The sequence below is a fragment of the Phaethon aethereus genome, assembly GCF_964289735.1.
Source record: "Phaethon aethereus genome assembly, chromosome: 2".
Taxonomy (NCBI): Eukaryota; Metazoa; Chordata; class Aves; order Phaethontiformes; family Phaethontidae; genus Phaethon; species Phaethon aethereus.
The window spans coordinates 27,556,790-27,628,878 of NC_138582.1; the positions used below are offsets into that span (position 1 = coordinate 27,556,790).

Consider the following 72,089-nt stretch of genomic DNA (forward strand, 5'->3'; position numbering starts at 1 on the left):
TGCCTGCCTTTCCCCCTAAAACCCAGACTTGAGCCAGCCCCAAGTTAGCTTAAAAATCGTGTCTGTAGCCGTTGGCCCCGGAAGAGCAGCAGCGGGTGCAACCACCTCCCGGGTGCCTGGGGCACCCACCGGCTCCGGCCAGACAGCTCTGGGCCCCACCGGGCCTGCCTTCATTCCTGCTCATCTTCCTCCTCGGCTGGGGAAGCACTGGGACTAATAGAAATGAGAGACTGAAAACAACGCTTAACACGCCAAAGCAACGGTGATCTGAGTGACGCTGTCCGCTGTATAAACCGTGGTTTTATATGGATGCTCTAGGGATTGCCACCGGGCCAAAAGCGCATGCGCAACAGCTGCAGCCCGGCGCCCCTCATCGCCGCAAGCACTGACCCACTCCCCGCGCCAAAGGGGCGCGCATGCGTATTGAAACGATCCGCTTGTGAGACTGCGCAGGTCTCACAGAAACGAGGGTTACGAAAGAAGGGTTCTCCGCCCCACCTCCCGGCAGCGTTCTGGGGAGTCGCGCGCTCGGAGCATGCGCATATAGTGTCGCGCTCGGCGCCGTGGGACGAGAGGGGGCCGGAAGGACTTGTGCGGGTTCAACCGTAGGGGTGAAGGGGAGGGGGTCGCGCAGGCGCACTGCAGCTTCTCCACACAGTGTTGGGGGGGAAGAGCGCGACGGAGGACGCCATCTTGGTGGTGCTGTGCGTGGAACCGCGGGGAGCGGGGCTCGGCGCCGAGCTTGTCCTAGTGACTTGTCCGGTGGGTGGATGACGCGAGGGAGAACGCCCGGCTTCCCAGGGCGCTGCGTGTAACTAAGGATGCGGGGTTCGCGCCCTGAGCCGGTTCTCGGCAGCTCAACCCTCGCGGAATCGCTGCGCGGCAGTTCCCTGGGCTGCGGCCTCCTCATGCCGCCTGGCTGCCCATCACCCTTCCCTCCCCGGTGCTTCCCTTCAGCCGTGTCCCAGTGCCGTGGGGAGGCCGGGCTTTTCCACAGGGTCGGATCACAGGCGGCCTCGGGCGGGCGGGAGCGGGTTTGGCGCGGGGTGGCCTCCCCCTTAGCCCGTTCTCCTCACTCCCTGTTCCTCACCCCGCGGCCCCCGGCTTCGGCCCGCTCGCCCCTTCCGGGCTTGTGCTGCGCCGTCTATGGTCGGAGCGGGGTAAGGGCCGGCGGGGGCCGGCACTCGAGCTGGCGGCGGGGCGCCTCGTTGCCTTCCTCCTGCTCGCAGCGCTCGGAAGCGGCCCCGTGCTCAAGCCGGCTGTGCAGCGGGCCCAGCTGCAGCGCTCACTCGCGTCTTCCTTCAGCAATGTGAAAACTGACGTTAGCAACAGTTTACTGAGACTGTTAAGGCTTATTTTGAAGAAGATTAAAGCAAGAAATTGTTCTCTGATCCACCGGTTAGTCTTATATTGGTCCAGGTTTGTAGTTGCGGTATTTCTGTGGGTGTTCTTTCTAGCCTGCATGCAGGCTATGTAATATCTCAAATGTTGTCGTAGAAATAGCAGTCCAGTGCAGGCTTAGTTTCCTACAATGTTTGCAAGTTGTTAGGTGTGGGGTTTTTTTTTTTTGAGTGAAGTTTTAATGGTATTTGGAATTTTCTGAGGCTCTGGAAGTATAGGTGTAGTACTGTTTTCTAGTTAACTTGGTCCACATGTACAATTTCTTAAAACAGTGTGCACAATTCTGTGCTTTCAAATTGGTGGCATGAAGTTGTCAATCGGTTATAACCCTTCTTTTCTGAAGTCCGTGCCCAGTTAATGACTTGGTCTTAGTTTTGTGGGGTAGTTTAATCCCAAAGTCACTCTTTTTGGTCATTCACTTTAAATTGTTGGATGGCTTGTATACACTTTTTAACAATGTTCGATTGTTAGTAAAAGCTTATTATTTGAAGTTGCATTTCTGTTTGTGGACTTCTTAAAGATTGCATTATAATATGGAATCGCTGTATCTAGTTTTCACCACTGAAAGTTGTATGTTTTATCCATGGTACATCGTGGAGAGCTTTCCGTTTATCACCGAAGAAATACTGAGGAGATCTGTTCTGAATGCTGTTTAAAAAATGGGATAAGATTGCAGAGTTGTGAAATTCAGAAATACTGCAGATTAAATACATCATGAAGTAGCAGGGCAGCGGATTTGATTTTTCAAGACATGAAGGTCCTGTAAGAAAATTCTGCTCTTGAATTCTCCTTGCATTTTGGCATTGCTGTCACATCTGTTGAGAAGATACATTAAAAAATGTATTGGGTCTGGCTGGGATGGAGTTAACATTCTTCATAGCAGCCCATACAGTTCTGTGTGTTGGATTTGTGTCTAAAAGTGTTGACAACACAGCAGTGTTTTGGCTATGGCTGAACAGCGCTCACACGGTGTCAAGGCTTTCTCTTTTTTCCCCTCCACTCTGCCACCCCAGCAAGTACACTGAGAATAGGCAAGAAGCTGGGAGGGGACACAGCCGGGACAGCAGACCCAAACTGACCAAAGGGATATTCCATGCCATGTAACATCATGCTCGGCAACAAAACCTGAGGCAGAGGAAGAAGAAGGTTTTTGTTTGATCATTTTGGTTTTGAGGGGGGACTTTTTTATTGGCTTCCAAGGTGGATGTTGTTCAGAGGCATGCTCGGCATCAGTCAGTCCATGGGAGGTGGTGACTGATTTCCTTTGTTTCACTTTTTTTCCTCTTTCCTGTGCTGATTAAACTGTCTTTATCTTGACCCACAAGTTTTCTTGACGTTGTTCTTCCTATTTTCTTCCCCATCCCACCGGTGGGGATGAGGAGTGAATGACCAGCTGTGTGGGTGCTTGGCTACTGGCTGGGGTCAACCCACCACAAAAATACAGAAAGCAGATGATCTTCAGTGAAGTTATTAAATAGGCAGTTGGTTTTGGTTTGTTGTGTTTACAAAGTGCAGATGTAGAAGTGATGTAGAATCTGATAGTTACAGAATTTGGGCTTTGCTCTTGTTTTGCTATGGTGGAGTGATAGTTACTGTGACCAATAGGTTGCTTGGCATCAGGCTCTAGTGCTTTACTTTTGTTATTGAGCAAGGGGTTTGTACAAGGGATGTTCTTAAACACTTGTCACTGGAGCATTGGGCCCTTTTTTTAAAGGGATGTAGTCATTTGCTACAGAAGCTTGTGTTTGTTCTGATATTACTGTGTAATGTATGATGTTAGGTAGTGTTGAGAATCAGGATATGTTCAAGTTGGTGTATTAAAGTGATTCTTGTTCTTATGTTTGAAAGGCAGTAAATGTATAGGGAAAATACTGAAGTTTGCTTTGTAAATTGAAGTACTCCCTGACGTTTCTCCTTGTTGGGTATTTTTGCTCTTTCATTTGATTGTCTTCACTGTGTACACTAAGTGCAGTGCTGGACTGGTGAGTAGCATACTCTTGTGAACTTTGAAAGCAGGTGGATTTCAGAAGAATGGACACGTACTGTAATCTTGAGATGGACTTATGCATCTTTCAAGGACTCAAAAGAATTGAGAGCTTTTCCCTCGATTTACTGTCAGTCTGTTTCATTTCAACAGTTCAGTATGGCACAACTGATGACCAAGTAATCTCATCATGTCTTCATCATTTGCAGAAGTCAACTTAAATTTTGAATTTCTTTTGCTTCTAAAATGGAAACACAAAGATGCAGTGCATAGCATCTTGGAACATGGAAGGAGTTCTTCATAGTATCACAAATTTGTGGGTTCATTACATGCTTGGCTTTAATATTAGCCACTGCTATGGATGAGCTGCAGCAGTGTAGCACAGTATGTAAAGCAAAGTACAGATATCAGCCATTAATTATGTTTCATTTTCTTTCCACAGTTAAGTTGATTTTACAGAATTTATCAGGTCTTCAAAGCAGAAACAGGTAAGCTGCCAAAAGCTTAACACTTCTCACTGAGTATTGTGACAAGATCATACACGGCCTTTTTTTCCTCACAGACTTGTGGCTGGGAACTAGGATTTGCTCTCCTGAGTGCATGTGGCTGCTGCAGTGAATACTCTGACTACATGAGAGACAACATTTTTGAATGCTCAGAAAACATAGTTTATTGAACAGAACTGACCACTGGGTAGACCAACTTGTCAAAGCAGTAAAGTCATCACTGTTGGTGAATTACTTCATTTTCCAGTGACGTAGTTACCTTTTTTCCTTTCTCCTTTTATCATCTAGTATTTTCTGGGTTACGATAACAAGTGTCCTGTTCAAAAGTAAACAGGATTTTTATTTTTGTTCCTTAGGACTGGGCAGAGATCTCTGGTGTACAGTGCCTATGCCATGAAAGACTTTTGGTGTTCTTTAGGTATTGTGGATGGTGAGGAGTGACTTAGGTGGATTTTGTTGCCCTTTAGGATAGGGAATATTGATAGACTTGTGCACGTGTGCTGGTGGAGTAGCTAACTGTTCTGACTAATCAACTTTCAGTGAATCTTGTTTTAATCTTGTTCTTGTGAACTTGTGGGTTTTTTTGATACCTTCTCTCTCGATTGAGACAAGGACATTCATTAAAAAGGCTCTAGCTTCTTAAGTGTTAAGATACTGTCATAGCTGAGTACTAAAGACGTGCTATCATGTGTACCTTTTTGTCTGCAGGTGATTTTTGCTGTGGGTTGAGCTCAGCATGGCTGTAGTCATCCGTTTACAGGGGCTTCCTGTTGTTGCGGGTCCTGCAGATATTCGTCGTTTCTTCTTGGGATTGAATATTCCTGATGGAGGTGTGCATATTATTGGAGGAGAGATTGGGGAGGCTTTTATTATATTTGCAACAGATGAAGATGCACGGCGTGCCATGAGCTGTTCAGGAGGGTTTATCAAGGACTCACGCATAGAGCTGTTTCTCAGCAGCAAGGCAGAAATGCAGAATACCATAGAAATGAGCCGGAAACGATTTGACCGTGCGGGACGAGAAACTATGTCTGGCTCTAGAAGAACAGGTGCTAATGGTTCGGGTGCATCAGGTGTTGGAGACATTCCGCATTTAGTCACGGCTTTTCCAAAAGGAATAAGTAAACCTGGTTACGGTCCACCAACTCATCCGGAGGCTGGTTTCCATACCAATGGCACAAGACATGGTGATATAGGTATGCCTAAATCAAGCTATCAGTCAAGAAAGGATTCTCATCCATTTAACCCAGATGATCTTTACTTATTTCTACGTGGTATACCTTACTCTGCAACAGAAGATGAAGTACGTGCTTTCCTTTCTGGGATATGTGTGGATGGAGTGATTCTGATAAAGCATCGCAATGGTTTAAACAATGGTGATTGCCTGGTAAAATTTGCTACGCCCGGTGATGCCTTAGAAGGACTTAAACGTCATAGACAATACATGGGTCAGAGGTTTATAGAAATAAGCCCATCTACAGAGGAACGGTGGATTGAATATGGTGGGAGGGTAGACATGCCAAATGAAATCGATCGCTTTTTGTGCGAAGACCGTTCTCCAAGAAGTTCAGGCTACATGCATTCAAGGAAGCATTCTCATTCGAGATCACCAAGGAGACAAAGAACACGTTCTCGTTCACCTGCCAACCAGGAATATTACATACACTTAAGGAATCTATCTGCTAATGTGGAGAAGAGAGATTTAAGAGCTTTTTTTCCTGGTCTAGATATATGCAGCAAGCAAATCAAGCTTCTAATGGATAAGCATCAGAGGAGGACTAGAGATGCCTTTGTCGTGTTAAGGAGTGAGAGAGATTATCAGGCTGCTTTGGAATGTCATAGAAAGGTTCTTCTCAATCGCCCCGTTTACATTTTTCCAGTTTCAAGAAAGTCAATGCTGAAAATAATTGATTCTTGTGAGAGGAAAAGATCACAGGACAGAGATCATCCTGGACAGGCCATACCAGAAAAAAGTTATCGGGAAGGTCATTCCGGCCCTAAGATGTGTGTTTATGTAAGGAATTTTCCATTTGATGTGTCAAAAATTGAAGTGCAGAAGTTCTTTGCGAGATTTGATATTGATGAAGATGATATTTACTTGCTTTATGATGACAAGGGAGTTGGGCTGGGAGAAGCATTAGTGAAGTTCAAATCTGAAGAACAAGCCATGAAAGCAGAAAATTTAAATCGTCGAAGATTCTTGGGAACGGAGGTGTTAATAAGACTTATATCTGAAGAGCAAATGCAGAAGTTTGGTGTAACTGTACCGTTGTCTGCACCAAATGAAATGCAGTCTCATTCACATCCATATGGAGGTGAGCTCTCCCGTCCAGTTGGTTCACCATCTGGGCCACCACAAGGGCCACCCATGCATTCATTTGGTCCCCCTGGGAACTTTAGGCATCCTTCTGAATTCAGGCACCCCCCTGAGGACTTCATGTGCCCTCCTAAGGATTTTAGAGGCCCGCCACCCCTCATGGATTTTGGTGGTGACAGTGAACCTTTTGGCAGAATGGAGTTTGGGAATAACAAAATGGGAAGTTTTCCTGAAGGAAGATTTATGCCGGATCCAAATTTCAGTGGAGGTTCTGAACGTGTTGTTCCTATTCGACTGAAAAATTTGCCTTTTAAAGCCACTCCTAATGAGATTCTGGATTTTTTCTATGGCTACAGAGTCATACCAGAGTCAGTTTCTGTACAGTATAACGAACAAGGATTACCTTCGGGTGATGCCATTGTTGCAATGACGAACTATGAGGAAGCTATGGCTGCTATTAATGAACTGAATGATAGGCCAATTGGTCCCCGGAAAGTTAAGTTGAGCTTGCTGTAAAGGACAAAAAGATGATCTAGGATAAAACATTTTAGATTTGACAGTATTGACAGTTATTTTCACTTTTTTAATTACTGGAAGATGCAGAAGAAACTGTTTCAATGGTTGTAAATAATATCTAGTTCAGTTGTTTAGCTCTTGGTTGAAATATCTGTATGGTTAAGATATGAGAAATGTATTGTGCCTGCTTCTTGTGGCAGAGAAGAGCCCAGAAATTCCAGAGGACATTGAATGTCTTACATAAGGTATAAAGGCATGGGGTTGTAATGCTTTGAGTTTTGGGGGGGGGGAGGGGTGTGTTGTTTTGTTTTGTTTTTGGGGGTGGTGGTGGTGTGTTTTTTTTTTTAGCTTGCTTTAATTCCATGTCTCATGACTTTGCATCAAATAAAAATGTAAGTGTTGGTTGATTGCCCACACAAACGGTTCAAACAGAAGAACTTCAGTGCTACTGCATTAGTAGATAATGCTTCTTACTGAGGTTAGCTTAATAAAATTAAAAAATTACTGAAATTTTTTTTGTGTAAACTGTTCGGGTTTTGTTTGTTTCATGTAGTTGCAGGCATTCCTATTAAAAGAAGAGAAAAGAGCTTCCTGTTCACATTAGCTGGCTTTGCAACTTTTTTTTTAATAAAAAAGACATTGCCATTGAATGTGTGTCTTATATTTAAAACTTGTATAGTAAATGATCTCAACTGTTATGCTCAGCATACATAGGTCTTGGTGAGAATGATGCTGGCTGCTTCCTCTGGAAAGAGTGAACTTATTACAGCTTCTCAACATAGCAATGAATACATAGTTTACAAAGACTGCAAAAATCTGTATTAATCAGTTGGATAGGCTTTCTTGTGCTCTGTACTCACTGTAGTGGCAGAAAGTGAACCTTGGAATTGGATCAAGAATTCTGACTTCAGCCTGAGCTTTCGGAGTGGTCTTTGTTTTATCTCCACATGCTTGTAATATGAATATTAACTTACTAATGATGTCCGGATGCATTCCAGGTCAATCTCAAGATTAGTTTTAACTAACATCTGTCACTGGCAGCCAAGCTGACAACCAACTATGTTGTTTTCTTATGGAAGAAAATAAATGCTTATGTCAGTGTTGAGAATACTTTGATTGGTTTGGTACCAGCATATTTAAATTTCAGGAGGAGATAAAAGCTAGCCTGTTTCGAGGAAAAACTGCTTAGGTTTAGTAGGAAACTTTGGTTGTGTGGATAATGGCTTTGTACCATTGTTGACGCTGCAACTGTACAAGGTAGTATGTGGAGTACTAAAGAATTTTATGAAGTTTTACTCCCCTCTCAAACTAAAACAATGAAATTTCAACTTGGTGATGAAAACTTGTAACCTTTGCTCAGGCAATACCAAAAAGTCATAGATTCAGAGAGCAGTTGAGGTTGGAAGGGACCTGGAGGTCTCTAGTCCAATCCCCTTCTCAAAGCGACATCAACTCGAACAGGTTATTCAACGTCTTGTCCATTGGATTTTGAGTATTTCTAAGGACAGGGACTCCACAGCCTCTCTGGACAGCCTGTTCCAGCGACTGATCACCGTCACTGGTGGTCAAACCTTAATTGCTTTGTTTATGTGAAGTCATCATTACTAAACTTCCATATAAACTCTTTTAAGTAGAAGCAAACAAAATCAAGAGGAAAGACTCACTTTGTTCTTTAATTTTTAGAAGGCTAGTGTAGCTTCATTTCTTCTGCATATTATTTGTCCTCTGTTTTATGTGCTAGGAAAAAGGTGTTTTGAATGAGAATGATAATGCCAAGTCTGTATATGTAGATTCCTCTGAACAAAGAAACTTAAAGGTGGCCAGTTTTTCAAATTCTGAACACTTACATACCCTTTTTTGCTGTCTGGCAGGAATCAAGTTTCAGAAGCATACTGTTCCGAATCCTCCTCTGAATTTAAATGGAATTAAAATTTAAAAAAGCCACAACAAATTGGTGCTTTTATTTCATAGTTGCTATAAAAGAGATCAAGGAGCCAGAAGCCTTGCCGGGAAAATAAAGATGTGTTACAAGAATCCTTAAAATAAACTTGTCTGACCTAATCATACTGTTGAAAACTTCATTGTGATTACTTTTGTAAGCTAACAATCTTTACTACTAATTCTTGCCTCTGTATTACCAGCTGTTTTGTAAATGTGAATGCAAGTAACTTTTTCAGTTAATCAGCTTTAGATGATATGTTGGTTTTAAAGTTGTTCTACCTCTAACACAACAGGAGATTTCAAACATTGAAAATATATCGGTAAACTTTTTATCCATGCTTCTAGAGTAGTGTTGGTACAAACACATGAATTCTTGTAATTTAAAAAAACTGATTTGGAGGCTGGAGGGGTAGGGGAATTTAGTAGGTAGTTTGCTGGTTAAGTGTGAGATTATCTTAGGGAAAAAAAAATCATCTGTTCTTCAAGAAAGGGAGTAATTGCTGGTAAGGTACCATTAATTTTTGTGATGGTAAACTTCCCCCTTGCCCCTAGTGAATGCATAAAAAGTCACGAAGCTTATAATGGCAGAGGTCATAATTAAGGCATTTCATAATGGTTTTTGTTTGCCCTACAGCCAATTTGGCTTTAATTTAAAGACTGCTTAGAGTTTGACTACTGTCGCTTACTCTGAGATGTTTGATTGATAGGCCAAAAAAGCGTTTTTTTTAAAGATCTGTAAAGACAAAAGCTGTACTTCAAAGTATGCATAGATGATACGAAGCAGAGGGAAATTAGGAAAGGATGCCAGTATATCAGTTAAATAATAAGATTAACAGGACAGTTGATTCTCAGTTTATAGCTGTTACCTTGCTAGTATATTTTGGTCAGTGTTCTGGGTTGTGTGTTGTCCCAGCCCCCCCACCCACAACTGGGATGTGTATGTGTATACACAGGTATTATACTTTGATTCTACCTGAATAGGTGGTACAGGTGCATGGTGTGGTGGCATTTCCTCATAATAAGGGTTTTATAGCTTTAGATATTTAATGGTTTGGAGGCACTGTACTTTAGTATAAAGGACATATCAGACACAGTCTATAATTACATGGCTTGAATTACTGCTCTTCCTTTTGAAGTACCATCCATATAGTAAAAGAATAACAATGCTGCAGTTTGTGGTGTTTATACAGAACATAGCTGGTTTCCTTAGTTGTGCTTACTCTGAGGTTGCTTTTGCTGCCATTGTCCAAAAATTATAATTTAAAGGAGAACAGGTTCTGTCATAAAAAAATTGTAATGGTGATCATGTACAGAAGCAGCTTGAGAGATTCAGGAAACATATGAGAATCTGATGAGTACAAGAAGATATCTTTAGTCTTAAAGGGATGGGCCAGCATGTTTGTCAGAGTGGCAAAATTATCTTAGCAAGAAAGGGTACAAGCCTGCATCATCTATATGTCAGTGGTCGAAATTATAGATGAAAAAATGGAGTACTGTCAGTCTGGCAGTCAGCACTTAATGCCACGAGAAAAATCTTTGCAAAAGTATCTTTAGGTAATATTTAATTCTGTAATTAAATTCTAAATTATTCTTCTGGCTTTAAAATACATTAATCAGTGATTTTTTCATCTGTAGTTTCAAGGTCACATAATTTCTGTCCAACATGCAAACTTAAGACATATACAAAGGACGAAGTTGCCCTAAACCGTATTATTCCCTTCCTCTAAGTTTTTTTGTAATTCCTAAGGTTGACTCTTTTTTTGTGAGATAGGGGAGAAGAAGGAATTTGAAGCTGTTGAGGATAAAAAAAAAAAAAAAAAGAAATCTCTTTCTGTACCCTAGCTACTAATCTTTTAGTGGCAGTGAATTTAAGCACTGCTTCCTCTTTTTATTCAGAATTTTTTTTTCAAGGCATAGTACAGAAATAATTGCTATTTACATATATCTGTATTGTACGAAAACCTGGTATAGTCATGAAGTTAACCATCTGTTTTGGATTACATGACTTCACTGAATATGAAATGGTAAAGTGGTGATCATCATAATTCTACTGTTGTGATACAGATACCTACTGAAGTGCCCTACTTGCTGAAACAGATGGGAATTAGTTACCTAGATACTTCTTAAGTTCTGGTCATTAGTATTCTACTCCTTGTCAACAGTAGTTCAGTGTCAATAGAATATAATTCTGGTGTAAAACTATTTTCTGGGTTTAAAACAGAACCCTGTATTGTGACGTTTTCACTTACAGCTTCATCACATCAATTCTTGGCAAAACCTATTTCACCTGTCAAAATACGTATGCATTGCATACTTTGCTTCAGTGGACAAAGGCAGCATCAATATTAAAAATGCATTTCCTGGTTTATTTCCTTGACTGAAAGAGTATTTGGTTATAATTTCAGATAGTTTTCCCAGTTACAAGTTTAAATTCTGGACTTAGACATGTGTTCTTTTTACATTTTTAGATACTAAAGCTGTAGATAAACAGTATGGTAGCAGCTTTCTGGCAGACGATTGTATGCTATTCAAAAAGTGAACATGCATAACCACCATCTCCAAGCAGGGTAAGAAATTACACTCCAAATGTGTAATTTCTTGTATGTTTGATGGCATTGGTAACTGAATCAACCAGTTAAACACATTAAACTTGAACTATATGTAGCATGCCAACTAATATAATAAATGTCAACTATATAAAATATCAAGTAGTTTTATTATGAAGGCACTTTTATTTAAAAGCAAAGCAGCATTAAAAGTAGATACTGGGCTAGGTCCTTATGTTCATTTTGTATGTGTAAAGAAATCAAGTCATCTTAGGCAAGACTGGGGAAAATGAGAATGAGAGAATACACCTTACCCTGCCTTCTGCCATCCAAGGTGGGTAACAACATGAAAAGTAACAGGATTATTGCTGTAATGAGTTTCTCGAGTACTGCGGTTACTTTAGATTTTATAAAAATTATGACAGGTATAGCTAGAGGACTTAGCAAATCCAGGAAGTATGTAGCTAGAGAATAGGGTAATATATTGGCAAAATAACAAGAAAAACCCATATGTTCATAACTGCTTGTCAGCTTAGTGCAGTTTTTGGACACTGCTCATTGCGTAAGTTTAAGCAAATGTGACTGCGGTATAACATCTATGCAAATATAATACAGGATTCTATTTAAATATTTTGTTTTCTAGCTACTGAAATGACCAATTTTCAGCAGATTCTGTTCCATCCTTTGAAAGTAGTCATTTGTTTCTGGCACTCTACTATTGGTGCCAATTCTTGCTGCTGTTGGAATTTTAAAAATACAGCCTCAGTGAAGTTTTTGATTAACACACAAAAGCCTTTACATAAAGGGAAGTCTTTTTTCCCCTAATCAAAAAAAAAAAAAAAAGGACTCTTAGAACAGTTTTGTTATCTCACTTCCTTAGTAGCATCTAATTCCTCCTCCTCCTCCTCTTCCTCATCTTCATCTTCCTCTTCGTCATCATCTTCATCTTTTCTTAGCATACTGCTGGAAATCTGCTAAAACAAAAATCCAACAAGAGTACATCAAGGTTGTGTTCTCCTCAAAGAAAAGCAATCCTCTGTTGGCATTTCCAGTCTTGATACTTGGAGGTTTTTCTTTTGGGGGGTGGGGGTAAGCTGTTTATCCCTTAACCCTTCAACTTCTAGTAACATGCACAAGAAAACAAAGATATATGGTACAGAATATAAATAAACCAATGATTTTTAAAAGCTAAAACCCTATAGTCCTGAGAACTATTACAGGATAGGAAAAACTATGTATTGATCAACTTAATGTTAAAAATCAACAGGATTTGTCATTTTTTTTCTGGGTTGGCTGTTGAGACAGCAGGCTGAAGATGAGTATTAAGGCATAACCTTATCTTAGAGACGTCAAACGTTCTTCACTTAAATGAAAAATTCAACACTATGCTGCTCTAAGCTGTTTTTGAGAATAAATTAGACAAACTTTACTAGAAGAGTCTTGATTCATATATGAACTTCTTTCCCTGCCCATCAGCACTTGCCCTTCAGAATGATACTGTAGTCCTTTTTTGGTTCATCAAATGTTAAAAACAAGTACCAGCTGCCAAGCTTTCATCTCATCTGACAGATTCTGCCATTATATTTTTTCTAATGAGGGCTCAATCTTACTCCCATTGAAGACAGATTCTTCACAGAAGATGCAACATTTACAATTTAATGTAGAATATATGTATTTTTTTCCTTCCCCATGAGAAAAGGAACATTAAACTCAAAGGTAGTTATCCAAATCATCTGGAATACTTTAGAAAAATTATTTTAGGTTCAGCAGTTCTCTAAGAGCATCTGCAACTCTAATTTTGGTTATATTTTCTGAGTTTTCTCACATACAGTAATAAAATAAAACTTCAGTATTGAAGACAAAACTTGCCTTTTTTTTTCAAAACCACCCCCTATTTAAAAAGTCTTTAAATGATGTTTATTAAAAGTGACTTCTGAGATTTCATAGTCCATGCAGGTATGTATGTAACAAAAGTTTTTTTTGTGTGTGTGCATAAAGCAGACTGCAATCATTGAACAAATGAAAGCCAAAAATCCTTAGTCGTCTTGATGCTCATAAAGTACATAATTTAGCTTGAAGCAAATGCTTGCCGACAAATCTCTGAACATAACAGAAAATGGAGTTAATAATTAGATGGAGCTGGGTTAACATGAGCCTAAATGCCTAAAACAGCAGTCTTACATTCTGTGAAAGAAGAAAAAGACAATGACACTGATTTGTAATTGGAGATTAAGGAGTGCTGCAGATTGAGTCTGTTAAGGTAGCTTCATTTCAATGGATAGACTAATTTTCCAAGTTTTTTCTAGTTAAGAGCATTTGAAATTCTTAAGCACAACTTCAGTCATACTTCTGAATAAAAGCTCTCCCTTCCCCTTTCCTGAAATAAGAGGTGCTATTTTGGCTTTACGTTTTTTTTTTCTGCTCACTACTCGAGTACCTCTGACCATGCTATAATTAACTAAATAGTAAATTAAATATTATTACTGGTAGCAGTGAGGTGGTGGTAAGAGGGCTAACCTAAGAATCAAACTGGATCATAGTAAGGAAAATGAGAAAGGAAATTGGCCAGTTTAAATCCATGTTATTTTGCCATAAAGCTAGAATACACCAGCACTTGAAAATTGCATTTTTGATTACTTAATGCTGAAAAAATAATTTAAAACATTTAATGCAATCTGATAATTTGTTGCTCATCATAAGCAATTTAATGTGAAAATGAATTCTCTTAAGTTTGCATGCAGGTGATAACCGTCCTTGCTTAAGCAGTTAAGCTGCATGTTTCACTGCATGTGCCACCACAGAAAGCACGGCAATTCTCCTCATGTCTTGCACGGCAGGCAGTGTTGGAACGCCTGGATGCAGACACTGTCAACTATGGTTCAAATGATACTTTGCTGTCTTAGAGGGCAGGTGCAAAACAATTGGCTATATTAAATGCACATGGACAAAACTTGTGTAGTTTAAGTTTGATTTAAAATATCTGGAAAAGGTAATTCTCTTCTGCTATAGTTCTGTCTAAAATATAGCATAACAACCTGAGTCAGTAAAACAAAACGCTGAAGATAAATTGCCAAGTAAAGTGCAAAACAAAGGGATTTACAACAGATTGTTGTGAAAACTTAAATAGCCTTTTCAGAACTTGTGTAAAACTAAGCATCTGCAATAGTCACGGTTAAAAAAAGCCTTGAACCCCTGAAGAGGTTTTCTCATAATGGGGAACCGTCCTATAAGAAACAGCTTTCCTGGTGCGTACAAGTTTTCTCTCCTGATCATATCTATTGTGTAGAAATGAGAAAAGAAATGCAAGTCTTATTGTTGTACTGTCAGTGCAGCTTGGGACATGAATTCTTTTAACGAACAGGACTGCACATTGCTCCTTTCCTTGTGGTTTTACACCACTAAATGAAGTCTGTCAGGATGGAGAAACTAGCATCTTGATTGCTTCAGCTAGTCTGAGCATGAGCTGAAAATAACTGAAAGTCAAGGGGAGAGAGTCAAGGGACAAAAGCATTAGGATGGACACAAAAATATCAGTGACCTTTGCAAATTCCTGCTTTTGATAATTTAGTATATAGTACTCCTCCCAGAATACTCACTCCAGAACTAAGTGACAGGACACGCTTAAGATTGTCATATTGCTTGACAAAGCAACATGATATCATGTTAAGGCACCAGAACTTTAAAAGGAGGTAGCTCTTGTGAAAAAATGAATCAAGCTCAAGGTCTACCTTAGATTTTCAATGTGGAAATAATACAGAAAGGTAGTTGCCAGAACCAGAAATAAATTCAAGGATGGTATGTGCTAAATCTGAAAGACAAGTATTGTGTTTCCGGCACAGTTTATCCCATGTGGTACGCAGTGACTTCTCGCCCCCCACCTACAGGTTAGTGTTTGTGTTGTGTCCTGTCCCCCCGTGTCCGCCCCCTGGCATGTTACTCTGTGATTCTGTGAATTGATTACTGTATTTATACTGCTTCACATTGCAAATTCCAAAGTACTGCATTATGGTCAGTAAATAATTACTAAGTAGGATGAAACCAGGCTTGTGAGAATTTTGGGAGTGAAAGATTCACAGAAAGGTAGGACAAGTCACCTGAAGGTTTTTCTGAATGCAGCATTCTTTGCTAGTGAGATGTTTGGTGGGTTCCAGAGATTAGAGCCCTTAGTGTAACTCAAGGTACTGATCCTGATGCAGCATACTATTTGCAGAATCAGAAGGGGAAGGATGCCTGCCTCTTCTTTACTGCCCTATAGTATTACTAGGGTGTTCCACTCCTTTTTTCTGCCATGTGATCCTCCTCTGCATAGCCGACTAAGATGACGTTATTTTGAAATGTATGGCAGTTTCCCTCTAGGTCTAGATGACTTCCCATTCTTTCCAGATATTCCAGTAAGAGGTTATGAGAAGATTAACATCTGAAATTATAGCTAAAAGAGATGTCTAGGAGAAGAGCAAGGTAAACTCGCAAGTTACTCAAAATGGAGTTCCACTCCATCTCTGAGAGAAATCACAGTGTACATACATTCAGTTCTCTCTGGGTTTTTTTTCCTTTTTTTTTTAAAGAGAGTCCAAAACACAGCTGTGACACCTCAAAATAATTATAGATGCTTCTATACCCTTGATAGAGTTTTACAGCACTGCAGGAAGTTCTCAGGGAGGATGGCAACAGATTTTTGACAGCTTCCTCTGGTCTTCAAAAAAAAAAAAAAAAAAAAGGTAAACATTTTCTGAAGTAGCCTGAATGTGAAATTTGCTTGCTTGATAGAGGACAGGCAACTTACTCACATGGTTGGTCTTCATGCACTGAATCACTGGGTTCTTTTATCTTTTCAGATGGCATGACTCATACTTTCAACAATTGAATAACTCAACGGTAATAATTGATCCTTTCTGTCTTGAGAGCAGAGAAGGGGTAATGGTGTGTATGAAGTCAAGAAAACTTTTTAGTATTACAATATCACCACATGATTCTATCCAAAGAAGAAAAGTGGAATGAGTACATTTTAAATGTAAAAATGTACTTTGTCTTTAACTGAAACACTGGTAAGAACCATCTTAGTTACAAGAAAACAACATTTTGCAATGTCTGCAAGTTTACTGCTGCAAACTAGCATCAAAGATTTTTGCAAGGTAGCTGGTTCAAAAGCAGTGGCACGTTCTCCATATCTTTCACTTATTTTTATCATCCTCCTTTTCCTCACCTGGTCTGAATTATCAGAATATAAAAGGAAAGTTCTGTTGGTCATGGGTTTGATCTGCTCCTAGATCTTTTCTCTGCAAGATGCCACGGTTTGTTGATAGAAGAAATAGTATTGCTGGAAATGGCATTATTCAAAAGTAGACAGTGCATCTTTAAAAGCTGATTTTGTTTTTCCTCAAATAAAAATGACAATTAGAAGCTGCAGTACTACAGGCTTAATATGATCTTTATGCCCTTGGAAGTCTCTTCACCTTTGTAACTGTCCTGAATTAGGTAAAATAGTGGATCCATGTACATTAACTAAGACTGTACTTAAGATGTTCTTTTAAAATAGTGATCTAGCATTTAATTTTTCTTTCTTACCTGTACTGTCCTCAGTGAAGATTTTAAGGAGCCAGTTCTTTGCAGGGGGGACTTTGAATTTGCACGAACAATGTCCAAGCGGGATTGATAGTCTGGTGGATAGAGTGAGCTCCGAAAAACCTGTTCAAATGAAGAAAGCTGTGACTTTGGTGCCATGATACAACTTGCAAGCTAACAATCACCAAGTCTGAAGCTAACAAAAATGCAGCATTGGACAATTAAGCCTGCACTAGAGATATGCATCAGCTTTAGTTTGGATTGATCACTTTTAGCTGAAACAACATCCTTGCTCAACTTGAGACATATCAACACACGTAGGTGGTCAAAGTAAACATTCTTCAGAGGTCTGAGGGGATTTACAAGTGTAAAACTGCAATGGTTTCCCACCAACATATGTAGCTGAGTTTCAGGCTAACCTAGAGGTATGAACCCCGGCAACTCCCATCATGCTCTCAATTTCTTGGAGAGATGAACTCTTAGGCACTTCACAAGCAAATTCTTACTGTCAGTCACAGCTGCATCACAGAAATTTTATCTGAAATGTACAGGAGATGTGCAGCTCAAGAAAAATTTGGGAAAACCCTCAGAATACATGCGAGACTGTAATATCCATTATACTTACAAGTTCTTTCCAATAGCCAAAAAAGAGTAAATTATAAGACTAACAGCCTGATACTAAAAATAATAAAGCTATTTGTGCAAGACGTTATTAAGATGGTAGAATTATGGCCAGTCTGTTTTTATGGAAAGTGAATATTGTCCAATTAACAGGAAATTTAAAATGAGATTAGAAGTTTGTTTGTAAAAGTTATTAAAAGCATTGACTTAATGACACTTTAATGGTGAAACTAGAATAGTACAAAACTGCCATGGTGTAGCTTAAATGAAGCAAAAATACCAAATAGTCTCGAATGTGACTGTCACTGAAGAATCATGATTTTGTATGTCTTGCACTAACTGAATACTGCCATCCTTGGTCCTGAGCTACATCATGGTTAAAATAAAATTAGGATTGATACAATTTACAAAAAAAGACTGAAAAAACTTTCTTGACAAGCTGAACACATATATACACAACATACATTTCAATGATAGTAAGTTTAAAGATGCCACATCCAGAAGAACTGCAAGAATGAATAAAGAACTGAAAAACATGTCTTGGGAAAGAGACTATAACTCAAAGCGAACAGAAAGGGTGACTTGAAAGGAAGCTATAACTGCCACAAGGCAAAAAAAGCAATTTGGTAACAAATGTCTCTTAATTCTAGAACATCCTAATAAAAACCAATGACTGAAAGATGAAAACAAGCAAAAAAACCTCAGAATAGAAAGAAGAGCGACATTTTTAATGAAGCAATTAATCTTTAGAACATCTTATCAGAGTACTGTAAGATTTTCTCTTACTGTGCATTTTTACAGCGAGATTCACTGCAGAGGTGTTCTTTAAAAACTATGATTAGCTGAGCTTGGAGTGGCAGTTAATTTAGGAAAAGTCTCTTACCTTTTATAAGAGATTTTAAAGATCTCTTATAAAAGATCTCTTATCTCTTCCCACAATCTTATTTTATTGTGGGAAAGATTAGATTGCCACTGCAGTTCTTCTCTGTGTTTAAAATCTGTTAAGTTTATAAACCTGCATATTTTTGCTGAAGAAATGTGAAAAAGGGCTCGGTATACATAAGAAACTTGTTCTGGGAACCTGAAACATACGTTGCATTTTCTGCCTGGGACATGTATAGCCTTAAAGTGTGAAAACTGGTTTTGTGTACTAAGTAAATTGAAAAGCAAATCTTAATCACACTTACCTCTAAATCTTCATTTTCATCAATGTTTTGGATATTTTGGTAGGCAGCGGTATATATCTCTAAAGCTTTCCCGTGGAATAACATTTCAATAGTTATAAATTCAGAAAATATGTTCTAAAAGCAAATGAAAACAAAGGTTTTCTTAATACAGTAAAGTACATTTCCACTTCAAATTAAAAGAAATTACTGAATTCTCTACTTGGTGTTTACGTGATGCAAATAACTGCACAATACCTTGTACTTTTAAGTAGTCAGACCTGGATTTTAGAAATTAAACATAAATGCTTGCTGACTTACGCAGTTGTCATTTCATACTAAATTCTAAATAAATGCTTGAAAAGCGAAGGGGAGACTCATTAGGGATAAATAAAATGTCATGCTGAAAACTCACTTGATATTCCCCAATATGCATTCACAAGATGTAGTCTCTGGGTTTTTGCTTTATTGATGGCAGTCTTTTTTAACAGGTTGGGGATAAATTATCTGTAAATTCTGTACATGTCTATAATTTACAGATAATTATACATTTTATATAATAAAAGTCTTCATCTGTAACAAAACACTTCATGATATCTTCAGAACTCTCACAATCTTTTTCATATTACTCTAACATCAAGTACTGGTTGATGTGGTTGGGTTTTTCAACCATCTTTCATTCTTTCCTATTTAGTCTGTTGTCTTTTTTCTTTCCCCTCAATAAAAAAAAGTATCTCACTTCAGCAATTTTGTAATTAAATCTGAGATCACATAACGCAAGTGTTTTTCAGTCACTGTAGTCTTTGGGACTTAAGACACTTAATGTTTGACATGAGAGAAATGAATGCTTTGATTACTTGCAGTCACTGAACATTTCATGCTTTCTGCATCAGTAAAACTTTTAACTGCAGTAACCTACACAAACTGCAGCATGGATAAATATATTACTTACTTATCACTATTTCTGTTAATTTTGCTGATACTAACCCGCATATATCATTCCACTAACAAATGTAGCTAGCAGTGAAGTAGAACACAGCAACTGTTGGAAGGTGCAGATGCTAAACAGTCGAATACAGGAAAATTCTGAATTCAGTAAACTGTAAGAATAATGAACTGATTTTTTAATTGCAAATGATAGTTGGATTATGAAATATTCATGAATACCACAAGATTTATATTTATGTAGGCTTAAGTTAATACTAAATGTTGCCAATCTGGCCAAAGAGTAACTATAGTAATTTTGTAATTCAAGATGAAATATGATGTCATATACTGAAACATAAGCACACATACTTTTATGTCCTTTATTTTCTGTTTCTCAAAATTATCAATGGTTTCCTCTAATTGCCGAGTTGTTCGAGTTGCATCCAGTGAAGCTCTCTGCAATTCACTTTCAGCCTGGCAAAGTAACACAAAGGTCAGATTAGTCCTGTATTTGGTACAAAGATATTTGCTCTAATTGCCATGAAAACATTCAAGTCTGGGTTTTCAAAATACTACACATCTGTGTTACTGTATTTGTAAATTTGTAGCTTAATAAAAAAATAAAGATGCCTTCTACACTGTTGTGACTTTGATCTGAAACATGAAAAATGACTAGCTGCAGCCAGCTGGGAAAGTCCCACTGCCCTAATCCATTTTCTGTAATAATCATCCGCTAATTCCACTGAGCCATCCCTGACACTCCACTGCCGACACAGTGACTGGGTTCAGGGAATTAACCCAGCACAAAGGTTTACCCTTCAGAAAAGTTACAGGTTTTTTACTGCTGGTGTAAAGGAGAGGGAGGGCAGGAGTGCACAGGCCAGAGTGGTGGACAAGCGGAAACGATCACCTTTTATTTTCAAGTGCAGATCAACCTGCAGGGTCTAGAATGAATCTGTTCCAGTGTCATGTGCTGAACCTCATCTCACTAAGTTTTAATAAATTCTTTAAATAGACAACAGAACAGCAGCTGGAGCTAATGCACTTCTCCCGTAACTGTCTCAATCAGCAGACTAGAGTTAACATAATTTTTAAATCCAAAAGCATTTCAGCTTTTTTCTATTTTTAGTATTTTTATAGTATTAAAATATTTTATAAAAATCATCTTCAGCAGGGCACTGGGTAGGGGACGCACCAACCAATCCGTAATGTATAAATACACAGGTTTTTCTTATTTTGTTACTACAAAAAGCATTTCAGATATGTATTTTATCTAGATATAACTGTACTGTAGAAAAATGCAGACTACCATTTAAATAAAGATAACGAAGCTATTCTAGTTAAGTAAAATCTGAGGACTGTGTACTATTACAAAATAATGATGTAAAGATGTAAGAGCTTGCACTTATAGACTGCAAAATTTGGATCTAAACTTACTTTATTTTCCATACATTACTGGTCAAACATCATAGACTAGTCAAGACAGTATTTACTTACAGGCTCTGTCAGTATCGTCAGGAATCTATTCTGTCCTGGGATATGGAAATAGTATATGGATCAAGTAATTGTATCCTATGATCAAGACGTAGGACTCTTCCCATTTCTACACCACTACAACTTAAGAGAGGAACTTTTCTTTTTTAAAATGGAAGTAGGCATCACAGGCCCAGTTCCCATCATCTAGTTTTTAGGGGGTCATACGTATAGGGAAACCTAAGGCATAAGGCATGCTCTGTCACTTCTTTTTCTTCCATTAAAATGTGGTAACCCTGTATTACAGGATTATTAATTTGCAACAATCATCTCCTTACAAAAGCAGCTTAAGGTCATAGGCAATTCTGACATTACTGGGCAAACAAAATCAGTAATGATCTTTAGTAGTACATAAGGTCACATGTTCGTCTCCCTTTCTTGATTTTGCCCAAAACACAGGAGGGAAACAGAGTAAATAAAGACATTTTGTGTATTCTCAATTATTACAATCAGTCACTCTCTGTAAATGAAGGCAGCTGTTACGCATGAGCAGCCATTACACATACAAATACAGTATGTTATTTCTACAATAATCAAATATCTCTATCTTCTCCATCCATCTTAAAGAGACTGGCCAGATTTTGTGCGCAGATGCTTTGGGAAAGGAATTTTGTTTGTTGTAGAGTGAAATGTCTAAACTTGCAGAACCTGCATAGTTTTCACAACAGCAGTTTGATGTTTTCTCTTCTGAAACACTGACCTGTGACTGGAAATATTAGTAAAGGAAAAAATGGCAAGTAACAACCAATATTCATAAACAAATAATTCACAAATGTTTACGTATACTTGGAGAGTGCTATTATTATGTTGTCTGAAGCTTCCTGCTGTAATACCTTACAGTTTATTATAGCTTTGCTAGAATTCAAGAATCCAGGCCAAAATATTTCAGGACAGCTGTTTGTCTTGCAACTGAAGGTTTGGTTATTTACTTATTAAAAAAAACCAACCAAACAAAAAAAACAAACAGACAACATAGACCATTTTAGAAAAAAAAAATCATTCTAAAAAATGCATTTTTATATTGAAAAAACCCCAACAAACTAGTAAGGTTTTATTTTCAAAGCCGTACTATCCCCATGTTTTATTGGATGGACTTGAAATCTGGGAGTGAGTACAGATCCTTTGCTATCTGTTGCCAAAGTTGTTAGCTGCTGAAACATCATGGTGGCTCAAGAATAAGAGAACCACTGCTGAAGCCTAACAGCTATGCTAATGAACATGGTCAAGCCTCTGTCACACCTCAAAGCTGACATGCATACATCATCAAAAGCAAATGAACACATTCCTGCTCCCAGTACTTTTTATGCATTTTGTGTTGATGGCTTTAAAATGCAAATAGGTAGTGTTTGGTGCCTCTGGCCATATGCAAACCCAGACTGTACTGAGATTTAATAACTCTTCAGGCAAAGTCTTAAGTACAGAAAACACAGGTGTTACAAGAAACTAAGCCACAGAAGGATATTTGGGAGTAGTTTAGCAAAGAGACAAGAAAAAACAAGCCAGGTGCCAGACACATACCCACGAAATCAACTGGGAAATAGCGCAAGAGGGAGAAAAATGTGACCAGTCTCCCTTTGGGGACAATCATAGAAGGGTTTGGGTTGGAAGCGACCTTAAAGATCATTTAGTTCCAACCCCCCTGCCATGGGCAGGGATGCCTTCTACTAGACCAGGTTGCTCACAGCCCTGTCTAACCTGGCCTTGAACACTTCCAGACATGGGGCATCCACAAGTTCTCTGTGCAACCTGTTCCACTGTCTCACCACTCTCATTGTGAAAAATGTTTTCCTTCTAGCTAATCTTATTCTACCCTCTTTCAGTTTAAAGCCTTTACCCCTTATCCTTTCACTACACACCCTTGTAGGCCCCTGTCAGTTACTGGAAGGCTGCAAGAAGGTCTCCCTGGAGCCTTCTCTTCTCCAGGATGAACAACCCCAACTCGCTCAGCCTGTCCTCACAGGAGTGGTGTTCCATCCCTCCGGTCATTTTGGTGGCCCTCCTCTGGACCTGCTCCAACAGGTCCATGTCTTCCCTGTGCTGAGGGCTCCAGAGCTGGACGCAGGACTCCAGGTGGGGTCTCAGCAGAGCGCAGTAGAGGGGCAGAATCCCCTCCCTCGACCTGCTGGCCACGCTGCTTTGGATGCAGCCCAGGATACGCTTGGCCTTCTGGGCTGCAAGTGCACATTGCTGGCTCATGTCCAGCTTTTCATCCCCCAGTGCCCCCAAGTCCTTCTCTGCAGGTCTGCTCTCGATCCCTTCATCCCCCAGCCTGTATTGATACCGGGGGTTGCCCCAACCCAGGTGCATGACCCTGTACTTGGCCTTGTTAAACCTTATGCAGTTCACACGGGCCCATTCCTCAAGCTCGTCCAGGTCCCTTTGGATGGCATCCCTTCCCTCCAGGATGTTGACTGCACCACACAGCTTGGTGTCGTTGGCAAACTTGCTGAGGGTACATTTGACCCCACCATCCCTTGTCGCTGACAAAGATGTTAAACAGCGCCAGTCCCAATACTGACCTCTGAGGAATGCCACTTGTCACTGGTCTCCACTTGTACATCAAGCCGTTGACCACAACTTTTAAAATCCAACCATCCAGCCAATTCTTTATCTACTGAGTGGCCCATCTGTCAAATCCATGTCTCTCCAATTTAGAGACAATGATGTCATGTGGGACAGTGTAAAATACTTTGCACAAGTCCACGTAGATGATGTCAGTCACTCTTCCTTTATCCACCAAAGTTGTTATGCCATCGTAGAAGGCCACCAAATTTGTCAGGCATGATTTGCCCTTAGTGAAGCCATGTTTGCTGTCACCAACCACCTTCATATTGTCTACATGCCTTAGCATAGTTTCCAGGAGGATCTGCTGCATGATCTTGCTGGGCACAGAGGTGAGACTGACTGGCCTGTAGTTCCCTGGGTCTTCCTTTTTTCCCTTTTTCCCTTTTTAAAGATGGGGGTTATGTTTCCCCTTTTCTAATTGGTGGGAACTTCACTGAAATAGCTTACTGTTATTATTTACTCCCTTCTGCATCACAGCTCAAGTTGTAACCCTACAGCTGACATCCATGTGTCGTTATTACATGAGGAAATCTAATTAGTAATCATTTCATTTAACTGATTTGATTAATATTAAATTGGAATTCTTTGGCAGAAAAAATAAAACGCAGTGCTCCTGGGTGGCATTTAACCATCACAATAATTTTTGCTCTTTCTGCAGTCCCATGCCCCAGTCACTAGAAAGTTCCTAATTTCTGAAATAAAATTGATGAAATCCTACAAAGAACAGGACTGCTTCACTCCCGAGTCCAATGCTACAGTGTAGTAAAAAATAAACAGCAGATCATCATGAACTTAAATGCTGTATCATAATGCACAGGCTTAAAGGGACTGAAGTAGGATTGCCTTGATCCTGTTTATTTCGGCATTTCCTAGATTCTGATTGCTTCAGAATTTGAAACTTCAATGAGATTTTAATGGAAATTCTGTGGAAGCTTAATTTTACCCTCTGTGATACAGAATAGTATACTGGGGAGAGTCACTGGTCTTTTGAAAAGAAGAGTAGTCTGGTTGAGTATTCTACTAATAGAATAACAACTTTTCCTTTCACACTTCACCTCACAGCTGGAGGAAACTCATGCCTCCCATCTAGGTACAAGGAAGCACAACTACCAAAATGACATGGAGAAAAACAATAAAAAATCCACAGAAGTAAAAAAGGAGTTGTCTGATTACACTATTGTCAAAAATCTCCAAATTCCTAGATGCAATCTCTGCCTAACTCTCTTGCATAAACATGCCAAATAGTTTGTGGTTTGTTTTCAATCTAAAAGGGAGTGAGTAACAAAGCAGCTATTATAAGCTTTAACTCATCATAAAGCTCAAGATTCAACATCAACATAGAAAACAGTCCCTCTGAAGATCATTCTTCTGTTATTACTTTCTAAACATAATAGTTTAATACTGCAAGAATTTAAAAAAATATTTCTTATAGCTACTAGAAATACAGGATACAATAATGTGTCGATCTGATGGATTCCGCTGACGTGTCTTTTCCAGTTGAGATAATTGCTTAGCTTCTCGGTTCTTTGCTGTTAAAGTTGCTTTAAGATCATCCTGGAAATAAAATGTTTTAGACAGGTTTGAAATAGATCTAGAATAACACAAAATGCACTTTTCTTCATACATGCATTGCCTAGAAAACATGAACAAAACTTCTGCTTTAAACAAAAACAGATTTTACTGTTCTTATCCTGTTAAATGATCCCCTGAAAGAGAAGTCAGTGGGGACCAAGAGAGTTTAGTACCTTGCACAACTCTCTGTAGCACAAACTATAATTTAAAAGGGGGGGGGGGGCAGAGAAGAGAAAGATATTTACAGCTTTTCATGGAAAGTACAGTAGATGGTCAAAATCTGAGATCCCCAAAGCAGTAAGAAGACAGGCCCATTCCGGGCTTAGCAATGGAATAAAGGTGGCACTGAGAAAGAAAAAGTGGCATCAAAGAAACCAGTAAGAAAAAACCAAAACAGGCAGCAGTCAGTACCAACCAGAATATATGAAGAACACAAAACTGCTACACAGACCTTAAGGTGCCATAGAAAATCCACAGCTGAAAGGGTTAAACTGCATATTTATATATGCAGTTAGTAAGGTATTTTAAAAACATTTGGAATAAAATACATCCTAGTAATTATGTAGCTGGAGAAGATGAAAATAATTCATCTAGAAAAGGCAGAAACTGTTGATAAGTATTTTTGCTCCTCATTTCCGAAGAAGTAGGATGTACTTCCAGGAAGATCTGTGACAGTTTAAGAATGTTTACATACCACTCTCAAATTCTTGTTCATGCTATAAAACTGTGTTTTGCAAACAGTTTGGCATACATGGAATTTAAAATTGTCAATGACATATTTATCACTCCATTGACCCTGGTATGAGAAATGATATTAATTTTGATGGCTCTAATTTAAAGGAGCAGTACCTTAGAACAAGGAGAACTACAGCCAAAAGGAATCAGTCTAACAAAATCTGAGGCAGGAGGTGGGCATACATTTCAAACAGTCATTTCCTCTAAAAAGACCAGTTCCCATCTACCAATCCAGAACAAAGTGGATTAAAGCTGTTAAAAATATAATCTCACAAAGCTGTCTGTGCTCCTTCCCTGGATTTCAGAATTTTAATGTGGTTGTAGGTCTCCTTCACCTAGAAAGACATGCAACCAAGAATGTGTCTCTTTCAAAAAGTTCTGTGATACTGTGACTAGATTAGAAAAGGCAGGCAAGAAACCAGCATGGCTGAGTCGAGACCTGCTGGGCAAACTAAAGGGCAAGAAGGAAATGCACAGGCAGTGGAAGCAGGGACGGGTATCCCGGGATGAGTACCGGGACGCTGCCCTGTAGGGGCGTGTTGTGTAGGGATGGGGCCAGGAAGGCCAAGGCGCAGCTGGAGTTGAAGTTGGCAAGGGATGCAAAGAATAATAAGGGCTTCTACAGGTATGTCATCCAGAAAATGAAGGTCAAAGAAAGCATACACTCCCCCCCCTCCCCTGATAAGCAAGACTGGCAACAATGCATGAGGAGAAGGCTAAGGTACTCAATGACTTCTTTGCCTCAGTCTCCACTGGCAGTGCCTGTTCCCACACCTCTCAAAGGGATGTACTGCAAGACGGGGACTGGAGGTACAAAGTCCCTCCCACTGTAAAAGATCAGGTTCGAGACCACCTGAGGAACCTGAACATAGACAAGTTTATGGGACCTGACAAGATGCATCCCAGAGTCCAGAGGGAACTGGCTGATGTAGTTGCCAAGCCACTCTCCATGATATCTGAAAAGTCCTGGCAGCCAGGCAAAGTCCCTGGAGACTGGAGAAAGGGAAACATTGCACCCATTTTTAAAAAAGGTAGCAAGAAGGACGCTGGGAACTACCAACCTCTCAGCCTCACCTCTGTGCCTGGGAAGAGCATGGAACAGATCCTCCTAGAAGGTCTGCAAAGGCACACGGAGGACAGGGAGGCAATTTGAGACAGCCAGCATGGCTTCAGCAAGGGCAAATCCTGCCTGACCAACCTAGTGGCCTTCTAGGATGGAGTAACCACATCAGTGGACAAGGGAAGAGCTACCGATGTTGTCTATCTGAATTTCTGTAAGGCCTTTGACACAGTCCCCACAACATCATTCTCTCTAAATTGGAAAGAGAAGGATTTCATGGGTGGACTATTGGGTAGATGAGGAATTGGATAGATGGTCGCACGTAGAGGGTAGTGGTCAATGCCTCAATGTCCAGATGGATGATGAGCGGTGTCCCTCCGGGGTCTGTGTTGGGACCAGTACTCTAATATCTTCATCAATGACATAGTGGGACCAAGTGCACACACCAAGTTAGGTGGGAGTGTTGATCTGCTGGAGGGTAGGAGGGCTCTGCAGAGGGATCTGGACAGGCTGGATTGATGGGCAGAGGCCAACTGTATGAGGTTTAATAAGGCCAAGTGCTGGGTCCTGCACTTCGGCCACAACAACCCCATGCAACACTACAGGCTTGGGGAGGAGTGGCTAGAGAGCAGCCCGGCGGAAAGGGACCTGGGGGTGCTGGTTGACAGCCGGTTGAATATGAGCCGACAGTGCGCCCAGGTGGCCAAGAAGGCCACCAGCGTCCTGGCCTGTATCAGCAATAGTGTGGCCAGCAGGAGCAGGGAAGTGATCGTGCCCTTGTACTCGGCACTGGTGCGGCTGCAGCTTGAATCCTGTGTTCAGTTTTGGGCCCCTCACTACAAGAAGGATGTTGAGCTGCTGGCGCGTGTCTAGAGAAGGGCAACGAAGCTGGTGAGAGGTCTGGAGCACAAGTCTTACGAGGAGCGGCTGAGGGAACTGGGGTTGTTTAGTCTGGAGAACAGGAGGCTTAGAGGAGACCTTATCGCTCTCCACAACTACCTGAAAGGGGGTTGTAGCGACGAGGGTGTTGGTCTCTTCTCCCACGTAACTAGCGATAGGACAAGAGGAAATGGCCTCAAGTTGCGCCAGGGGAGGTTTAGGCTGGATATTAGGAAAAATTTCTTCACTGAGAGAGTGGTCAGGCATTGGAACAGGCTGCCCAGGGAAGTGGTAGAGTCGCCATCTCTGGAAGTGTTCAAAAAACGTGTGGATGTGCCACTTCAGGACATGGTTTAGGGGACATGGTGGCGCTGGATTAATGGTTGGACTTGATGATCTTGAAGGTCCTTTCCAACCTAGTGATTCTGTAATTCTGTGATTCTCAGCAAGTTTGCACATGACACCAAGCTGTGTGGTGCGGTTGACATGCCTGAGGGATGGCATGCCATCCAGAGGGACCTGGACAAGCTTGAGGAATGGGCCCGTGTGAACCTCATGAGGTTTAACAAGGCCAAGTGCAAGGTCCTGCACCTGGGTTGGGGCAACCCCCGGTATCAATACAGGCTGGGGGATGTAGGGATCGAGAGCAGACCTGCAGAGAAGGACTTGGGGGCACTGGGGGATGAAAAGCTGGACATGAGCCAGCAATGTGCACTTGCAGCCCAGAAGGCGCTGCATCCAAAGCAGCATGGCCAGCAGGTCGAGAGAGGATTCTGCCCCTCTACTGCGCTCTGCTGAGACCCGACCTGGAGTCCTGCGTCCAGCTCTGGAGCCCTCAGCACAGGAAAGACATGGACCTGTTGGAGCAGGTCCAGAGGAGGGCCACCAAAATGACCGGAGGGATGGAACACCACTCCTGTGAGGACAGGCTGAGCGAGTTGGGGTTGTTCATCCTGGAGAGGAGAAGGCTCCAGGGAGACCTTCTTGCAGCCTTCCAGTACTTAAAGGGGGCCTATAAGATGGGGACAGAGTTTTTAGCAGGGCCTGTTGCAATAGGACAAGGGGTAATGGTTTTAAATTAAAAGAAGGCAGATTTCAACTAGATATAAGGAAGAAATTTTTCCCAGTGAGGGTGGTGAAACACTGGCACAAGTTGCCCAGAGAGGTGGTAGATGCCCCATCCCTGGAAACATTCCAGGTCAGGTTGGATGGGGCTCTGAGCAACCTGATCTAGTTGAAGATGTCCCTGCTCATTGCAGGGGGGTTGGACTAGATGACCTTAAAAGGTCCCTTCCAATCCAAACTATTCTAAGATTCTGTGATCACCAGTCAATGACAAGCACCAGTGTGCCACTTTTCAGAGTGCTCTGTTTCTTCAATAATGACTCTCTACATGAGGTCAGGAGCAAAACACAGCTTCCATCCCTACTGTCTATATGTCATTGTGTATATCATCTTTAGGGACACAGAGCTAGTTTCTGATTATAAAAACAACTGCATCTTTAGCCCATCAAAACTAATTTTGCTGCTCTTCTTTCAAAAGGGAATTACACCACCTTTAAGGCCATCTGAAAGACTGCTGGAAAGGGCTTTCTCCTGTCTGAAAACCATGTGGCTGCAAGAAAAGGAAGAATAGAAAAAAAGATTTTTATTGCCTAATATTTTAAATTTAAAGGTAGAGAAAGAGAAGAGAAAAACATACTTATTTTTGCCATAGAACAAAGCAGCTTTGTATCTAACAGTCACAGCTGCATGCTTAGTGTTATTTATTGACTAAGTCCTGTTAACAGCACAAACGTTCTAGGCCCATTTAAAACAGTCAATTAGATTTAACGCTGTGGCTGAAAAGGTTCTGACTTTTATGCAGAATATGCTTGAGACTACTAAGGAAACCACTAGAGTTGCCATTATAAAATTCAGTATTTTCTTTATAGCACATAATGACTTTGGTGATACCTACAGGGACTGCACTGTTCCCTTCTCTACCTCTGTTCTCTGTAGCAACACAGGCCATCAAACATCATTCTCTGCTAGCCAAAGCCTGACAAAGATTTAGTGCTACTGTGGCTATAGTGGTGGAGCTATATACAAGTTTTGGATGTACAAAGATAGGGCACAGTTACATACATATTTTGCCTAGAATGTTGAAAAACTGAAAAGGGAGCAGAAAAAAACCACATAAAAATTCAAAAGCTGAGGAAAATGCTATTATGGTGAAAGAATTAAGGTCTACATTGTTAGCTAAATGAAAAGAATGAAAAGTGGGTTTTACTAGCATCTAAATACCTTCATCCAGAAAAAAACAGAGCATCACAGAGCTCTTTAATCTCAGTGGAACATATAACAAGAACAAAGATTAGGTGAGGTCTTTCTACTAACCGGTAACTACCAGAAACAGTCCTACATTCCCCTCCACTGTCTTCAGACCAAGATTTGATATGGTTTTGGAAAATATGCTTGAATGACACCCAAGGAAAAATGGAATGGAATAGCCAGTGAGATAAAGGACAGGTACAGAGAATATAAAATTATTCATAGTCTCTCTGGCTTTAAACTATGAATTCATGTCACACTTAAGAACTCTGGTCAGCCATCTAATTTCAAACACACAGAAGTACAGCTACAGTCCATCCACCAGACAATGTGCTGGCAGATCCTCGTCACTGTACTGTTACCTGCTTTAGTCACTGAAGTTATTAAAGCAAACCAATCCTTTCTTCTGCGGGTGGATCACCTTGGTTTTATGATGTCCTGTTTTATGCGAAGAAAAGGAACCAGGAACAGAGTTGCCAAAAAGCAGAAATGTGAAGATTCATATACAGAACAGTGAAACAGAAAGAAACCCTGAAATCCTTCCTACATTTAAGCTGCATTACAGGACAAGAATATTATACTAGCTTCCACTGAAGCTGCCAAATCCTGCTCCACAGTGCTACTCAGCATAATAAACCAGGACATGTGAATAAAACAACTTTATTGCATTAGCAGTTAAAGGACAGCACTATTCTGACTGACCTCGGCCTCTTTAAAGCATTTAGTATCACAGGACATTGATGTCTTGCCCCACAGAAATAGCAACAGTTCTTTTAGATACAGCACAAAAATAGTTTGTGTACACCCTGGAACAGATCCAATAAGTAGCAGCGGGAACATCCCCTTTATAAAAAGTGCTACAATGACATATTCTGCCTGGTTTTACTTAATCAGCTAATGCAGTTAGAGATAAAGCAGTCCTACAACTAGCACCCTGTGCTAGCTTTACATGAGTGACAAAATTTACTTTTCCACTCAAAATGTCCCAGTGTTTAGAGATGATAGCTGAAGATCAAACAGTTGAAGTTTTAACCAAGGTTTATGGTAATGGACAGGGTAAAAAAAAAAAAAAAAATTAATGGCCTACATCTTTAGTGATGTCTTAGTCCAAAGGTACATTGATAAAATAGTTAATTCCACCTACAGTTTAAGAATGCTCTTGTACTCCTAGTGTAGCTAAGATAAACATTATGTAATGCTTTCTGGAATTCTGAAAGGCAAAGACAATAGGAAATGCCATTCACTGTTGCAAGGAATGACCTGGCTTCCGTTGCTTCTATACTCACCGTTATTGGCCATCAGTGGCAATGCACCTCAAGATATCTTCAATGCTTTGGAAGCCCCAAGCACTGCTGTCATGCTCTGTGCCTCCTCAGCAACGCTACTGCCACAAACACATGACACTTGTCCTCCACCCTCAATATTTATATCCTATAGAATACTCAGTTTTAGGTCTCACAAACTGGGTTTCAGAGTGACTATTAAGATACCAAATTCTATGATACAGGCTCTATAGTCTAGAACCCTGCTAAGGACTACCACATATAGTACCACGCAAGTGCAGAATGCGTTTCCTTCATAACTGTTTCTTTAACAACCAAGTGAAATAGCTGTGCAGTAAGTTCCAAACATTGTACTTGGTTCTTCACTGTACTGAAAAGATTCAAGAACAAAAACATGAAAAATGCTAGTTTGAGATGCAATGCCACAATGTACTCAAACTAACCATGATAAACACACTGTAAGATTTTTGTATGTTAAATACTATCAAACAGCGATCATTTTACCTTTTGATTTGTATAGATTATGATATATACATGAATTACAGATTTGAGTTTATAGGATGAAGATATCCTCTATGTAGTATATAAGTATTATGAACAACTACTTTCCTCCTATAAAATAGTATCTGCTTATTACAATTTACTTACTCAACTTTACAGGAACATTTCAAACCCCTATATACAGTGTGAATGAAGAGAATTCAGTTTTTTGTGTATCTTCAGGGCATCCTGATGACTTTGTAGGACAGAGAGGGATTCAGGCCATTAACCTATTTGTCAGTTTCAAAAACTTTCTTCTACATTATGAACTTCAGTGTAGAATGCAATTCATGCAATTCTAAGTTGGAAAAGCTGTTAAAGGCAGCTTATAGATGACTAAGAGCCAAAAGCATTACATATAATTTACCTTTTAGAACTCTATATAAATAACAACAACAACAATCATAATGACATTATTTATAACGAAAAACATCCTGAATTTCCACTATCCAGGAAGTTTCACACTATCCACAATGCCTTTTTTTAGCATTTGCTTGGCTCCAAGAGTCTGAACATCCTTGTCTTCACCTCAAAGCTTTTTCCTCCAACATTGTATAGAGTAATACATCTGAATTGAAGTTATGTAATTTAGTTAGACTGATTACCGCAATATGAAAAATCAGAACCACTCCCCCCTGTAAAGTAAAAGTTTCCAACTGAGTGGCCAGAACACCAAAATGTACCTTGTGAGAAAACAGACGTTTAACCTACCCTTTTAAGTTTCACTATGGTCCCATAACTTTTCAGAGGTTCAACAACCTTGGCTTCAAGCCTGTCAACCTACAAAGGAAAACACAAGGTCACTAAAATCAGCTGCATCTGTGGTGTGCAGAAACAGGAAACAATTAATTTACTAGTGACTCATTAGGAATTTAGTCCATATATGCTGAAAATATAATGGGATGGAAGTTTTAAAAAATATTGCAAAACCCAGAGTCAATTAAATTAATCAGTAAGTCATTTGTATTTTGAGAAGCTCAAGCTCATTTCTAGTGGAATTCCTTTTTCTTCATTGGCAATACATCAGGATAAATAAAACATGGAGATTCTAACAACTGAGTACTAAATACATCAAACACTGCATCTTGGAGATCCATAGCTTTCTATCTAAAGTTAAAGATCAATGTATTTGCTCTACACTTGTTGAAAGATTATGGACTAAGCTGTCTTTGCTATCAAACATATGAAATGCAACACATCTGTTCTTAAAAATAAAGAACATTGTACGTACAGAAAATAATAAAAATATCAACAACAGGGTGTGCAAAATGCATGAATGCTTTCACAGATGAGTGCACCTGAATTTTTGTTTCAATTCTCCTAGTTAGAAAAACAGCTACATATGGTTAGACAGGCAATTGGGTAAGACCTGCCTGCTTGTCAAAATCGACAATACTGCCTGAGTCGCCTCAGCATAAGCTGCCGCTGACTTTGGACCAGTCAGTCATATGGCCCATCGCTGTTATGTCCAAATTAGGACAAGGTGCATACCTCTACCAGGAAGGGACAGACATTACACTCCCCTCTAAACTGGCAGTTCCCAGTCAGCCAAAATCTATGCCAACTGAGCGTTTTTTCTTTACTACACTCTGCCTGTGCACTGTCAAACAATTTCACTTAAACTACCAATAGAATAGAATGGAATAGAACAGTAAGGCTCTAAATGAAGCACATGATATAGATATACCAAAAAAACTGACCATCTTGCTTTACTTACCCTTCCACATGTTGTGGAAGTACCTCACACCTCAGCAGTTACATATCTTGCACTGCAGCTGAAGACCAAAAATTGATAACCCTTATAAGCTAATTTTGTCTTGCCCACATTGTCAATATATATGAAAAATGTTAATTAGCCTGATGCCCAAAAGAAATAAAGCTGAGATGATCTATTTGGCTTTCATGAGCAAAGGAGAACTTGATTTAAAGGCTAAAAGCTTCTCTTTTCCTTTGCTGCTTCTGCCTTTTCTCCTTCAAAGGGCAGTGGTGGTTTGGGGACAGGCATGGTAGGAGAATGTAGGTAGGCCAAATACCAGTTTTTAAAAACACACTTAAAAATTGAAAGAAGCAAAACTCAAGTTGTTACATAGGTACCTCGAAGTTACAGATTCATAGTTTAAAGGTGAAAACAGACCGAGAGATCACGAAGGTTCACATACACTTTTGGCCATAATATAAATGTACCCTATTAACAGAGGGATAAATTGCTGTTACATCAATTGAAGCATAAGGACCTATGTGTGGCTCAGCTGGAGCCTGATGCATAACAGCTTATGAAAAAAAATAAAAACTGCACTATCCACACCCTTGGATTTCTTACTACTCCTTAAAAATCTGGCCTTAAATACACTGCTAAAGATCCATGTGTATTTCTTGTTTTTCAAACCCTCTACTTAGTATATTGACTAGATACCTCATAGATGAACTTCTTTCAAAAGGTTTTCTTTTTCTACTTTGTTAATATAGAAAGATGACTTTCAATGCTTCTTTTTTTAATTAAAAAAGTCATATCTGAAAACATCAAGAATGTCAACTACTCTTGTCTCTTTTTTAAATGATAATGATTCTTAGCTTTTCAAAACTATAAATGGGAATTTTCTCCGCCCTACTGAAAGATACGTAGATATCTTCAGTAGGGCATAGAAAGTATAGATACATATCTATCTATGAAGATAGATGTGTATTAAATCTCAGCATTTGGAATTCTGGACGATAAGTTACAGTTTGACTGACCCCGCACATAGATGTGTAAGTGGCATAAATACCTTTCTTTATGCTCTCACTTTATCTAGCAGAAATGACTACAGTGTCACGTGTGGTCCAAATCAAGTTTGTACTTTTACTATTGAATTAGAGACTTACAAAATCTAAGGTGGTCCCCGACAGCACCTCAGAGGGGCTGTCAGTGCCCCGTGAAGGATTCCAGTTAGTATTCTCTTCCATACTGCTTCTGATAACAGACTCAGCAAAACGAAAATGACTGGTTTTACCTCAGCTGCTGCTAGACAACTCAAGTCACAAAATTAAAAGAACACATTATCAACCATAAATCATAATCCAAGACTTGTCCTGTCTCAGATTCTGGGAGTGCTTGTATGGATAGTTTCACTGACTTCAGCAGGACTAATCACAGGCAGTTTTCACTAAAGTTATTAGCAGAGTAAATGATGAATGCTTTGGCAGCCTATCCTACTCTGCCACTAATATATTTTGAAGTGTTTTGTCCTATGTTTCTCTCATGATTGTAGAGTATATCTTTTCCCTTTTAATTGCAGATAAGTAACTGAAAAGTTCAGATGGCAACACAACACATACAGCTTTAATTTTGTACCTCTGCCTGGCGATAATCCTGAAGTCTGGAAAATTCATCTGCAAAGTTTTTCAGTCCAACTTTTAAGTTTGGTGTCTCTGTGGCTGCATATGCATATATTTCATTTACTAGAAGATCTGCTTTGTCTCGTAGTCTGGCAGTTTTACGTACATATCCAGCAAATATTTGGCACAATTCACCAAAATGTTTTTCCACATTTGAAACAGCATCTTGTATTTGTCTAGTTTGATTGTCCCTGGATACGAAAGAAAAATAAGCGAAAAATAAGAAGAGTACAAATGTTTACAACACATGCAGAAGAAAAACTATAAAATTATACTATTAATAATTTATACATGATTTGGACATCTCATTTCAGTGCAAAACAGAAATCTATTCTTAAAAAGATACTGCTGTTACAGTCTGATGTAATATGTGCCTGTTTATGAACAAATAACAAAAAAAACAAGGCAGGGTTTATACTTAACAATAAATAGATCCAATAGAGGAAAAAGCAAGTCACAAAAATCGACTCAAGCTTTCCTCCTGTGGTTAAGCAAAAGCTCACTATTACTGTTGGTATTAATTACTAACATAGTGGTACCACATGCAGGTCTCAAACAAGACTGGGTCATACAGCTTCCTGCAAGAGTCTGCGATCTAAACAGAAAAGTCAATGGTTGGAGAAATTAGGCAGTAGAGGGCAAATCTGTAGAGGTATTAAATGCTCTTAAATTGTGAACCGGTACGAAACTGCTCCTGGTCAACACTACAGAGAATAAATATCCCCGAGAATTTGAGAAGAAAAGTGAACGGGCACAAGTCCACAGGTGAAAACTCTAAAAACACAGAAAGGACATTCATTACACCAACAGATTATTTTCTCTTAGATTATATTAATTTAATTATTTTTTTATTTGAACAAAATGTCAGTATGTTTCATTATGAATGATCTAGATAAGTCATTCTGAGTTTTTAATTCACGTATTTCACTTGATATTTTGCTTTCCTATTACTACATCATTTGATAGTCTTGCTTTAGTTATGCGTCAGTGATACTAATAAACCAAATTAGTGTCAGTGAATTCATGCCCGTTGTTGTTAATCTGACTGAATCAACTACAGGACAATTTAGCTAACAGTAACTGCCAGATACTGGATCCTAAAATGTCTCCATGGTCTACACGAGGTGATTCCTGTAAAGTGCTGGAATTCTCAGGAAGACAATTCACTCGTACCACCCCCTTGGTGAGGGACAGAAACGAAAACTTCCTTCATACCCTTCAGCTATCTCAGTTCCAAATGCTGACCAATATTTAACTATTGAATTAATATCACAACACATGAAAATCAGAAAAATTGGAAGAAATTTAATACTTGAAGATTAAAAAAACAATGCAGTCAATTCAAATGAAGAACACCTTTCTTCAAGAACTCTTCAGAAAAAATATTTCAGGCCGAAGTTCTGCTATGGGCAAAAACCCCATTGTGATACTTCATGGCAAGCAGTCCAGGAGACTGTTCAAAAGAGGTTTTGTTCAAAGAAAAAAAAAAATTCCAAGTAAGTTGTACATCCTTCAGGACACGCTTGAGCATGGAATCATTTGAACAGGAAAGGTTTCACCCAGTGAGTGGGAAAGCAAGAGTCTCATTAAGTATTAATAAAGTTGTTTTTCAAAATTAATAGTACCTGATAAAATCTTCAGTAAAAGGTACATCCTTTCTATTTTATTGGAAGGTCTTCATGTCAGAAAGTGTTCCTCTCCCAGGGGAAAGCATGAAGCACGTTTCCTCACCCGCTTTACAATTCTGATCTCACAGTACTCCCATGCAAATAATGTTTAATTTTGGGACATGAAACACTGCATTTCCTTAATTGGGGGTGTGAAAAGTTCCCCCCCACCCCCAATTACTTCTGACCGTTTAGAGGTGGCCACAAAATTATCAGCGAGAGGCCCGATTAAATCGTCAAGTCTTTACTTCATCTCCGCATAGTACACTAAGCCTAGGAAAGTTTTGCGGCCTTTACCTGAGGAAAACAGAGGCGGATCCCCACCCCTAAGGAGGGTCGCTGCCGTAAGGGGGACTGGGCCCGCATCGGCCCCAGGCCCCCGCACCACTCCCTGAGTACCCTGACTGAAACAGGGCCCTCTGCCCGGCAAGGCCAGGCGACGCAGCCAGCCCCCGCCACGCAAGCCCCCAGGAGCAGCCCACCGGGGGACCGGCAGACACCCGCAACCGGCACCAAAGCGGCGGCATCCCGAGGCCTCCCCCGCCCCTCACCACCCCGTTACCTGGCGTCCAGCCCGCGCCCCAGCAGCATCATGGCGGCGGCGGCCCGGCGGGAAGGAGGGCGGTGCTCCGCGTGCGCTTGGTTTCCATGGTCACCACCCGCCGCTCGCCCTCCCTGGGCCCCGCCCCGGCCCCGCCTCCGGTGGGGCGAGCGCCGAGCGGCGCGGGCGGCTCCGAGAGCAGAGGCGTCCAAGTAGCGGCGGCTGTCGGGACGGGCGGGTCCGTGGGGACTTGGTCCCGCCCGCGGAACCCCCCCTGTCCCTGGCGGCGCCCGGAGGGCGGTTAGGCCCCGAGGCCGCCTTAGGGCAGCGGCTGAGGCTTCCCGTTTCCGAGGTGGCTGTCCCCAAGAGAATGTGCGGCGCCAAGGCCCGGACCGGCGCAGGAGCAGAAAGCGGGAAGGCTCGAGCCAGCCTCATTAAAAAAAAAAAAAAAAAAAAATCAGAAAACTAATTTCTTGGTAAATACTTTTTTTTGTTTTGCACATCCAGGCTTGGCAAGTGAGAAACCAAGTACCAGGGGAAGCGGCCCACTGGTCTGCCACTTCTGAGGGACAGCTGCTGAGGTTGGGCAGCCGTGGGGAAAATTCCCGTGGAGCACTAGGCAAAAAACCATCACCACACAGTACTTAAAAAAGCCCAAAAATCTCCTCTCTGTAAAGGTAATGTATTGGGAATGAGACTTAGGGACTGTGTGGGCTTCATCCTGTCTCGGTGCTCAAGAAAGAGGCTGCTCGCCAAGCCCCAGCAGGTATTGTGCAAGACAAATGTAGAAAAGGCTCTTAAAGGGGGGAAGGTGGGAATTGTGCTGTGTCCAATACAAACCCACGCCAAAATACAGAAATGCACGAGAGCTAAGTGCTTAGACAAGCGTTGGCATGCATGAGAAAATTTTATAGGCTTGCCTGAGATTTGATTTTTAACTTTTAATCAAATTAAGATTTGATTTTTAACTTTTCATCATTTTTTTCTTTTAAAGGTAGATTATTTATATCACTTAAGCTGAAGCTTTAATTCATCTAAAGCAAAGTACTCTTCAAATAATGACCTATTTAGATCTATTTAGTGGTTTGCACCAACTAAGTTAAAACAAAATGGTGCTGCTTTTCCTTAAGGAAGGATTGTGAAATCACTGGTAAAACTCACCCCAAAGGTTTGCAGCTCTTAAGGACTTGGCAGACTACTACAACTAATCCCAAAATGTCCTTCAAAGGATGCAGGGGTGAGAGGTCAGCTGTTACCTGATGGTCTGAATGTCTTTTGTCTGCAGGCTTGAGATGAGAGGCTAGAAAGTTTATTGTTAAATCAACTTACTATTAATAATCTAATAAATCAGTTAAATGACCTAGCTAAGAATGACATCACTATTATTAAAATGCAATTCTGTAATTCATCACACTGTAGCAAGATCTGAGTTTATCACTCTTAAGTCTTATTCATTACACACAACTACCACTGAATTACAACTCAATCACCTGTCTCTCTACCATGTCGCACTGCTTGTTACCGGGGTGCAATATGACCCGTCTCTGGATGGATCCCCCCCAAAAATTCCCCAAATTCCCCTTCAATTATCTAGTTCATACTGACTGTATATTGTTTATCTTGCACACTTTCTGAGACATGCCGTTCCATTTTAGTCTTGATTCCTCTGCCTAGCTCCAATTAAGTCTAAACACTTTATCCTATGTGCAAACAATTGACATACTAGAGCAAGACTTATCCTGTTAAATGTTTTTTTTCATCATTTTTGTGCTCATGTAGCATCCTGCTCTTAAGTGCTTAATTACAAATCATTGCCCTTTTGAAATGTTCTTTGGACAATCTCCTGGTCTCCTGCAATGGTCTTGTTTCTACAAGAGGCCCTGTACTCCAGCAGAACCTCAGGCTCACAAACTGTAACCCATTTCTGTAGCTTTAAGAGCTCTGAAAGTTGAAAACATCTATTCTGCTACTTAAATCATGTTTACCCTTGGTCACCCAGGAAAGCTCAAGCAAAGCAAGCACCAAAATATCCAGAAATTCTTAATAAACAGCAGAATGGTGTTGTATGAGGTGCTATATAAACATCGTAAGAAGTACAAAGTTATTTGCTTCAAATTACAGGCCAATGAGAAACAGAGACTGGCACTTAATGAGAGGGTAAAAGACTTTGAAAATAAGGAAAAGTTACTTGTGATTAAAATCAAAGCAGTAGTTGTTGCTGGAACAAGACACAAAAGAGGAATGACAGCTCATCTTCAGCTACTGCAAACTAGTCTACTTCAGTTCTGAAGTATAGGACTTGGCAACGACATTAAAAAACTTAATTTGTATATGCTGATTTTGCACACGACTTGACTTAATAGTTCTTAATATGGTGCTGCAGATAGTCCTGGAATGTATGGCCCACCAGCTCCAGCTGCACATAGAAAGTTGAAAATAATGTCATGAGGGTCTGTTGAAATTTTGAGTCATCAGAGAGTGCACAAGAGCACAAGCTGCATGAATCATGGATTGGAAAAATATTTTTGTACTATGATTTAGAAATAATTATGGAGAATGATGTTGAAAGTAATGCCAAATTTCCTGCTCATTACCTCTAAGTAAGTTTCCAGAATAACATACTAAAGATGATGACATCTTACAAAAAGACAAATTCTGAAGATACGAAAGCTCTGAAATATCCAATTGACAGTGTTTTACAATATTCCTCCAAAGCATAAGCAACAGAGTGCTCCAGAGTTAAATGAACTTGAATAAATTCTCTGTACTTTTGTATTGAACAACAGTATAAAACGCCAGCCATTTTCAGCAGCAGTGAAGAATTGCCTGTCATTGCTGGGTAGAAAAAACAGGGTATGCATGAATCTGTGGAAACTTCCAGAACAAGAACTCTTCTGTAATATTTAGGGAACACTTTAGCCATTGGTAATGTAGAGCCATTTTTCTGGGTTGTAGTTTCACATTTTGTCAATGACTTTGTCCTAGATATATGTGTAAAGTACCAACAGAATATTCAGCCACTTTCATTTCACTGATGTTGATTTATATGGTATAGTAATTACAAACTGATTCATACACGTCCAGAGGTTCATCTGTGCACTACAGTGTATGTGATTAAGTCTCTGTCTGTAATTGATGAGCTGTCTGTATGTTTGTGTAACTACTTCTTTTCTCCTAGTGTGTTTTCTAACTTCAGAATATTTTTTACCATCTTTAAACTTTTTTTTATAATTTTCCATTTTCACATCCACCTATGCTATCAAATCCTATTATGTATAGAAAGGCAATCACTGTAGACCTTGAATGTCAAACAACATTAATTTTAGCATATGAGTTTAGCTTATAGTGAATTGGGGACTGTCCTTTGAGATTTAATAATTTCAAGTGTTTTATTCTGCTGCAACAGTTCCCCTCTTGCTGCTATTTCACTTCTTTGGGTCTGCAGTTCCCTTAATGCAGAAACTGGACCACCTCTTATTCCTAGCTCTGTGTTTTCTCAAGAACAAGAGACAGCTTATGGGAACTGTCCTCTGATGCACAAGTCTCCAATACCAAGTTCCGGATATCTTAATTAAAAACCAGTTAGTTTGTTAGAGAAAAAAATTGACAACATAATTAGAAAAACAGTAAAACATCGTTTCCTCAGGCTGATACCCGTAGGCCGGTATAACCTTCTGTCATCCATTTTGTCAGTATTGGTTAGAGTGTAGAAACCTCTTGATGATTTATGCATTTGCCTGTTGTGCTTTGGCCACTGTCAGAGGTAGGATGCTGGGATAGCAGGATCTTTGATCTTGTTCAGTACAAGCACTCATGCTTTTATGGTGTTATGTTTTTTATAAACTAAGAGGAGTTCTTTTGTTTGCTTCCTTGCTTACCTTTGGGTAAGTATTTCTGCTCCTGTGCTTCTCTTACGCAAACTGAGTTCAAAGGTGGAATGCAAAATTGTCTGGAACATGCTGCTATACAAGTTTTTTTGATGTCTCTTGTTTTTGGTGATCTGTAAGTAAGGTTTTGTCTCAGTCTCACTGCCACCTTTTTATACCATGTACACTTTCAGACTTGTTTCTCCCATATTCCCATTTATGTAGTAGGACTCTATCTCCTTGAGTTGTTTCCCCAGTATAGCTAATCCACATTGTTTCTGGTTTATCATCAAAACCTACTGCTCAGCTCTTGACAGAGGAAGATGTTCTGTGTGGACACTGTTCTATGATGTTTGATACTCTATTTAAGGTAATCGCATTTGTTGTGATGCAGACCATGATCTCAGTTACATGTAAGTGAGTAAATATTCATATGCCAGAGAAGGCGTTGCAAAACATGTTTCCTGAATCCACAATCTAGATGATTCTGAATGTTCTTATTCATTAGTGTCAACAAATGGTACTTCAGTTATTGTTGGTAGCACTGTAGAAATCCTAGGTTAGGCTGTCAAAGTGCTTTACTGAAGGCTGCTCAAGGTTCCTGAGCCATGTAGGCACATTGTGAACATTGCTGAAGATGAAGAGCCTATGCCAATCTACTCGTGTTGCTGGAAAGACAGGGCAGAGGGGACTCTTGGAAGGAGGCTATTATTACACATCTGCATGGGAATCTTTAGTAAGCAGCAGCAGATTTATTTGCAATTAGGACATAGGTGGTAAGGAAAAGAAACTTTGGAGAGTGGGCCTGCTACTCATTCTGCAGCACCGTCCCTCGTTCCTTCGGTGGCAATAGCATTGAAGCAGCCCGCTCGGCTTTCTGGGGCTCTGATTGATGAAGGTAGGCAGTGAAGCCAGGTGTTTTGCCATTCCCCTCAGGCTAGTGCCAGAAGTAATCTAATCTGCCTTTTGCTTTCAGATAACTGTGATAATACACACATTAATTAAATAGACACTTGTATTATTAACATAGTACATAATTTTAATTAGTAAATAGTTATTTTCCAGACATAGTTTATTATTGAAATGAGTATGTGTCAACAAGAACAAGCAAGTCAGAATTTTTCTTTTTCAATTTTATATTTATAGAAATACAAAACTGGTGGCAGGTCACTTTGCTGTCTGAGAAGCAGATGGGCGAGTAGAGTGTTCTTTGTTGCCCCATTCAGCAGGTAGGGAATTTCTCCTAAATCCTTCACAACAGACGTGAGTGAGGTTGGAAGAGTGGTGAGATGGATGGAGCTCATGTGTTTGACCGGGTGTCTGTAACAGGTACCAGGTGCAATACCTTTGATGGAAGTTTCTTCAAGTCTTCTGTGCCAGACTCATACTGGTAGTCGTGGCAGGATTCCTGAAGGATATCCATACTGCTTTTCAGGAATGAGATTGTAGACAGGGCATGTTTCTAAATTGCTTCCCACATAAGCAGCTGCTTTGCAGAGATCCCCACACCAAGTGGCAGGGGTTGTCTTATGCCCTCACTGTAATTACCAGCTCAGTACTGGTAGTAGAGCAGGCTGGCTGCACCCATACTGTGTGCCTGGATGTCTGCTCTGGGTCTCTTCTGGTGCCACTGTGGCTGAAATAATGCGAAGGCATGAAATAGCCCTTCTGAGTGTTTTTAGAGCATGAAACTGAGGCTATATATGTCCTGGGATGTGGTTTATGAGATATTTGAAGGTTAAAATTTGCTGTAATAATGTTGGAGGGTGGTAGAGAATGGAGTCAATTGCAGAGCGGACGCAGCAAACCTGGTGCAGTTTCAACCAACTGACTTTTGTGATCAAATAGTAAATTGTTCCTGGAGTAAATTGTTCCTAGCACTGTGCCTGTACTTTGTCTGAGAGAGAACAATTTGGAACTGCCAAGAGTAGGGGAGTGATAGAACACTGAAGCAATACTTGGTTTTGTCTCATGGCCCTATAACATTTAGCAGTGTAGATATACCCAGATAATCAGTTATACTCAGATGGTCTCTTCCAGGTGCACCTACGGGCCTCTCTTGCAGGTTTGCTGCCTACATGAACTGCAGATCTGGTCTTTTGGGCAATCTTGGATCTACTTTTGGAAGATTGTAAGTATTTTAGAAGGCTTCAAAAGAAAGTTGATATTGGTTTCATTTAACTGTTGTCCGTGATAGTTCTGTCATTAGTAGTAATTCAATTTTATCCTTAGTGAATTATTTTCCTCTTTCTACAATAGTAGTATTCTCTTCCCAACAAACTGCTGTACCAGGAATATTTTCTGCAGCTGAAGTGTCAGCCTAAAGTGAGGTCATGCTGAAGATATTGGTATGTGTTAACAGCTACCACTTGGTGGCATCCACTCCATGCTTTATTTAGCTGAAAACTCCACAGCCAGCAAGCTGAGAAAACTTTCTGAGTTCCTGGCTTGACACTCTTTAAGGGTGTTTAAAATAGTTAAACTTACGCTGGTCTTGATTGGTATGCTCAGGCCTTGACATGTGCATGACCCACCTTCTGCTTGTATTTTTGTGGGGGAATGTATGCATTTACTGACCTTGCAGTTCACTGAAATAATTAACTAATGTGATTAAACTCTATCTTTGTCCTGTTCTTTGGAAGACTGTACAACTATTTTTTATTCATGGAAAATCTGTTTAAACTCTTGGAGCCTTCGTCTTGACCTTGCTGTGTACCTCCGTTTAAAACAGGCTTTGATTTTAGATAAGTCAATTAGAAGCAAAAATAGCATAGATCTGGTTAGGAGGAGCGTGTACTTCAAATGAATCTTTGATTTGCACTTTTCAAAGGACAAGTATTCAGACTCATTCTGGAAAGTGTGTAACATTAACATTAATGATAAATTAAGCTTCATTAAGAGATGTAAACAGCTACAGATTCACTTTACCTAAGTTTTGAAATTTAAATGAGACATCAGAAATATATTTCACCAACAAAATCTTAATTTAAAGGAAATTTTATTAGCCATTCCTAGGTCATTGGAGAGTTGGTGGAAAGCAGACACTTCCCAGTACTTTTTAGACTTCTTTTCCCTACTAATAAAAACAAAATAAAATTGAACAAAATTTTCTAAAAACTTGGTAAGCAAATAGTCACTATTAATAAATGAGATTGCTACTACTTTTGGAGGCAATAAAAAAATTAACATTACACATAATTATTACACGTAATTGAAAATTGCTGACTTAATTTGTGATTTTTTTTGGCATAACCTGATGAATCTCCCATTCCTCTCTGTGGCCTGTATCAGTGTGGTGAGGCTTGTGTTTTAAAAAATGCTAGTTTTCAGATTTATTAAGCTGGCTAAAGAAATAATCTGAGTTATTTCTTCATGGCAGTTAACTCTGATAATCCCAGGAGCAATACATGACCCCATTCCACATTTCCACCAGAATAATCAGTGATGTTATCAAATGACTGTGAATTCAGAGAACACTTGAAAATGCTCAGTACCTCATAGTTCATCACACCTCTATAGTCCTTTGACATTGCTCTGCATTGGTGTTATATAAAAAATTAGAGCTAGGAACAGGCCTATACTGTTTGTATAGAAAAGAATACCAAAGTATATGCATCTGTCTGCTTGTAGAGGGCAGCAAAAGACTGTGTTATAGCCACAAGAAAAAATACAAAATTCACACACAGTTCTGCCAGCAAACCAAAGGCACAATCCAGCATCTTGTAGTTAATGGCAAACTTCCCATTTTCTTTGATGGGAACAGGATCAGGCCCCTGTTGCTTCCCTTGCTGTCTTCCCACCCCCACTTTTTAAGTGGATAAATAGTGTGCATAAAATAGATTGGACTCCTGTTATCAGTCGTCATTGTTTTAAACAGAGTGAACTATGGATGCAAACGTTATGTTTTTTATTAACATTCTGAGGCTACAATTCATCTGATATAAAAAAAGTACATGACATAATTGTAATAGTATTTATCTAAATATTAGCTCATTTGGGTTTTTTTATCTGTTTTGTTTTGTGGTATTTAAAGGAATGTGAGTGATTTTTTTCTCTGCCCACACATTGTAAAGGATAGTGTGGGGTGCCCCCTCTTCTGGTAAAAAACCTACTGATAAATTCACAAATGTTGCTTAATGCAATCAAAAGAAGAAGGTAAGTAAAAGTTTTATTTTAAATGTAATTCACTTTTCTTTATGCATAAGTTTTTCTATAGTCCTCCTTACCATAGCACTGGTATATTCACATGTAAGCTTATACCAGTAGTATAATATAAATGGTGATAAATTGCTAAACATCTCATAACCATTATATTTTTCTTGGTCAGTTGTCTATGTCTATAGAAGTTATTCTAACTTTGTAGCCCCTGTGATACCTTCAGCTAGATTTCCTCTTGCTTTTCTCTCAGAAAAAGTACACAATTTCTTCTCAAAATTACATTAGTTGAATTTGTGCAGAGCTAGAGGAATGGGAACTGGTCAGATAGCTACCCCTTTAGAGAGTGTGTCTTGACTCTTTATCTCTTTGTCCCTTTGCTGAGGAAGAACTTAAGTTTTGTGCTCCACGTACCTAGAGAACAATCTGACTGCAGATACAAGCTGATGAAATTATAGAGCTTCTCTAATGTATGATTTGTATACCTCATGGCTACCTATGAATGTAGAAGACTGAAAACAGCCACAGTTAGGTACACTCAGATAATGCAAAATCTGCACTTTTGGCTGGGAACGTGGCTTGTATATCCTCTGGCCTACAGGGTATTTTTACCAAGTATGAGGTTATCAAAAATAACAGCCAGTGTAACAGAATCAGGCTCCGACTGTCATAATTTCAATGCTATGCAGGTCAAGAAATGGGATTGTTCTAGTACAGACTGATAAACTCTCTTTCAGGTCAGAAGTGTCCCAGAGCATTAGATTGGATGCCTCTGGTTGAGGGAGAGCCACCACGGATCATGTTCAGAGCACTCTTGCCAACAGTGGCCTTTCCTGGGGGAGTTTCTTCTTTGAAGGTGCTCGGAGTCCAGAGCTGCTGGGAGGAGGATGCGTGCTGTAAACCATGGCACTTCTGGAGTCTAATGGAGCTTACGGCTCTTTTCTTTGTCTCGGAGGTAGCTCTTACCTCTTTCACCAGTGAATGGTTCCAGTGGCAACCCTGGTACAAGTCAGATCTCATTTCAGTCTCATTTGTAAAAATTCTGCTGGAACTGCCTTTTCCAGGTCTGTGTTAGTTCTTGCTCTGTTTTCAGTGCTGGTCCTGGGTATCTGTGTCTGAAACCATTTACAGTTCTGATTTAACGTTCTAATAGAGACAAGTCTAAAGAGTGACTCTGACCATAGTTTCAATTTTTCTTTTCGATGGTTATGAATAAAACATAATGTAAGGGGGGAAAAAAAGAAGCTTTTGTTGTCGACTTCTGAAGTGTACAAAGGGAACATAGGATATTCTCTGTGACTTAGTGCCTGAAAAAATTACAGCAAGGCTTCTAAGAAGAGTCAAGAGGTGAAATACTTTAGCTAGATATGATATCTTTGAGATGCCTCAAACAGGGAAATGCCATAGAATTTTGCACCCATAAAAAGAGAGTTTTTGTTCTTCTCCAAGTTTTATGTTTAGTTTTTGGCAGTCTGCTTATCTAGAAATTATGATCTTTGCAGTGGCATAGTTTTTTCTCAGAATAAGTATTCATTACTCATTTCTGAAATATTTGCACAGATACTGGCCCACAGCATGCTGTAGTTTAGGCTACTAAGTGTATTACTTCTTGGCTGCTGCTGTCTTCAGCATATGGTGCTTTATTGTGTTGGCCACAGAAATGTTCTATAGTCTTGCAGTAGCATTGAGTGTGGTTCTGTGGCTTTCAACTTTAATTATGCTTAATAACATAATCCATGTACAGCAAATAACATTTCCCATATTTAAAGTGTGGTTCTACTCTGAAATGTGATGATTTTAAGATAGTTCAACAAATAAGTTCCTTGTGCTAGTCGAATCATAACCGACTACTAACAAAAATAAATTTCCCTATCTGCCCTTCTCTTAGCAGGGCAGAAGCATCAGAGTTGGTGCCCGTGCCGGGACTTTTCTCTTCAACCTCCGTGCAGGAAATGCATTTGGTGTATACAAGGGTGAATATACTGCCCTATGGCAGCTCTGTGAACTCTTCCCTTATTAAGAAGATAACTTTTAGGATATCTGCCTCCACCCAGCTGAGTTTTTTATGCAGTTATTATTTGTTAAGTTATCAGTAAAGTTTTGAATAGGTCTCAGTAAACAAAATCTTTTATTCACATTTCAGCAATGACATCAACAAGGATAATTTAAAAATCTGGGAATTGCTGTCACTTTTGTCTTTCTCATGTTATAGAGAGACAGATATGCTGAGGTGGGGTGATTTTTTTTGGTTTTGCTTTCTTTCATTCAATTTATAGGATTTTGTTGTCCTTTTGTCATCCTAGCCCTTTTAAACTAGCCATGCGTTCATTTTGATAGAGAAGACGACAAGTAAGCCAGCTCAACAGGCAGAAGCTCAAAGGCAAAGCAACTGGGAAGTTAAGGACTGAGATAACTAAGGAAAACTTGAGGCTGAGTTCAGGACTGTCAATACCTCCCTAGTTTGTAGCTCTTTCAGGGCATAACTATACTGTAGGCACAAGAGGCAGCTTTGCTGCGTGCTGCCTTTGGAGCTGGAGGTGCAGCAAGGGGTGCAGAGGATGATGCTGACTCCGAGCACCGGCCCGGTGAGGCATGTGCTGGCGGTGATGGCTTATGGATGTGAGCTGGTGCCTCTGCAGAGCGGTGCGTTGTCCACGGGGCAGCTCCCTTGGAGGTCCCTGCAACAGACTCCTTTCTTTGGACAGGAGATAGCTTCATTTTCCTACAGAGAAATGGTTATGATCGGTTCCCAGTTTATTGCACAAAACTGAAAAAAAGCAGGAAGTTGATCTGTCTACTTTAATAAAATTAGCCATCTTTAAAGCCAATTGAAAAAAACCCTCCTCAGACTGACAGGAGTGAAATAAGTGAAATTAGCCTTTGTGTTGCTTTGAATTTCCTAAAAAATCCATCCAATATCTCACTCAGACCACATGTGGAGGCTATCTTGCTGTACTATAGCATGAACTGCGATAAACTCATCCCAGTTTGTCCATGAGTTACAAACTATCTGTGTGTACATGCTGCATTTCATGCACGCACACACACATATAAAACTTAAAAATCCCACCTTCCAATTCAAGCAAAAACTTATTAAAAATAGACATTTTTGCTTAATTACATTGAAAATAACTTTGTTTTATACAGTCTGTAAGCTTTCATTTCAAATTCTTCTAGAAACACTGCTATCAGATGAAGCAGTCATGCTACACTACCTTTTTCTACAGGTTTCTTACTTCAACATTCTCTGATTTGTTATATGAGTAAGGTAAAAGTTCACTCAGTCAAACAAACCTCTAAAAAGCAGCACTAAGCAGTGGAACTGTTGCTTAAACCTTGTTTTCAGTGATTAAGGCAGCCCAAAGAAGCAAAATCTTTTGACAAAAACTAAATTCAAAGCTAAGAAGAAGATGACATACCCTAGAAATAATGTAATAAAAGATTTTCCTTGTATCTCTAGCTAAGGTTGCAATAAAGTTCACAGAAAAAAGATAAATGAATGTTCATTTTTGCCCTTTAAAAGATTGCATTAACCCTGGTCTCTGCTTTTTTAAACTTAGGTAGGGAACTGACGCTCAAGAAAAATACCCATGGCAAGGTGTGCTAATGGCCGTGTGAACAGGGACAAGATAACGTTACTGCGAAGGTTCAACTAGTGCTTGCCACAAGGCTTGGTAATGTAGTGCCAAGGGTTGTCTTGGCTGGGCCTGGCCAGCTTGAGGTCATGCTCTTCCCAGAGGGTTTGCCATCCTGGCTGCACAGCCGCCAGCTAAGGCAACACCTGGTTGTGTCACCTTCTTGCCGCGATACCGAGCGCTCAACACTTACACTTTCTCGGGGGAGAGGAGAAATGAGCTGCTTGGTTCAGTGTAGACAGTAACAGAGTGTGTCACTTCAGGCTTTCTGTAGCTTATGCAGAAGTTTCTCAGTTAATCATAGCGGACTGCCAGATGCAAGGCAAACGCAGGTCTTAAAAGTTTGAGCCTGGCTTCAAATAACACACACGGAACTTTTCCATGTTAAAGGGCGATAAAAATAAAATCACGAGGTTATTGCTTAAGAGTCAACAAAAAATGCACAATAGTACTTATGGTCACCTGCAGAGCTTGTGTGATAGTGATGGCAAATTACTGTTGTTTTCTAAGATTATCTTAGCTACAATAAATCTTGGTCCAGCAGATACTCATATTAACAATATATTAGAATATTTTTTCAATTGCGAAAATGAACAATTTCGAAATGGACCTGTTTTTCATTTTGGCTCAAATCATGGAAATATCAAAATGTTTCCCATAATTGTTTTTAACTACATGGTTTAAAGCAGAATCATCCACCATATGCATGATTATTTTCAACACATTAATGATACCCTATTAGTAGTGTCTCCAACTCTAAGAGATAGACTCCAGCTTTGAACTTTGATAATGTATCATCATGATAGTGTATCATTTGTAACAGATAATGCTGAAGTACAGTGTATACAGATTAATGGAAAGCTGGAAAGTTATTTGTTTTCAATTAATTGTTTAGTTCATGTACTACATAATACATGAATACATGTGATAGCTACATTATTATTTATTCCTGAGGTTACGTAATTTAAGTTTCCATATACTGCACTGTGTCTGTCAAAGAATTTAAGAGTTACAAGGGAGATTTAATTTTGTCAGCCTCAAAAATGATGAAATAATAAAGCATGTCCCCACAAGGTGGTTAATTCTATATTGTACAGTTGAAAGAAACTTAAAATGTTTTGTAGCTCATATAAATTACTGTTAGATATGGATTGCACAACTGTAATTTTATATTATTCCAGGAAAATGAAAACAAGAAAAAACACAGAGATATTTCCAGTGACAGTTTACTATTTATATTTCTTTCAAAATGTGCTAAAAGATTTCTATGGATACAGTTTAGAAATTAAAACATTTTGGTTTTGTGTGTGCTGAAGCTTAAGACATAATTTGTTAACTGAACAGTGAATGATAACAAAAAGCTTGTGACAATTTTTGGTCATAGGCATTCCTACATAAAACACACTTATTGGAAAAGGAGAAAAAAATGGAAAGTGATGGTGGAAACAATGCTGATGTTTTAGTAAATTATAAGCATGGTTGAAAAAATAGTGAGTTCTGAGAGATTCAGTAGAGTGTCTGCTTGTTTTGGGAGTCAGAAAGTCCTTTCTTACCTCTAGTACGGTAACAGGAGGATACATTCCTAGTGCAAACATATTTGGATGGTTTACAGAAATCTGCTAAAGACTGATTCTGCTACAGCTGAGCTTCAATTAAATTAATTTTGGTTCTATACATAAGAATTGATTAGAAAACCAAAGGAGAGTGAAATATATTACAACTGTTAAGTATTATTTAAATAATAAATTGATGCTTATAGCAATTTAACCTTATATTCAATATTAACAGGAATGCATACCTAACAGGAAAGTGCATGATATACTAAAAATAAATCATATTTTTCTAAAATGTTTTTTAGAATGAAGCTTTGTTCCTTATTTTTTAAATGAGATACTGCTGTTTCTTTTTTGACCATCTCAGCTTGCAGGTTCTTGATTTTCCTTTTTTAAAAATTCAAGAACTTTTATTGGGGTAACACCAAATAAAAATAGAGAGGATACTTCCCTGAATAATTAAATGATAGGAAATGACACTTGTTGCACTGGGTCTACTCTTCTGCTAAAAAAATATAACTGGAACTAGTCAGGATTTTTTCTTCCATCAACCTTGTGCTCTCTGAGTAGGAGCTTGAAGTCCTGTTCATATTTTCACTCAGATTTTGAATTACACTAATTGCCTGTTTCATCAATATGGTTAGGTTGTTGGGGGTGTTGTATTTTATTTTCAAAGTGCAGCTATATGACCACTTGCTGATATTTGTCTTTGTGGATGGAAAGCAACTTCCATGACCACAGGGAAAGTGCAATGAGGCGCTGGTGAGTTTGGCTGTAAAGGAGCAAGGAGCTTGGATGGGGAAGAGAGGTTAAAAAATCTTGGCTGGATGTAGAGATCTGGAGTCATCAGAGAGCTCCAGGAGGTAGCTTGCTCCTCGGTGAGCCCTGTTCTGTGCCAGGCTGCGGAACTTCTGATAGATCTGAACTTTTGAAGTTGACCTTCTTCCAAGGAGTCACCTGATACTCCTTGTTTTTTCTTCTGCTCCAGACCCAAACAGTCATCACATTTCTGAGAAGCGTCATTGAGAAGCCTCCCATGGGCTTTGTCTTTCAAGGCTGATAGGCATAAGGCTGTAGCCCCATCTGGCTGGGGAGTACAGCGGAAGAGCTGCCTCCAGCAGCTTGTGGGGGCTCCTCTTGGTTACTTTGAGAGGAAGGAACCTAGTTTTGAGAGGAAGGAACCTCCTTCCTAGCTAGGCTAGAGAATTTTACACCTGCTGAGCATTGTCTTTGTGCATATATGTCTTTTCACAGGAAAGGCACACCTGTGAATATTTACCTCACTAGCTATGAGTTGTCCAGGCTGCCAAGGCAGCTCGCTAGCTCTTGAAGGCAAGACCTAGCATGCAACCAGCCCTCTGGGTTTGCATCAGCTGAGTGCAGTACAGGGAAGGCATGCAGGGTAGCAAAAATAGGCTGGTGGTTGAAATTAGAGCTGAAAGCAGTTAGGGAAATACATCCAGCTCCTAAGCATTATTTTGACGGCAACAGGGTGAAGGGGAACTTTGAAATTGAAAGTTGAGATTTTGCATTTCATTGAGTTTCTGGTGTATGACTAGTGTCGGTTACAGTTTTGCAGCATTGGGGAGGTATGACTAGAGACATCACACCTGAGCTTGGCTCCCTGGGAGATCAGTGATCCTACTGAGGCACCCAGATCCTGTGAGATGCAGTCTTAGTCTTAGCCGACTTTTAAGTTTGAAGGAAACCCCCATGGCTTTTACGAGATGCAGGTAGAGCAGCAAGCCTGGCTGCTGCTGGTGGCAGAATTGGGCCTTTATGTGGTTAATAATATGCTACGCTCATCTTTAGTAATCAGTTGAGAGAAATCTTGGCTTCTTTTGAAAAATCAAAGTAATCATTAACTTGAACTGAGCTGACACCAGAAATGAGTCAGAAGGGGTCCTGATCTGAAAGCTTCCCTGTAGGGTATGTACATGCGTCCTCAAGCTTTTCTCTTCTTTCTCTGGGAGGGCTTGCCCTCATCCAGTTCATAACACTTTGACTTTCTGCCTGATGTTGGTAACTTTTGAAAAGTTGCCAAGAGGCAGAATTATCTGATTTACCGGAACCTCTGCACGTTCTCCCCAAAAAAGTTGTATTTCTCAATAAGAAGGATTTTTGTGAAATTTCTTAGCACAGTGATCATCATTTCCTGCTCAGGCCATGGGCAAAGAGTCAATTTAAGCTGATGTATAATCATTATTTGTTGTACTGTCTGGAATCTTTTATTGAAGTGGATGAATGGAGCAATACTGAATAAATAAAAATTTGTATATGGAGTTTTCCAAAGTGCATTGTTCTTGTTATGTTCCCACTTCATAAGCTTTAACTCATATGCTAGACCATACTTGCCTCCCCACATTTTTCTTAGGACTGCTGTGTGTACTAAAAAACCCAGACAGAGGGCCAAAAAATTATGAAGCTGTTTTGCAGTGGAAATAATTTTGTTGCAATGACTTCTAACAAGAAGGAGAGGCACTGAAATAGGAGAGCAAAAATGAATAAAATAAACTACTGGTTTCTCCCAGAAGCTCCAGAGTGTTACTTCTTGTAACATCAGCCGGAGGTATAAGGAACAAGCACTGCGGCATGAGGAGAAGGATAGTGCAAATTTTATGTTCTGTGCAGCAGACATGTAAAACATCTGAGTGAAAAATTAACTTTGCAGGCAATATGAAAATAATTACAGGGAAAGCAAGACTTTACCTTTATTTTTGGCACATGTATTGAGTCTCTAGTTTGATAACTGCTAGAAAAAGATCCGCGATACTTCTTCTGTAAATGGCCTCTCATCTTCCTGAGAAATCACATTCTGCAGTTTGCCATCTCGGTTTCCACTTGGAAGGAAGAACTCCAGTCATCTCACTGCCCACGAGCCTTTCTCTTCATGATGTCCTGATCGTCAACGCCTGTGAGCAGATGTCAGATCCTCTCCTCAGGGCGTCAGGCTTACCGCTCCTGTCCTTTCACAAGGACTCAAACTGGAAATGTTTACTGCATATGTGTGCACGTGTGCCTTCTCTCTGAACCTTCTCGACAGCTATTTGAAAGCAGTTAAACAAAGTTCCCTAGCTGAGACCGAACAGGTCTGTTAACAGAATTCCTCTACCACAGCCTTGCTCTCAGTGAGAGAGAGAGAGGAACAAGTTCAGGGCAGATACAGACAGCAGCAACCTGGCAAACTGACAAAATCCATAGTCCTTAAGCTAAAAATACCCATCTCGTTTTCAGTCTTTTGTACCTTCTTGTAATCTTTCATGGGAGATTTTTTTTTCTCACTATCTACTTTCTGGAATTTTAGAGGTTGAATGTTTTCTGAGGCCTCTTTATGAGACCAGTACCCCCAGCAGAAACCTGTGTTTGGTTGTTAAGCTTGTTATGGCATAGAAATGGGTCAAGGTGCTAGGCTGTCCCCAGCTGGGGAAGGTGGTTCCTCTCAGGAGCTATCCAAGTAAATCTGCAAAATCTTGAAGATAGAGGGCAATTTTTAATAAGTCACTACACATTAAATCCTCCTGTGGCAACCCACTACCCTCTTCCTTCCAGTTAGAAACCTTCTTCAATTTCTGATGTAAATTTATTCATGGCCATTTGTGTTAGTGTTTTGTTTTGATTTATATAGCTCTTTCCAGCCCTGATGTTACCCCCTTTTATATCCCTAGAGAGTAATCATATCTCACCTGAGACTTTGTTTTGCTGGCTTAATAATCTGAGCTGTTTGAATCTCTTTATTTTCTTTCCCAATTGTTCTGTTAGACTACCCCAGCATCTTTTCCAGTTTTCATGAAAATGAGTACCAAGCTGATGCATAGCATTCTAAATCGGGATTTACCATTGGCAGTACATTATCTGCTTTATTTAATTAATCCTAAATTGCATGATTTGTCATACCAAAATCACCTCCAGGGTTGATGCCTTTGGTTAGTGTCAGCCATATAATCAGTTAAAAAAACCCTCATTTTTTTCTCTCCTTCTGGTATTAGTAAACTAAATGGTAACAAAATTTCTTGTTATTAGCACCAAAGTGCAGTCATTCACAACTCATACTACACCTGGTGTTCTCATTCCTGCTATATCAGACCTGAAGGATGCTCAGGGTTATCACAGGCAATTCATGATAAAAAAGAAGACAGGTTCATTGTCATGAGGAACTTGTAAACTTACTCAAAACATGACACTACTTGATGATATCAAGACTGAAGCTGAGGTAAATCAGTAAGTTCATAGTATAGCTCAGAAAGACTAATACATAGCATGATGGGATTAATAATTTTTTAATGACTAAACCAAATATTTTTGTTTATTTATTGGATTGATGTGCATCAGCAAAAATAGATGAGAAAATATTGGAAATCATCAGAACTGGTATTGAGAATGAGGCAGGAGGTGTTATTTTATCACTATATAATACCTTGTAGCATCCACATCTTGGGTTCTGAATGAATTCTTGACATTCTCTGCATGTCAAGGACAGACTGGAGTTAGAGAAGGTACAAAGAAGACAGCTAAGATGATTAAGAAGTTGGAATAGTTGTCTTATGAGGAGAAATTATAAAGGCTCAGACTTCAAACAGGAAACAAGAAAGCTGTGGGAGTATGATTAAGCTTTAGGAAACTGTGGAGATGTTGGATAAGCTGAATGCAGAACTGCTTTTTAGCAAATTCCTCGGTACTAGAAATACAGGTAACTTGGTGAAGCCAATAGGAGGCTGATTTAAAACAGATGAAACAGTACTTTTTTTACTTCGAAGGCAGAGAACTTCTGGCTGGATTTACTTGCTACAGAAGTCTGTGGAGACACTATCAGCAGGTTCAAAACAGATTAGACAAATTTGTGGGCATCAGATACAATTAGATCCAGTTACTCAGTACCTCATTGAGTCAAATTTTGAAGAAATCCAAGGGTGGAGATTCCACAACCTCTCAGGGTAACCGTGTCCGGTGTTTGACCACCCTTGTAATGGAAACTGTTTTCCCAGTCTTTAATGGGATTTTCTTATATTCTACCTTGTGTCTGTTGCTTCTGGTCACACGACCTTTCACCTCTGAGAAGAGAGTGGCTCCATCTTCTCTGTATGCTCCCAACAGGTAGCTGAAGATAGCAATAACATGGCCCCTGAGCCTTCTTTTCTCCAGGTAGGACAAATTCAAGTTTCCCACCCTCTCCTCATACGTCTTGTGCTCCAGCCCCGACCACATAGATGGCCCTTCACTGGTTTTGCTGCAGTATGCCCATATTTTTCCATTGTTTATTGCAATGAAATATGTTAATTTGAAGCCATAGTATTTTGAACTGATGTATTCCTTTTCATATTTGTCATCTCAATGACTTTTTAAATCTGGAGAGGCAATAATATAATATTTATTCCCAGCACTGAAGTATATGACATCTGGTCACTGATATTGCAGTTTCTACAATTGGGTTTTCAACCTGAGAGCACTATAACTCCCCAAATATTCAAAGTGACAATTGCAAAAATATTCTTCCACCTTCCTGAAATAATGCAATAAACATTGTCAAAATTCATTTAGTTTAAAGGACAGCAAGGTCTAATCTCTGCATAAGGGACAGGATGAAAGCCACGTGCTCCAGAACCTTAATGAGAATTCCACAGTTGACTTAAGCTGGCTGTTCCAGTGATGGAAAAGTTCCAGGTATTATCTGCATCCCCTGTACAGACTTTCCTCTTTTTTCCTCTCAGGTAGAAATCCATTGTGTAGCTTGAACAATGAAACTGCTGATACTTCTGGGATTAAGGCTGTTGTAATGATGGTCCAGGCAGTCCACTGAAGTCAGTAGAGAAAAAGCATTTAATTGTCCCATGAAATCTAAGAGCAGAATGTAGTTCCTAAGGTGTATATCTGTATTGTACATACCTAAAAGAATGTAGCAACTTGCAGGTTTTCCTCCCCCCAAAACCAGCAAAGTCAGATATCTGCTGTGTATTGATTTACTCCACCGCTCCTAGACTGAATTGGGTAATAGCTTGCCATTAGCTCGCAGTTCATCATCTGCTGGCATCTAATCAATAGATCAAGAGGTAGTTGCAGTTAGTCTTATTTCTACATATCACTGTACAGATCAGCACAGAGTTTTGTTTGTTTCTCTTCATCCTCTTCAAGACTGATCCAAGAATTTCCATTCTTGGTGACAGGATGAATCAAAAAACCCGCTGCATACCCTCCTTCCCTTTCTGCAGTTTCCCCATAACCACGTCCAGACTTGAGCAATTCACATTACATTCTCAGTTCCAATTTAATCTTAACCCAGACTCAGTCTTCTCTTTCTTCGATCTCTTCCTTCTTTTTGCATTTCAGACATCCATCAGCTCTTTCTGTACCTGACTGGAACATTAGGCAATTTCAGCACCTGCTTCTCACCAGATGCCACCTGGGTTTCTCAGCCCAGGTCCTTTGTGGATCCTCCTTCCCAGCTCTCTCTGTGACGGTTTTTTCCCACAAACCTCTACTTGATATCTACCGTTCTTTGCCCTGCCTTTCATGAAAACAGCAGGCTTTCTCTTGCAAGTGTTTCTCTCCTGTACTGCTATTTGGTGTTCCTGACTTTCTCATTGAGCTACCTGTACAAGACAATCTATCTCATACAGTTCAATAATTGAGTTTGCTTTTCTAATGCTGTGTATAAACTAACTGGTGCATGTGCTACAGCAGCACCCCTGCAGTCATAGTCCCCTGAAGGTTCAGGTCACGGGTAGATCTGACTCATATATTCTAGCTTTCATTCCAGGGAAGACAGGATGTCAGGGTGAAGGAGCTGCTCTTTGCCCAAGTCCAAATTTCTGGAGTGTGTATTCCACCCTGAGAAGTCTGGAAGTGCTCCAAGGTGCCCCAGCTTGGACATGGCCTCAAAGACCAGAACACCCAGGAATTTTGTTATTTTGTTTTTGTTGCTTATCTGTATTTGGACCCAAGTCAGACAAAATAGAAGGAAAACACATGGCTGCATTTATGTTACCTGCTTTGCAAGTCATTGCTTTTAGTAATGATAACTTCAGATGTATTACACAAAGCAAAGAAATAACGTTCCTAGAAATAATGGTATGGGTGGTAGAAGCCCCATCCCTGGAAACATTCAAGGTCAGGTTGGATGGGGCTCTGAGCAACCTGATCTAATTGAAGATGTCCCTGCTCATTGCAGAGGGGTTGGACTACATGACCTTTAAAGGTCCCTTCCAACCCAAACTATTCTATGATTCTATGATTCTATGACTCTCATTAAGAATATTGATAAAAATAGAAACAAATCAAAATGAAAACAAAGACATATCTGATCTAATTTTGCCATTTACAAATCATAAACTTCAGATTTGTGTTTGACAGGTCGGTATGGATCCAGCAGAAAAAAAGAAAATATCTTTCACTCTGGAGCAACTGAGATAAAAAGTATTAGAAGAAAACATGTGAGTCATAGAAAGTGACATTTGTACCCACAAGTGAGTAGTGTGGGCATATTAACTGAGGACATGCAGCATGAGTTTTGAAATGACAGCAACCAAAAAAGAAAGATGGGATGAGAGGGTTGCAGTGAAAAGAAGGAACTGAACAGCAATGTTTGTGCTTGCTTTGGAACGGGCTGCTAGCTAGTGGGAAAAATAATGGATGCAGCCAGATAAATTACTGAGTTTCAGATTACATTTGCAGCTGGGATGGTGACATAAACCACTTGTCACCAGGACTCTTTTTCTTGATTTATAACTTGGTCACCCATCCATCTTCAAACATCATTTTCTCTATAATGTAGACTTCTGAAATTGTTCCCCTCAAAACTGGGGAAGTCATTGGAACAGTAAAGAAAAATATATAGAGTTCTTTCAAGAACTAATAGTTTTGTTATCTTGTGTGAGTCAGCTTGTGTGGGAGTTGAAGAGCTTTGTAACACATTTGTTAACTGTGCAACTAGAGAAGTTTAGTGTTTAAATGAATGCCTGTGAAAGTTGTCTGATCCAACTAAATCAATTTATTTTAAGTCTTTGCAACAAATCTGTTCTTACAATCTTTTTGGTATTGGGTTAAATTCCTCAGTGTAAAATGAATTGCTTATCGGATTTTGCACATTATGAAAGCTGTACCTACAATATTTCCAGGCTTGAGTCTATTAATTGGTGGAATTTAATGATGAATACAGATGGTAAGCCTATTAATAAATGATGGGTAGGGAAGTACACACCGATTCTTAGAAAAATATTGTATGTGGAGTGTACTGTGTAGTTTAAGATAAGGCTGATTTTCATCTCCAAGGAATTTTTATATATACTTGCAGATTAGACCTAATATATGTATGTAAAAGAAAAGGACAACTCTGCAGCAGGATGAAATTGCTCACTTTTAGTCTAAAATAGAAATAGTTTCATTAAGATGGAATATTAAACAAAAATAAGCATCTCTTGGCTGAGGATAAGGAAAAAATACTTAAATCAAACACAGCATCTCTCTATCCAGAGCAACACACTGTGAAGAGGCAGTCCCGTGACATCTAGACGTGTACTTTCAGAGCTCGGTGCGGATGTGCATGTGCTTTGTGAGGGTTTACGGGCTGTGGCAGAGACAGTGCAACATTTTATGAGAATACCACGAGTGCCAGGACCACCGATCGACTGTGTGATGCTGCCACAGTCCTATCGGGTTGTGACCTTGGCCCCAGCTGGGCTGCATCTGAGTCAGTGGGGCTGATGGTGAAATGGCACTTAAAAAAGTCTACTTTGGAGTAGGATATGTATATGCAGCCCACGGAAAGTAAAAAGCTGCTGTCTTACCAAAGTGCTGCAGAGAAGATGTTGTCACATACTGGACTCTGAACATCTTTTTGAGGTCTGTGTTACAAAGAAAGAAGTGTAAACTCAGATCAGTTCCTTTGCAGTTGATGGGGATGTAGGATTGTGGAGATCTTGCAGGAGAGTCCTGTAAGAGAGTTTAAACAGTAGGCTCAGTCACCCAATTCTCACCTTAGTGTTTCAGCAAGCTTGCTTTGAATATGTGCAGAGCCTCCTGGCTCCTGGCATCCACACCACAGCCCCAAGGGAAGAGTACTTTGTGGATAACCTGGGGTAGGATCTGACCCATATTGCTCTCCACACAGTACTGGGGACTCTGAGATACACAGTGACTTTTACTTCTGTAACGCAGACGACACCAAGGACTTGAGTTCAGCTGCTTAAAAAAATGCCTTTCCGTACTGAAATGTCCTGCAGAAGTAAATCTGGGAGATTAAATAATAAATTCAAACTAGTTAAATAGAAGTTTTTAAAAAGTGATTCTAAAACCCACAAAATGTAATAAGTGGTGATATTATCAGTGAAAAAATCTACAGGATTGTCTATAGACCATGCTCTGTTTAACTGCACCACTGTTATTCTAGTAGGAAAAAATCTGCACATGGAAATAAATACTAATCTCTTATGAATAATAAGTGTTTGTATCCTAGCGTGTCCAAGTATCTTTCTAGTATTTCATTTAGCCTGGGAAATGATACCTGCTCCGTCAATCACAGTCTCTCTTCTGGAACTGCTGTTGTCTGAGCTAACTTCAGTAGGTTTTGTCTTAGCCTGATGATCAAAGATGTTTTTAGCTGAGCACAGAGAGAAGTTAGAGCTTTAACTTCGCTTAGAGCTGTTAAGTAAACAGCTTAACTAATGACTGTACTTTAATTGGCTGACAGACAAAGCGTTATGTTGTGTGTCGGTCTAATCCATTTCTGAGAAACTGATGGAAATTGCTATTTTATTTATCAATCCTTTTACTCACTAAGCACCCTGCTAATTTCCCGGACTTACGCTGTTGCCTGCAGGTGATAAGGTTTTAAAATAAAGTGGCCAGGTATGGCTGTACAATATTATAATGCATATTTTTATAAGAATTTAGAATATGGTGGGCACCTTACAAAACAAGAACATGCCCGTGTCCCAAGAGCTGCATTTGTGATGACACAGATCTCCATCATATGGTAGAAAGCTAGATAACAGGGAATGCACGAGAAGAAAGAGAAGGATAATAACATGGCAATACGGGTATGCACCGAGGTACAAATACAGCAGCGCAGCTTCTTTTCATTACCTCTCTTGCCCAAGACTTCTCAAAGGAGAAATAATGCAATTGAACTTCTGGTACTGACTTGAGTAGGAGGGAGCTGATGGATTGGGGGAATGTTGGAGGAAGAACACCCTTCATGCTATGGAATTACAGAAAAGCAGATGAATGAATATAAGTTAAAGTTGCATATGTACTCCTTTCATCTGGATGCCAATGTGCAAATTTCACTGTGTATTATAAACGTAGAACAAAGTTCTTATAAGACTTAAGTTATGAAGCTCCAATTGGCATAACTGCAGCCTAAATTTTACTCATTTTCTTCACTGGTTTAAAATCTCTTGATCAAATCCAAATCACCTTTTTAAGACTCTGGGGTAATCCTCCAGGAATACCTTCAGTAGTTCAGGGCCTTAGTTTGTGCTGCTTTATGATCAATCTTTTGTATTTCCTGTACCTAATTATGCATTTTAATAAAGCTTGCCTCTATAACTTCCATCTCCCAAAGAGATGATAATTTTCACTTAGAATAATTTTAGAATTCTTTCAGATGATTAGTATTCTTTAGAATAGATAATTTTCCTACTCTGGCAGTCGAAAAGATCATACTAGTAATTTATGCCTCTTCTAGCCTCAAAACCTATACAAGTTTAGCCAGCCCAGTTTTAAGTCACACTGTTAGATAATCTGTGGAAATCTCTTTGTGAATATTCTTCTATATTGACTAAATTTTGGTTTGGATTGATATATATCGGTACAAACAAAGAAGATGCAAGCTGAGTTTAAGTGGATATGATAACGTTCACAATACACATTTGCAGTGATTCCCCTGTATCAGTTTTTACATCAGTTTAAGTTTTACTGCTGAAATGTGCTTCAAGACCTTCAGCTTTTTTAGTTTTACACACAGAAGCTAACCTTTAAGCGCCGTGCCAGCAGTAGGTCCGGTTTGTATGGACGTCACCACCCGTGGTCTCCATTGACTGAGGCGGAGAGTCCCAAGGTACCAGCAGCAAAAAGGTCAGGGCAGTGAGCAAGCAGCGGGGAAGATGTAGCGGTGGCTGGGCGTGATGGGCTGCTTCTTTGCACAGGCACAGAAAAGATTGGAAATTACTGAGTGAAAACACAGCCGAGCAAGCTTAAAGAGCCTCCCATGAATTTTTGACTTAGAGCTGTCAATGTTGTGAACTATTTTTAATGCTTGCTTCATGGGCACAGCTGGAAGTATGAGTTTGATAGCAGGCACAGGTGGTGCCGTGGCCTATCCCATATTGTCCTAGGTCATGGGGGCAGAGGAGGATATTACTGCCTGGAGTCCTCTCCAGCTAGGTGGGGAGCTGGAAGAGGGGGTGATTGCAATGAACATCGAGTAATTGAGAACGGCGACTGTGTGTGTTTGTTGGGGAGGGCTGGAACAGCTGGAAGTGCTGACACAGACCCTTTGTAATCCTGCTGGAATCGTCATCCCTTAACTGGATTTTCATAATTGGAAGAGTACAAATAGCATAAATAAAACGTGGTGATTTACATTGCTTTTCTTCTTGTTGTTTCCTGGAGTTTTATAGCATAGTTGTGTGCTGTCTCTGTTAGTAGGCAGTGGGTAATTTGCTCATATGAAATATTAATAATTGCTCCTAAATTATGGTTTTGTTGAAAATAATCTTCTCTAATGAAAGCACTGAGGATGAGTATTATTCATTGGAATTTTTTTGTGTGTTTTTGTGAAGGTATTTTTATTTCGCTTGTTTAAGGAGATGAGACATGCTGGAACAGGCATTATGTGTATTATGTTTGTGAAGACATATGAATACATGTACCTTAGTGCCTTAGTGCTTCTCTGCCCAATTAATTTTTCAATCTAGTGACCACTTTCTACTGAATTTAATAAAGGAATAGAAATCTTACAGTCATTGTGTTCATACACCTTCTGTAAAAAAACAGAAATCCCTGTAGAGGAAATAAGGCCTTTTAGAGACCTCACCAAAGGGAAGGCTATTGTCCTTAAAGAACATCAGAGAATCCCCTCAGAAGGTTTCTCCCTTGAGATGTAAATCAGTAGGGGGTCATTAGCCCCACTGCAGAGAAAACTACTTGTTTACTCTGTTTGGATAACTTCTGTGCATTCTTCATGTCAAGAGACAACTGATTTGCTAACTGTAATGTCAACTTTAAAGGGACCGTTGAGGAAGTAGAGAGCTATTCTTTTTGTTTTGGACAATGTATGAGTGTCAATATAAATGGCAAATCTACTTCTTTCTCTTCAGAAGTGTACCTGAATAAATAGGAGTTGTAGTAATATTTATTCTGGAGAAAAAACCCTCACCCACCTTGTGTAAACAATAGGAGCTACATGGTGTCTCTCTCTCCTCTCAAGTGACCATAAAAGTAGAGGGAGAATGGATACAACAGAATCACAGAATCATTAAGGTTGGAAGGGACTCGATATGATGAAGTCCAACCATTAACCCAACACCACCATGCCCCCTAAACTATGTCCTGAAGTGCCACATCCACATGTTTTTTGAACACTTCCAGAGATGGTGACTCCACCACCGCCCTGGGCAGGCTGTTCCAATGCCTGACCACTCTCTCGGTGAAGAAATTTTTCCTAATATCCAATCTAAACCCCCCCTGGTACAACTTGGTGCCATTTCCTCTCGTCCTATCACTAGTTACTTGGGAGAAGACACCAACACCCACCTCACCACAACCTCCTTTCAGGTAGTTGTAGAGAGCGATAAGGTCTCCCCTCAACCTCCTCTTCTCCAGACTAAACAACCCCAGTTCCCTCAGCCACTCCTCATAAGACTTGTGCTCCAGAGCCCTCACCAGCTTCGTTGCCCTTCTCTGGACATGCTCAAACACCTCAATGTTGTTCTTGTAGTGAGGGGCCCCAAACTGAACACAGGATTCGAGGTGTGACCTCACCAGTGCCGAGTACAGGGGCACAGTCACTTCCCTCCTCCTGCTGGCCACACTATTTCTGATACAGGCAAGGACGCTGTTGGCCTTCTTGGCCACCTGGGCACACTGCTGGCTCATATTCAGCCGGCTGTCAACCAGCACCCCTATGTCCTACAAGAGTCAATGTTGTTCTCAATTACAAAAGTGGAAATTCAGAATAACTCAGGAATCATGCTGGGGTGCCTGAGAGGAAAATTTCAAAAGTCAGGAGGAGATCTGGATCATATCTGAACTGTGGGAAGTAGAACTCCTAAAACCATGTCACTATCCTGTTACCCTCCTGCTCTACTGATCACTGGGAGAGGATGCAAGCTAAGCATAAACATCAGCTAGGAAATACTATTACTTTGCAGAAGACATACCTGAGCCATCTTTAGTTTAGGTACCTTATATATAGGTACTATCTATGTAACAAACAGGTGATGAGAAACATCCAGCTTCTGACTTGGAGAAGTAGCCAGTTTCTCAGAAGCTATTGACTCTTATTAGTGGGGTGCAGCATCTCAGCCCTTCCAGTTTCTTTCTAGCCCACCTGCCATTGCTGAAGATTTCATGTTACAGGAATGGGATTCATTTTGGGAGCTTTGGCTTGCAAAGGAAAATCTCAGAGAAAGCGGATACAGCCTGGAACTTATCAGGGTGGATATATAAAATTTATAGATGGAGGTTGGCATGGAAGGAGGTCCAATTAGATGAAGTTAATCAGGACCACATCCAGTCTAGTTTTGAACAACGCCAAAGATGGAGGAGCCACAACCTCTTGGGACAACCTGGCCCAGTATTTAACTGCCCTTGGAGTGGAAGAGGTTTTCCTAGTCCTTAATGTGAATTTTGCTTGTTCCAGCTTCTGGTTGTTGCCTCTGGTTGCATCACCATTCTCCTCTGTATCCTCCCATCAAGTAGCTGAAGATAGCAGTAAGATGTCCAAGTGAACCTTCTTTTCTGTAGGTAGAACAAAGCCAGGTTTCTTATACTTCCCTCATACGTCTTGTGCTCCGTCCCCAACCATACTGACGGCTCTTCACTAGCCTTGCTGTAGTATGTCCATGTTTTTCTTGCGCAGGGGATCCCCTACTGGACACAGTCCTCCAGATGTAATTTCCAGTGCCAAACAGAGGAAGAATTACTTGATTCAACCTACTGGTTACACTACTGCTAGAACAGACTAGCGTATGTTGTCCGCCTTTGCTGCAAGGCCATGCTGCTGCTGGTATTCTATGTACTGCTCACCAAGATCCCTAGGTCCTTTTTGGCAAAGCTGCTTTTTTTCCAGGTTTTTTCTCATTTTGTACTGTTGCATGGGATTATTTAATCTCCATTGGAATGTTTGGCATTTGGCTTCTTTGAACTTCATAAGATTCCTGCCAGCCCTTTTCTCAAACCTGTCCAAGTCTCTCTGCATAGTGGCTCTACCTGTAGCACATCAACTGCTCCACTCAGTTTGATCTCATCTGTGAATTTACTGAGAGTGTCTTCTAGGACTTTAATAAATACAACAAACAGTATTGGCCCCAGTACTGATCCTTGAGGGATGCCACTAGTAACCAGCTGCTGGTTGGGCTTTGTGACAGTGATCACAACTCTTTGAGCCTGGCAATCCAGACAATTTTCTGTCCTCCTTATCATCCATTTATCCCATCTGTATCTCACCAGTTTGGCCATATGGGCACCATAGAAGACCATGACAAAGACCTTGCTAAAGTCAGCATAGCCTGCTGCTTTCTCCTTGACCACTGTGCCAGTCATTTCATTGAACACACCTATCACGTTAGTCAGACAGAATTTGCCTGTGGTAAATCCATGCTGGCTGTTCCTAGTCATGTTCTTGTTCTCTGTGTTTTTGAACATGTGTTTACATATTTGAATTGTTGTCTTGTGTTGTCTGGAGTACAGATTAAGGACTCATTTTTTCCCCTAATTAAATGGGATATGGTGAATCACTCTACAGAGGCATTAGCAAAAACAGGAAACCTTCAAGTATATTAGGAACAGCAAACCTGTAAAAGAAGTGGTGGCTTTTACCAGGTTTTGAAGAATTAAACAAATGATTATGACAGATGAACAGGCTGCCAAAAAGCTGAATAATTTCTTTACATAGGTCCTCCCTTCAGAAGATGTCAGGGAGTTCACTACATTGATCTTCTTTGTGTCAGGGAAAGATGGAATAATGTCAGGGAACAATTTTTCAAAAGAAGAGGTAAAAGCATTCCAGGACTGTGTGAAAGAACACCCAGGAATTGCAAAGGCACCCAATAATAAGGATATTGGTTAATGCTTCCAACACTGACACATGACTTGGATTGAAACTGCCACTGATTAAAAACACCACACAAAGGGAAAGAATAGTAAGAAATTTGGGGATGATCCTAGGCAAGTCAATAAAACTTACATTAAATGAACTGGATGAAATGCTAACTAGAAATAGTTATAAAGCATCCAGATGACATGATATGACAGAACGTGAATGATGCTTTTGTAAAGGAAAATCTTGCATCTGTAGAGCAGGAATCCTTTAAATACTTTGACAGAAAAAACAGATAAACAGAATTCATGGGCACAATTTGCTTGGATTTTAAAAGCTATTGATATCTATTGAAGTACTGATGAAGTAAAGAATTATTAGTGATGAGTTAGTATGACTGGAGTTAAACAATTAAAAGCTAAATTTAAATTAGTCCATAATTTATTTTAAGTCAGTAGGCTGTAGACCAAGTAGCCTGTAACCGGCATAAGCAACAGCTAACATAATTTATGGCTGAACCTTCCTCCCCCTCTCCTAATGAAGAAGAGTAGTTGTTGCCATTGCGTTATCTAAGACTCCCTAAGCAAAACAGAAGGAGATAAGGAAAGCCAAAAAAGCCTCCTTGGAAAGATAAAGAAAGGAATGCAACAGCTGAGGGAGGAAAAGTGACTCCTGAGGTAAGCAGAGGCATTACCAGCTTTAAACAAAGAACTGGAAAAAAATTATAAAAGGTGACCAGAACAGAGAACTTGTGAATGCTTTGAACTTGTGAATGCTTTGAACTTAAAGGAGTTGAATCTGCATGATCTCTGCTGTAGACCATCTCCAGATTCTCAAGTCTCACAGAACATCTGGCCAACAGACTCGTGAGATTTTATTAACAGAGACTACATATCACCACTTAGCTCTGCATACTTGTGCATGTTCCAGTAAAGCTTGTCTGTTAGAGGATGGACTTTTTTATCTCAGCTGTTGACTGCCTACTACCCACATTTATCACTTTGGCAACGGATTTGGCATTTCTGGGTGGGCTTGAACCGAAGTGAACTGAGACAGATAACCTTCCAGGACTAGAGGTTTGATAAGGGTCATGCATCAAACCCTGGCCTAACCAAGTGGTCACTCGCTCTGCTGAACAGAGGCGTTGCAATAGGAGGTCTCTGTCTCTGTCACTGATTTGATAATGGATGAATAAAAAGCAAGGGAAGACCATGACAGCTTCCTATCCAAACCAAAACCACAGCAACCACTCTTTTTGGATGCCACTGTTAAAGTGACACAGCCAAAAAAGCAGATGGTAAAATAGTTGGTTTGTAGGTGAGCTAGATTTCTGTGGAGGGGGAGTACATCACATGGTGATGTGATGGTGAGTGTAAGTACTAGCAAAACGATCACGGGAAAGTTGCTGTCACTTTATGCTCGGTGGCAGCATTAAAAAACACACTGGTGGATTTGGCCACTGCCAAATAATGTTTCAGATTACGTAGCGAGGAACCAGCTCTTGATCTGGAGGAAAAGGGCATGCAGTCAACAGAGAGTAGCCTCCTTTAGCTTCAGCATGCAAGGCCAAAAAGTCTTTAAGAGTTGGCTTGATCCATCATCTCAAGTAAGAATGACAGAGAGCTTAGAGAAGATAGTATTGCAAGCAGAAGACCTAACCCGCTCTGATTTAATGGAAGAAGGGGAAAGTTCGAGATGGAAAGTGGTTGAGTGTCACATGTCTATAGACATATACAAAAGCTGGACAGTGCCTGAACATGCACAGGACAGGTTGATAGCATGAGCTCATCCTCAGGGAAATTTAGGAATAAACAAAACCTTGACAGCATTACAGAGTAGTGCATGATGGTCTAAAATAAGAGATGTAGAGATGTATGTTAGGAACAGCATAACTTATACGACCAGCAGTTCACATACGAAAAAAAAAAACAACTCACTAGAGGGTTTCTGGACTATGGAGCAGGTTGTGAAATGGACCCTTCTTATCCCAAGCTTATGATAGTTTCACCAACTGACAGAAGCATTTCCAGCTTACAGCAAGAGAGCCAGCACAGCTGCTCAGACACCAGTAGGACAGATGTTTCTCTGACAGAAACTGGCTATGACTTGGGCCTGTGTGTCACAAGAAAAAATAGTAAATTATTGCATCTGGCATTAGGGTTTGTGCAAAGTCTTCACGTTGCTGGACATCCCCAGGGAGGACTGCTGAACGCTGAAGATGGCTTTGAGACAAGTTGTAAAGGAGCAAGGGAAAGCCCGAGATATGAATCGCCCAATAATCCTAACTCTGGAATGAGGAACTGCTGCATCTCCTGGAATAGATGAGACTTGAGGATGCTCCATTTGCGATTAGGAAGGTGGCTGCCAAATAAATTACAAACATATGGTCCAACAGACAGATGGATTCAAGGCATGCTAAAGACAGTGTCAGCTACACACCACCAGGTAGCCAGGCGTACATTAGAAGCAAATGTTCAAAAGATGGATAAAGTAGCATGCTTCTTGCACCTGGTAGAATGAAATATTGGAGACTGAGTAACAGAGGGCCAAAGGAAAAAAACCCACATGTTGAGACTTCAGAGCATGGGACCTCTTAGAAATATCAAGTATGCCAGCCCTACTAGCTAAAAGTGAGAAGAGGAAGAAAGACCAGGAAAAAAAGATAATATTTTTAAAATTTAAATGTGTGGGAAAGATATTAATGAAGCTGAGGATTTGACTTTTGCTTTGCAGAAAAATGAAAATAGTGTCTGACTAGGACTGAGAAAATGATAAACCTCACAACATCTCTGGCCTTGTTTCAGTACAAGGAAGTACGTTCAAATTTGTCATTTCAGGGTTTCCTTTGGTTGCTGGTACATGTACAGCACTGAGTATAGGATACACCTGACTAAGTTTACATACCTGTGAGAAGTTTAGAGGGAAAGGTAATAGTTTGCGGTTGAAAAGACACTCTGAGAAAGGAATCAAGAGTCCAGTGCATATTTAAATAAAAGACACATAAAAAGTGGCACAGATTGACCATGGTATGAAACCTACTTGAAAAATTATTTGAAATATGAAAATAAAATTAAAAAAGGGCTTAAACTTGTCCAATGTTCAACACTCAGGCTACAGGATGCATCTTCTCTGTCTATCTTAAACACAGGATAGTTGACTTGTCTTCACAACTGCTTCATATATGAAGTGTGGCTGATCCTACTTGCTGGCCATGGCATTGAGAGGGACAGGAACTGGGGAACTCAGACAAGTCAGTAGCATGAATATTGGAGCCCTTGCCAATTAACTGCAGTGTTGTACGAGACCTCTGAGTCCTCCTAACTGAACACTAGCCAAGCTATAGTACCGGAACAGTGGTTGGTAGGAAATGTGCTTCTTGTCTGGAAATAAACAAATGAAAAGATCAAGTCTTACTGAAAGTATTTTTAAAAAAGAACAGAAAAAAAAAACCAAAAAAGAATAGTGCTCTCTTGTTCTTGGTTGCATACAGCACTTGCAGTAGTTGCACTGAAATGGAGACACAGTCCTCTCCACTGGGATCAGAAGGATGGTGTTGGATTCAGCTATGGATAAAGAGTGGTGAGCGCAGACTTGATGGAAACTCTTCACTTTTATCTGGAAATAGTCCTCAGTTAAGTGATTGCCTGGTGTGTCATTTTAAGATCACTCTGCAGAAGTATAGGAAAACAACATTAGCTTTAGTGTTTCAGAACAATGTGTGAATATGATTTAATTAATGATATTTGCAATCAGACTGTGTTTATTGACTCCAATATAGCTGCTATTGAATGCTGCCTTTTTTTCTATAAAATACCTGTGTTTTCTAGTTGATTACACATTAAATACTGTACCTGGTATCAAGATACAACACCAAATGCAAAATTGTCTCATATAGAAGAAATATCAGAACATTCAAATTTTCAATAACTATTATAAATGCTATGGAAGAACCATAGAATCATAGAATAACAGAAAAATTTGGGTTGGAAGGGACCTTTAAAGATCATCTAGGACAAACCCCCTGCAGTGAGCAGGGACATCTTCAACTAGATCAGGTTGCTCAGAGCCCCGTCCAACCTGACCTGGAATGTTTCCAGGGATGGGGCAGCTACCACCTCTCTGGGCAACGGTGCCAGTGGTTCACTGCCCTCATTGGGAAAAATTTCTTCCTTGTATCTAGTCTAAATCTACCTTCTCTTAGTTTAAAACCACTACCCTTTGTCCTATTGCAAGAGACCCTGCTAAAAAGTCTGTCCCCATCTTTCTTATAAGCCCCCTTTAAGTACTGGAAGGATGCAAGAAGGTCTCCCTGGAGCCTTCTCTTCTCCAGGATGAACAACCCCAACTCGCTCAGCCTGTCCTCACAGGAGAGGTGTTCCATCCCTCTGGTCTTTTTGGTGGCGTCCTCTGGACCTGCTCCAACAGGTCCATGTCTTTCCTGTGCTGAGGGCTCCAGAGTTGGATGCAGGACTCCAGGTGGGGTCTCAACAGAGCAGAGTAGAGGGGCAGAATCCCCTCCCTCGACCTGCTGGCCACCCTGCTTTGGATGCAGCCCAGGATACGCTTGGCCTCCTGGGCTGTGAGCGCACATTGCTGGCTCATGTCCAGCTTTTCATCCCCCAGTACCTCCAAGTCCTTCTCTGCAGGTCTGCTCTCAATCCCTTCATCCCCCAGCCCTTATTGATACCGGGGGTTACCCCAACCCAGCTGCAGAACCCTGTGCTTGGCCTTGTTGAACCTCATGAGATTCACACAGTCCCATTCCTCAAGCTTGTCCAGGTCCGTCTGGATGGCATCCTGTCCCTCAGGTGTGTCAATTGCACCACTCAGCTTGGTGTCATCTGAAGAAGCCAGAATGGCCTTGATAATTGTGTATCACAGTGGCAGATACTGGAATGAATTGAAAGAAGGAAGAATATCACTGGTGGGTTTTTCTTTGTGTGGTCGCCCACAGCTGCTGGAATCTTAAATGCATCACTGTAGGATCTCATTGTGGTCCTCCTAACAGTGTTAATAGGAGATTGGTGAGATCCTGCTTCAAAACAGTGCTCGGTTTTGTATAGCTGTGGATGTATTTTGTGAAATTAATCTGTCTCTTGTGAAATTAATCTGCCTTCTCTCTCAGGTGAGAAGTGCCCACTACACAGATTTACCACTTCAGAAACTAGGGCTGATTCTGCTCTCAAAACCACTTGAGTCTGTGCAAAAATGCAAAGTCGAAACAGAGTAAGTCATATCAGAACCTGTGCTGCATGAGCTCTACTCGCTTTTGTGAAATAGGAGAATATTGAAGGTGGCAGGAGTTTTCAGCACATAATGTGTTCATTTCAATTGACATACTGGGAATGGACAGTTTATACCAATAAAGTACTCATTAACTTATTGGATGCACAAATTAATTATTGCACTCGTATTTAATTGTTTTCTGTCTGCTATCAGTTTTACAGCCTCTGATTTACTCTTGGTGCTATATCCCTTCTCAGATACATTTACTATGTTTTTTTTTTTTTTTTTTAACTCATTAACTTTCTGTTTTGCCTTTCAGACCAATTTCTTCCTGGGATTGTTCCAGCACGGGTTTTCTGCAAGTTTCATCTTTGAAAGGTAATTTAGGGCTTTCATAGTGAAAGTTCAGTTTCATTGCAAAAAAAAGGCCTTGTTATGTAAGAATAAAAAATGACTGACTTGCTAACCTTCCTTCCCCCAGCCCGCCCCAGCTTTGTTATTAAACAAGTCTTCTGGGGATCATATAAGTTCAGAGATTCTTGAACTTCTGCCAGAACCATGGTACACTTCCAGTGGGTATATATAACTCTTTAATGCCTAGAATGCAGGTGGATATGTTTGGTTTACACATACCCAGAGTCTAATGCATGTTATCTGCTCCAAAACTGATTCTCTCTTTTGCCATAACTCTTACTAGATTGTTATACAATAAAGAGCCAGGTGCCAACAATCTTAGCAATGATGCCCAGCTAAATCTGCTTTAGATGAAAGTGCACCTGCCAGAAGAACTTCCCAGGACATGCAATCATTCAGTCTACAGATTCATATAATGCTTATTCTTTTGGTTAAATTAC

At 40.1% G+C, this 72,089-nt stretch overlaps 2 protein-coding genes across 2 annotated transcripts; one reads left to right on the forward strand and one right to left on the reverse strand.

The window, feature by feature from the left end:
• Positions 1 to 4,627: 4,627 nt before the first annotated feature.
• On the forward strand, positions 4,628 to 7,630 carry RBM12B (RNA binding motif protein 12B; the record flags this gene model as incomplete). The annotated part of the gene is made up of 1 exon (XM_081996675.1): positions 4,628 to 7,630. One exon carries the CDS (start codon positions 4,628 to 4,630, stop codon positions 6,722 to 6,724), a length of 2,097 nt encoding a protein of 698 aa, XP_081852801.1. The 3' UTR covers positions 6,725 to 7,630.
• A 3,864-nt stretch (positions 7,631 to 11,494) lies between these two features.
• Positions 11,495 to 38,200, reverse strand: CIBAR1 (CBY1 interacting BAR domain containing 1). Its single transcript, XM_082014882.1, is given in 9 exon segments — positions 11,495 to 12,185; positions 16,777 to 16,896; positions 18,582 to 18,695; positions 19,854 to 19,958; positions 25,035 to 25,136; positions 32,676 to 32,744; positions 35,296 to 35,530; positions 37,569 to 37,627; positions 37,630 to 38,200. Coding segments are annotated over 9 exon segments (942 nt in total). The 5' UTR covers positions 37,657 to 38,200; the 3' UTR covers positions 11,495 to 12,074.
• Positions 38,201 to 72,089: the final 33,889 nt, after the last annotated feature.